The 72,089-nt window shown below is 36.0% G+C and overlaps 3 protein-coding genes across 3 annotated transcripts; 2 read left to right on the forward strand and 1 right to left on the reverse strand.

The window, feature by feature from the left end:
- The first annotated feature begins 7,374 nt into the window (after positions 1 to 7,374).
- LOC140801632 (C2 and GRAM domain-containing protein At5g50170-like) lies at positions 7,375 to 13,364 on the forward strand. The gene is made up of 9 exons (XM_073156836.1): positions 7,375 to 7,926; positions 9,579 to 10,823; positions 10,991 to 11,173; positions 11,277 to 11,560; positions 11,643 to 11,759; positions 11,882 to 12,144; positions 12,247 to 12,418; positions 12,559 to 12,828; positions 12,906 to 13,364. The coding sequence occupies exons 1-9, from the start codon at positions 7,560 to 7,562 to the stop codon at positions 13,104 to 13,106; spliced, it is 3,102 nt and encodes a 1,033-aa protein (XP_073012937.1). The 5' UTR covers positions 7,375 to 7,559; the 3' UTR covers positions 13,107 to 13,364.
- Positions 13,365 to 23,849: 10,485 nt separating this feature from the next.
- LOC140802223 (plant intracellular Ras-group-related LRR protein 3-like) lies at positions 23,850 to 30,445 on the forward strand. The gene is made up of 3 exons (XM_073157666.1): positions 23,850 to 24,843; positions 29,327 to 29,493; positions 29,564 to 30,445. Exons 1-3 carry the CDS (start codon positions 24,067 to 24,069, stop codon positions 30,210 to 30,212), a joined length of 1,593 nt encoding a protein of 530 aa, XP_073013767.1. The 5' UTR covers positions 23,850 to 24,066; the 3' UTR covers positions 30,213 to 30,445.
- A 10,729-nt stretch (positions 30,446 to 41,174) lies between these two features.
- On the reverse strand, positions 41,175 to 59,799 carry LOC140801964 (sucrose nonfermenting 4-like protein). The gene is made up of 13 exons (XM_073157364.1): positions 59,542 to 59,799; positions 59,403 to 59,439; positions 53,944 to 54,120; positions 53,722 to 53,838; positions 53,592 to 53,651; positions 53,056 to 53,145; positions 45,649 to 45,783; positions 44,893 to 45,037; positions 44,629 to 44,802; positions 43,854 to 43,917; positions 42,577 to 42,643; positions 41,733 to 41,832; positions 41,175 to 41,347 (listed from the first exon to the last, which is right to left on the reverse strand). Exons 1-13 carry the CDS (start codon positions 59,649 to 59,651, stop codon positions 41,256 to 41,258), a joined length of 1,368 nt encoding a protein of 455 aa, XP_073013465.1. The 5' UTR covers positions 59,652 to 59,799; the 3' UTR covers positions 41,175 to 41,255.
- Between the last annotated feature and the right edge of the window lie 12,290 nt (positions 59,800 to 72,089).

The following is a 72,089-nucleotide window of genomic DNA, read 5'->3' on the forward strand; positions in this document are numbered from 1 at the left end:
GGAGAGCTCTTTATATATGTGTGATCGGCGCAGCAGTCGCAACCCTGCCGACATCGCCATTATGCAGTTGCAAGCCGTCGTCGACCATCGTCGTCCTGGCCGTCTGCAATGGTGAAGGGGAGAATCGGTGATGGTGAGGGGGAGGAAGATGATTGAGGGTTTTTTATATTAATATTATAAGGAAAATAAAGTTATATTCATATATATCTTTTTATCTTAATTTAATTATAGTCATGATATTTATAAATATACCTAATATTCATTATATATATATATAAGTAATTATATTGGTTTATTTATACTATTTTGTATATAATGAGATAATAGGCTTATTTATTTATTTGTTTATTTCTTATATTATATAATTAAGTAAAGACTATGTAGTTTCTAATTAGTTAAGAAATAGTAAGAATCATAAATTAGTTGTAATTATATTTTTGTCTATACTTTTATTTTTATTTATAATTAGATAAAGTTAGCCTTTTATTTTATAATTACATAGTTAGACTATTTTTATAAATAAAAGAGTAACCCTTTTAATCTTATTCCATCACTAGCAATTTAATAATAATAGTATATTTATAAAATTAAAAGTTTATCTATGATATAAATCTAACTAGCTAAAGAAGATAAGTAGTAACTTTAAACCCTAATAAACCATCACCTTTTACACGAATGAATTCTAATCGGATAAACGACTAAATTCATGTTACCTAAACATATTTAGATCCCAAACTTCTTATTTGGGACCCTGTGGACCCGGTTAGCAATGAGTTGACGTTTAATTCATAGATGGTGGTAGTCTTATCCCTTAGACGTCTTTCTCAAATTATGATATATTATTTAATTATGTTTATGCATATGTTGACCTCCAACATAATTATATAATATTATTAAGAAATAATTTTAGTCGAGCATATTTTATTATTCATTTGATTAGACTGATCTTAGATATGAGTATGCTAGTGATATATAGAGAAGATTAGAGATAACTATACTATTATGACTTTTGTAAAGATGATTCCTAGCATGAGTATACATTTGATAGACTAGCATGAGTATGCATGTAAAATATGTATGATTCGAGAATGCATCACTGATAAGTTACGAAATAATTCCTTAAAATCTGAATTTATTGCAAGAAGCAGTCCGCACAATCATAGGAAAATATTTGTCAAATATACTATAGTAGTCAGAAAATTACGAAACTAATTGGGTTAGATCCGTAACTTCCTGATTTACAATTTTGTATTTACGCCCTTTGTAGATTTGAATTGTAGCAGGGACGAAAATATCGTGAGTGATGGTGGTGGTGATGGGTGGAGTGGATGTTAGGGTTATGGATGGGTATGGAGATGAAGGTAGATTGTGGATGTGGTTAAAGGATGTAGACAAAGGGAACGAAGTGGTCAAGATCCCAAAGAAGATGGGTGGCTCGATAGTCGAGGGAGATTAGAAGTTAGGAGAAACCTTGCCAACGATAAAAGTGGAAGGATGATGATGAAGGAGGAAGGAGAGAGAGTTTAGAGAAGATAGGAGGCAAGAAATCAATAATTCAATAGCATAATGAAGTTGACTGTCATCTACATATTTATAAAGGCTAGCCAACAACTCCTAAAACAATATGTAACCGTAATTCTAGAGGATTCTCGCCGATCGCGTTCAAACACGCCCGAACGCGTTCGAACACGCCCGAACGCGTTCGAACACACCCGAATGCGTTCGAACACGCCCGAACACGTTCGAATGCACCAAAAGCTCCATCTCTGTATGTGCGAACGCAATGCACGCGTTCGAACACGAGCATTCAAACTCGCCCGACCGCGTTCGAACGCACAATATGTGTTCTCTGCATTTGCGAACCTTATGCATACGTTCGCAAGGGCGTTCGAATGCGACCCCTCCTGCGTTCGAATGTGACCTACAGGAATTTTATTTTAGTAAAAATAAATAACTAATGCAATAAGAAAAGATTCGTCGCTCTCCTCGGTGGAACATGTGGATACCGATATGGCCTCACATTTGTTGGTGCAGCCCCGGGTACAATCTCTATGTGATAGTCCGTCGCTCTCCTCAATGGCAACTCTTATGGCTCCTCAAATAGTCCAGAAAAGTTATCTAATAAATTAGACAATTCAATGGTAGTGCCTGAACTCGTTTGAGGCTCATCTCATGCTGGTCCTAACTAAAGAAGATAGGCCCAATCATACGCACAAGGTAGCCCCATCATAGGCTGCATTGTAGGAATCGGCGAAGACCGAACGTCATCAAGTCGCATATCTTTGTTTCCTTGTTTAAATTTCATCCACATGCTCCGGAAATCAAATGTGACGAATCCTAAACTCTGTAACCACTGAGCACCAAGGACAATGTTCGCTCCTCGCAGTGCCAACGGATCCATAATGATGTCGTGTCCTTGTACCCGTATACTGACCCGGTGACACAAGCTCTCTGTCTTAAGCTTTGTGCCGTCTCCAATAGCAACGTCAAATCTCGTAGTCGGTTCGGCATCCAAACCAAATCTCCTCACTAATCCCTCGTCTAGAAAGTTGTGTGTACTCCCCAAATCAATGGGGATGTGCACATAATGCTTTATAACGAGTCTGTCTACCCATAACGTCCTCGGCACGAAAGTACCTAAATATGCATGCATCGATATTTCAGCTTGGATATCTTCCTCCACGTCCTCCTCAACGACCTCCTCATGGACCTCCTTTGGACACTCTCCATCATCAACAACCACATCGTCCTCCATAAGACCATCTACAAGCATCACACTCCTGATCGATTTAGAACACCGATGACCGGGGGTGAAACGCTCATCACATCGAAAGCAAAAGTCATTCGCTCTTCGTTCCTCCACCTGGGCAGGTGTGAGAGTTCGAACAGGGGGTCTTGTGCCTCCTCTAACATTGGAAGGTCTTAAAGGTGGTCGTGGTCTAGTACTCGCTACCGCTATTTTTGAAACCGCAGAATTTTTAGCCGGCATGCTAGGTGCAAACCGCCCATCTCGGTTCCATCCTCACGGCCTTCTCAAAGGCCTCCTACAAAAATTAGCCCATCCGGTAAATCCATTACCATGAATAATCGATCTATACCAATGCAAAGTCATTCCTTGGAGGTGAAAGCTTGCCATATGGACCTTTGCATCTTCAGTTGTACCTTGACAATCAAAATATTGTTCAACTTGAAACACCCAATCCGTTGGATCACTGCCTTGGAATTTTGGAAAGTCCAAGCGTGCGGTTCTCCACCGAATAGCGTTGTCGGGTTCGCGAAAAATCCTTGGTTCAAGTCTAAACATTTGTGCATGTTGATCACCTTCTCTAAATCCTCAAGCACGTCCATCTCAATCTCCATAGGGATCAACCTCATCCTCAAAATGCCAATCCTCCTTATCGACGAAGCACACCAGTGCCGCACACCTCTTAGGTTCCACCACCGCCGGTCTTGGATTTTGTAATGGAGGAGGGGGATGATGCGTAGGCATAGGTAAGAGGGGATCATTGACACTCATATGACGCCCCTAGACCTGTGGGGTATTAGTTCGATGAGGTCTCACCGTTGGTCCTTCTTAAAACTCCGATCGTCATCGAGGAGATGACGAACCCAATTGGTTCACAACATATTCCTTGAATTCATTGTGATCCTTTTGCATTGTGTCAACTCTATGCAACAATATTTAGAACATGCCCTTAAGTTTATCCATATTTGCACCCATAGACGTTGGTTGACTCGGTCCTACCATTGTTGCTCCAAAGGAATCAGCCTCACGGTTAAAGTCATCGTGGATTGAGTCTTCCCTTGTCGGTGTGCTCTCCATAGGTCTCCTTATTGATGTCATCTTTCTTGTTTCAACCATTAATGAAGGTCTGAGGTTCGCCTGCTATGATACCAAATGATAAGTTATGGAACAATTCCTTAAAATCTGAATTTATTGTAGGAAACAGTCTGCGCAACCGTGGAAAAATATTCGTCAAATATTCTCCAGTAGTCAAAAATTTACAAAACCAATTGGGTTAGATCCGTAACTCTCTGATCTACAATTTCGTATTTATGTCCTTCACTGATTCAAAGTGTAGCAAGGATGAAAATATGGAATAATGTGGGTGATGGTGGTGGTGATGGGTGGAGTGGATGTTAGGGTTATGCATGAGTATGAAGATGAATGTGGATTGTGGATGTGGTTAAAGAATGTAGACGAAGGGAACAAAGTGGTCGAGATCCCAAATAAGAGGGGTGGCTCGATAGTCGAGGGAGATTAGAAGTTAGGAGAAACCTTGTGATACACTTAGTTAGGATCTTTTCTTATTGCATTAGGTGTTTATTTTTATTAAAATAGAATTCCTGTAGGTCGCGTTCGAACGCAGGTGGAGTCACGTTCAAATGCTTGTGAACCCTTGTGAACACCTTGTGAACGCTTGTGAACGCCTTTGAACGCTTGTGAACGTATTGTGAATGTTCGTGTTTGTGAACGCCTTGTGAACGCGTTTGTGAACGCCCGCGTTCGAACGACTTGTGAACGCCTGTGTCGCGTTCGCAAATCCAGAGAAGGGGCTTTTTGAGTGCGTTCGAACGCGATCGATGGGAATCTCTAGAATTAGGATTTCATATTGTTTTAGGACTTGTTGGCTAGCCTCTATAAATATGTGGATGGCAACCAACTTCAAAGGAATTAGATTCTTGATTTCTTGCCTTCTATCTTCTCTCTAGACTCCTCCCTCCTCCCTCTTCACCATCATTCCACCTCTACCGTTGGCAAGATTTCTCCTCGCTTCTAATTTCACTCGTTTGTCAAATCACCCATCTTCTTTGGGATCTCGATATAAAAAGTATGAGGGTACCTAAGTAGGCGCCAAGGTTAGGAGTGTCTAATGTGGTGATTGTGGTCATTGATATGCGATATCTCATTGTCTATGTTCGAGATCAGTTGAGTCTGGTGCGCATAGACAATCAAACACCTATCGTTTGCCAGGGCATGCATATGGCAAGTTACCCTCATGTGATTTCTATTAACCAGTGGGGTACCCGATCTAGATGGAGATTAATATACCTTTAGCATATGGTAGGGTATGATTATGACTAATATACCCTTAGTGTATGACAGGATATGATTATGAATGAGATATCCTTAGCGTATGGAAGGGTATGCTTTGAGCCTACATGCTAGGATAATGAGATCGGGTATTAGGTGTTGACTGTGTATAGTGGTTTAGTATGCTGATGTTATACTGATATAATGATGATGATTGTGATGCTAAGAATTGCATATGACTTTATTATCATCTGATATACCTAATTATCGAGTGGTTATTATACATTATATATAGTTGCATTTGATATCATAGTATGGTCATGGTCAACATGTATCATATGTGTCATATTTGAGAGAGTTATGATGATAGTATGATATGAAGATTTATTTATACATTGTCGAGAATTATATACTTAATTAGTTATGACATGATATGTTTCATACATTTATATATTATTAAGAATATATTCTAGTATATGATTTACTCTCTATTTGTCATCAGTGATTCAAGGTAAAGTCTATTCATTGAGCCTTTAGCTCATGACTCTTTTTATTTCTTTTCTACCCCCCATAAGATATGTGATACCTGAATGCGACTTTAGACATTCTAATGAGATATTTTAGAATCAGACGTGAGATAGTACAGAAGATAGTTTATCTAGGTATTGAGTTATATTATTATTGAATATTTGTACTTTATTGTATTAGATAATGAATTGTATAATACATGTTGGATTGTATTGTACTTGTGTATTAATAGTTCTAGTTGTATTCTGATGGTTTATTGTGGCATGTACCGGTCCTGCTAAATTATGTAGTAGTCTAGGATGATTTTTGTCAATTCAGATATTTACATATTGATATATTTATTTGGATGATGCCATAATTTATCTTCCAATGAATTATGTGAGCATAGGTATATCTGTGCGTGACAGCCCCGCCCATCGTGTCGCATGCGTCGCGTGTGTTGTGTGGGCGCGTGGATGAGTATATGCCCGTGCTGGGCAGGAGCATTATACATACCCATGCACCTTGGTGTTGCATGGGGGCACCATGCATTACAAGCCCGACCTGCTAGCCATAGCGGGCCCCGTAGTTGCCACAACCATCCTTCTCACCGCATCTCCCTCTCTCTCTCTCTCTCTCTAAATTCCTCTCTTTCAATCTCTCTCTCTCCTTTTCAATTGGGCTTGGGCTCACTAAAGTCGAGCCGTCGGCGAGAGGCCGACCACTAGCTGACTAACGGCGGTCGATACCCTTCTTTCTTCTCCCTCCTTCCCTTCTCTTTCTCTCTTTTTCCCTTCCTTTCCCATTCTCCCTCCTTCCCTTCTCCTTCTCCTTCTCCTTCTCCTTCTCCTTCTCTCTTTTCTTTCTTTCTCTCTTCATTCTCCTATCGCTCTCTCTATTGCTATCTACATTGCTTGGCTTGGCCCAACATTATAATGGAGAGAGTTACTCTCATTTTTCTTTTTAGTTATTATTTTATTTACATTAAATTTAAATAAATATTTAATTAGTTTAAAGATATAATATACTCACTAATATAAATATTAGCTAAACATAAGTAGAGCAAATATAATTAATTGTAATGCTACAATCGTCTTTGGTGAAGATGATTTTCTATATGATTTGTTAATCTGAACAAAACTCAGAACGGAACTTACAAAGATAACTGGGATCGATCCAACCATTGGCTAATATGAAAATAATTATCATTCACATATTTATTGGAGGCTAACCCTAATGACTCAAACTGAATTGGCATCTAGTATTCGAACATCGTTGGTGGGCATTCGATCATCTCGACCAAGACTGCTATGAAATTGGGGCGTCCAAATGCTGTTGACTGGTCTTTCGAATGCTTCAATAAATGCTGCTCTCATGTTCTATATTTCAAATGTCGTTGGCCAAGCATTTGACTACCCGAGCCTGAAGCTACATGTCCTCTAAAATCAATAAACAACAATGTTAAGTAAAATATCAAAATATCGTCTTACTTTTAACTATTCTCCCTTTCCTTTGTTCTAAAATAAGGAGTATAAAACGGACATTAGAGGGTCTAAACTTGATTACGTGGTAAGTTGCATGATTTTTTCAAACCAAAAAATTTAATGGATAACTAATGTAAGCAATATTTCAGAGGTTCTACGAGTGGTTAATGTGTAGTAAAAAAAGCAGACGATGATTTCTGTGTGAAAACAGATAATAGCTGGTGGGTCCAGTGTAATTATTCCAAAAAAGAAAAAAGAAAAAAGAAAAAAGAAATATAGATATAATAATAGCAGCCTATCGGCTATCGAAACCGCGCATATTTCTGAAACTAGGGTTGTATCACGCAATTGACAAACCCAACCGCCCTCTATCTTCAATTTCAATTTCTTTACGCACCTCACTCCACATCGTGTCATCCCTCTAAAACTCCACGTTTCATCCCGCATGGCTTCCCACCCTCTTTCTTCTCTCACCTTCCCTCCCCCTCCCCGTTCCAATCTCAGATCCTCTCCAGCCACCCACCTCTCCTCCCATGAGGCTCTACGTCTACGTTCTCGAAGCCCGAGGTCTCTCCCCTTCCAAGTCCTCCGCCGCCGCCTACGTGAAGCTCAAGGTGGGCAAGCACAAATCCAGGACGAGGGCGGTCGGGCCAACCGCCGACCCCGTCTGGAACGAGGAGTTCGTCTTCCGGATCGCCGACGACGAGGCCGAGGCCGTCGAGCTCGACCTCGACGTTGGCGTCTTCCGCCATTTCGATGCCGCGGGGAGGGAGCTCCTCGGTCGCGTTCGTCTCCCGATCGCGAATCTCTTAGATCAGGGGAAGCGGTCGCTTCCGCCCACTTGGTTCTCGTTGCAGCCCAAACACCACCATGCATCAAAATTTAAGACCAGAGAATGCGGTGCGTGCTCTTATTTTTCAGTTATAAGTTTCTGTAATCTTTGCTTTCTAATGCGTGATCTCCTGCATTTGCTCAGTAGGTAGGTAGTTGAATACATATAAGGTGTTTGTATAATTGTTCAAAAGCATTATGTGTGTGTGTGCGCACAATGAGCTCCATGATGTGAATAGTTAACATAGATGCCAATTCACTGATTTTAACTTGAATGGCAATACTATCATTGGTATATTTGAGATTGTACATATCTACCGGTCTTATTAAAAAAATACTTTCTAATGAGATATACTGGTAATAAATAATTATGGAAGAGGTTATCGTTATCCATTGAATACTATTTATTTCTGTTATATAAGGATACGGTGACATTTACTTGAGACTACATCTGTATGACAAAAACACGCATATGACTAATATATTTGTCATCATCCAAAGATAATTCTAAATATAATTAACTAGAATAATTAGTCTCATTCAGCGATAAAATTGTTGAGCACTGAGATGGTATAATTTGACCATGTAAGTTGCCAATTTACCGTCTATCCTTCTATATATAGATAATGTTTAATGTACAAATAACCAAATAATAAATTTAAGGTTAACCAATTAGCATACTGATGCTTATGGGTCATGCAAAGTTCATCAGTTAGCCAGTCCAGCCATATTTATATCATACAGTGTACTGATTTGGTTCGACTCTTCCTGGCCCTTTCTGCATGTAACATTCTATTTACCATTTATCCAATTCAGCTTGTTTATGTCTTGGATGAATTAGAATATTCCTTATATGGGTCAATGACAATTAACCCACTGATTGGATTTTATTAAGATTGGAGGCTGGTAAACTGCAGGAGCTACAAGTTGTAGATCTGGCATTATATCTATTAAACTCAAGGTCTTACCTTGTTTCCATACTTTTGAGTATAAATTCTCATCCTTGGCAATCGCCACCATCACTTTACCAGTTTACCCTTAAAGAAGAACTGGGCCATGAACCATGTAACACTATCCATGGGGCAGGAGAAAGTTTTACCTTTGATATCATATGCCATTGGAAAATTATAGAATCTGAGAATATAATGTACAAACAGTAGCTAGGCAATTAATATTTGTGACTTAAATTACAGAAGGTAGGAGGCAACCTATGTGAAGGATGCAGCAATGGCATACCTCGACTGTTGGAGTTTGTTCTGTATTTATTCTTGTGCACCTGAGAAATTGATTTTAATGTAAGAAAATCAAGAGTTTAAACATAACCATAATATGAGCATCTGTTTTAGTCTAGGGTGTAATGAGAATTATATTCTAGGTTTGAGCTTAAGGGTGTGCAGTGGTACACCTTTATTTTCCCTTAAGTCAAGTTTAGAATTTTCTTGAAGAAGATTAAGATTGCATTAGGTGGTTCGACAATTGTTGTAGTACAGATTTTGGAAGAATGACAATGTGTATGAATCCTTATAGGGTAGGCATGCAATTCCTTGTATTAATACGCAGCAATATAAGCATATCTTTAAACCTTTTACCTGGAGTTCATTTTTATTGAGTTTGAGATTTGAAGGCACTTTCCAGGAGATATACCAATAGTTTATTTTTAATACATTTGAAAGTATATCTTACATGTTTTAATGACATTAATCTAATTTCTAAAAATATAGGGAAAATTCTTCTTACAATGTCTTTGTATGGAAGAAGCAGTGATGTTTCTGTTATTCATTCTTCTTTCCCTTGTCCAAGCTTATGTGATAGAAGCAATCTTGGACAAGAGGAAAGAGCAGCTACCGAATCTATGGATATTGCTAAGGGAGCAAATTATGTCACCGAGACATGCATGAACGAGTCAATGTCTGCTGTCAGCCAATCAGAATCTCTAAATTCTAGTGATGTGGAGACAGGATTTCGGGAGATAAATGAAGAAAATAGATCATCTGTTTCCAGGAATCGTGACTTGCTAGAGGTGTCTGATAGTGTCAAAATAGACAAAGACAACATAAATGCAAATTTGTCATCTTTCACCTTCGAGGATGCTATGGAAACCTTGCAGCTGAGGGATGACAACAACATGCCTGATAATCTTCAAGGAGGTGTTCTTCTTGAAAAAACATATATTATTGAGCCAAAGGATCTGAACTCTTTTCTTTTTCATCCTAACTCGCAGTTTGCAAGAGATCATGCCACACTGCAGGGAACCACAGATTATCAAGAAAAACCATGGGAATGGAAGAGAAAGAACTCACAATGTTTGACTAGGATTGTTAGTTATACAAAAGCTCCAAGCAAATTAGTAAAATCTGTAAAAGCTACCGAGGAACAGACGTACCTTAAAGCTGATGGGAAAAATTTTGCAGTTTTGATCCGTGTAAGCATGCCAGAGGTACCCTTTGGTTATTGTTTTGAGGTTGTTTTGCTCTATAAGATTATGCCAGGTCCAGAATTACTTTCAGACGAGGAATGCTCTCAACTTGTTATATCCTGGAATGTTGATTTCCACCAGAGAACTGTAATGAAAAGCATGATTGAGGGAGGTGTTCAGAAAGGGCTGAAAGAAAATTTTGATAGTTTTGCAGACTCGATATGTCAGTATGTTAAATCCGCAAGCTCATCAGAGCTTCTGTTGGATAAGGAGCAGCTGCTGGCACCCTTGCAGCAGGAGCACCAGACAGATTGGGGATTGGCTATCAAGTACTTCTGTAATTTTACAGTAGTTTCTACTGCTATAATGGGATTATATGTTCTTCTGCACATTTTTTTTTCACGGCCTGGTATGAAGCAGGGCCTAGAGTTTAATGGTTTAGATTTGCCTGATAGCTTTGGTGAGCTGATTATCTCGGGAATATTGTTTCTCCAAGTGGAGCATGTATTAAGTATGGTTTCTCATTTTGTACTGGCAAGACTGCAAAGAGGTACAGTTTATTTCTTCCCAGAACTAGTGTTTTACCATTCTGGAGTCCTAGTAACTGATGTGCATTATAGTTGTCCAACATGCATGTTGGCTGTCTCAAGTTTCTACTAACTGCTTTACACATGGATAGCTATCTTGGATTAGTTGATTCATTCTTTCCTTTCTTAGGTAGTGATCATGGAATCAAAGCACAGGGTGATGGTTGGCTGCTGACTGTAGCTTTGGTTGAAGGGACTAACTTACCATCAGTTGTTTCATCTGGATCTGCAGATCCTTACGTGGTATTTAGCTGTAATGGTATAACTAAAACAAGTTCCGTACAGCTGCAGACACTAGATCCGCAATGGAATGGTCAGTTTTTAAGTTGTAGATTCACTTTATTATCTTAATTTACACTAGACCTCTAATTGCTTTTGTGGTTTAAATATCATAATGATTTGCTGAAAATCTGCAGAGATAATGGAGTTTGACGCAATGCAGGAACCACCTTCCGTATTGGATGTTGAAGTTTTCAACTTTGATGGTCCATTTGACCTTGCAGTCTCTCTTGGACATGCAGAGATTAATTTTCTAAAACATACATCTTCAGAGCTAGCTGACAGGTGGGTTCCTCTTGAGGGAAAAATGGCTCAAGAATCTAATAGTCAGCTACATCTAAGAATTTTCTTGGATAATACTAAAGGATCTGAAACTATTAGAGACTATTTATCAAAGATGGAGAAAGAAGTAGGCAAGAAGGTATTTTAGTCTAGTTATTTACTATTTTACTTATTTCTGATACAAAGAGCTGTTCATGATTTTTTATCCTTTTGCTTGCTAGTTGACTATTCGGTCACCTCATAAGAATTCAACGTTTCAAAAGCTTTTTGGGTTACCACCAGAAGAATTTCTCGTAAGTGATTACTCATGTTCCTTAAAGAGGAAGTTGCCACTGCAGGTTCTTATTTCAACTTTATCTTGCAAGTTTATGAATACAGTTAGACTTTTCAGTTGGAATGAATGACTATAATAGACTTGAGGAATAGCTCTCGAATGATTAACAAAATCTTTTCATTGCAGGGCAGACTTTTTCTCTCAGCAAGAATTATTGGATTTTATGCTAATCTATTTGGCCATAAAACAAACTTCTTTTTTCTCTGGGAAGATGTTGATGACATTCAAGTGATCCCTCCATCCTTGGCAACGGTTGGAAGCCCAGCTCTGCAGATAATCTTGAAGAGCAGTCGAGGACTTGATGCCAAACATGGTGCTAAGTCTCAAGATGAGGAAGGAAGGTTGAAATTTCAGTTTCAGTCTTTTGTGTCATTCAACTCAGCTAGCAGGTATTATGGAGTAAATGTGCAAATTATCTTTAGGTTCTGGGAGATTCTAAATTGTAATCATTGCACACTTCCAAGAGAAATGATTTTATTTAATTTTTTAAGGACGATTATGGCGCTGTGGAGAACAAAAACCATGCCACTTGAACAAAGAGCTAAGCTGGAAGAAGATCAGCAAGAAGATGGAAAGCATGTTCAAATTGAGGACACGGAGTCCATCTTGAATATGGAAGACACTGTTCTTTCAAAAGCATACATCTTAGAACTTCCTATCAAAGTGAGATTTCCAATATTGTCTTTCAATTTTTGGATATGTATCTGGCTATGAGAGCTTCTTATTTTTATTCTTGGGAAAGTTCTCCGAAGATTATTCGTATTTATGTGTGTTATCTTTTCCTTCTCGTTGATGTATTGCAGATAAATTTACTGATGGAGTTATTTGAAGGGGGTCATCTAGAGATGAAAATAATGACTAAAGTTGGTTGTCTTGATTACTCAGTTACCCCCTGGGAATCTGTCGATGCCAATGTCCATGAAAGGCATGTTCGGTATAAGTTCAATCGTTACATGTCTATTTTTGGCAGCGAAGTGGTTAGCACTCAACTGAAATCTACTCTGGATGATAATGGATGGATGATAGATGATGTTATGACTCTTCACAATGTTCCATTTGGTGACTACTTCCGGGTATTATTTTTGATGTTCACCTTCACTTCCTGTTCTATATTTGTTACATCTAGGCTCTAATGTTTTCTTTGCGGCAGGTACACATGAGATATGATATCCAAACCCTCTCGTCGGATGCCACGACTACAAGATGTGATGCATTTGTTGGCATTGAATGGCTGAAAAGCTCCAAATTCCAGAAGAGGATCACCAGAAACATATGTGACAAACTCACTCACAGATCAAAGGAGATCTTTGAACTGGCGGAGAGGGAAATACTATCTTTAGAGTCACATTAGCAACTTTTGTTACGATTTATGGTGCCTTAAGTTTTATTTTTTTCCTTTCAGTTGCTTATGTCATTCTCAAGTTCCAATTATCTTTCATTTATTTTCTCAGTTTTTAAGTTATTTTGTTAAGCCAGAGAAGTTCGGAATCTAGAAACCCTTAATTTCATAGTGATTAATTGCTTTACTTTTACATTATTTTAATTTTATTTTTTTGGGAAAATTTGTATATAATACCATCTTTTAATTGTAGTTTACTCCTTATATTTTTATTATTTGCAAATCGAGCTTTATGATTTAACGAATATGTGCAGAAAATACTCTGTTGTTAGATTAGTTAGTTAAATTTAATTAAAATTTTGAATTAGGCTAACTATATTAAAAAAATTACGAAAATATCTTCAAACAAATTATATTAAGGATAATTTAAAAATAAGGGCAATTTAGTTATTTTAAAAATAAAATATTTTTACTTAACGGAGTATTCTTACGGTATTAAGTTTAAATCTAATTTAGAGTATTTTTTATATATATTTATTAAATTATAGGGTTTAATTTATAAATAGTAAAAATATAGAATGTAAACTATATTTACTTTATAAATTTCCTTCTTTTTTTTAGAACATCATCTCAACGGTCTGTTCAAACATGCAAGCCATTAGTAGATAGAAGGCCACAATCAGCATTTTATGACAATTTTACATCCTTAATCTTATTCGAACAGTACCTTGTCAATAGGAGGTTTGTGCATACTATTCGGTCTGATTGGTAATCCACTCGAGAAAAAAAGCTTTATTACGAACAAAATCCGTGGATATATAACTTAACCTAGTTATGCACAAGATGGATCAATGTACTTCACTGATCAACGACGTATTACATAATATTAGCAAAAGATGACGTCTTAATTCCTAGAATACATTTGTTACTATTAATGCAATCCGGTGAAAGTTTATGATGCGATCTACGTCAGATAGGATCACCTCATGAGGATATTGAGCTTAATGGATTGAGTCTAGTTATCTTATTTACTTATTTGGTTTAGTCAGAGCCTTAGTATGTTATAATTTTATTTAATTAGCTAAATCCAACTCTAAGTAGTTTTAGAAAAAATATTCGTCGAATATTTTACAGTCGTTAGAATAATATCAAAGTAGCTGGATAGATCACCAACCTTCAGATCTACAAATTTGGTATTCACGACTTCTCTAGATTCAGAATCTATGTGCGACGAAATGAAATATTAATCCAACAAAGATAAAGAAGGCTAATTTAGTCAAGTTATTTAGTTAGTCTTATTATTTGAATTTCAAATAAATTGGATAATCCGCATGTGGATCCGATCCGCTAAAGATTTTTACTCCTATAAATAGGGGTAGATAATAAGGATTGAATGGAAGAAATCTGAGTTTAGCCAAGTTATTATTTTCTTCTTTATCTTTTATCGTAGTTGTTAAATTATCTTATCTTTCTAGGAATTGATCATAGCTTTATTCTAGGAATAGATTATAGCCGTAGAAATATCTTGATCTTTCAAACCCTAGCCATCTTCTTCCATCAACCACCTTACCTTACGGTCCACCATCACCCTTGGCTGTCCACCACCCTCCCGTTGAATATTTATCGTTCTGACCTATTTCCACTGTTTTATTTTTAACTTTTTATCTAGATATTTGTAAAACTAAAGCCATTAGAATTCTATCTTGTGACGCTACTATCACCTAAATTTTTATAATTTTATTATGTCCGGATCGGTCTAGATCTGGTTCGTTAGAGTTTTGAACCAAATAAAAAGTCATAACTTTTTGATAACATAATAGGAGATTTGTGCATATTAGTTTGGTCCATTATTAACAATACATTCAAGATAAAAAGGTTTTGTTGATTGAAAACTAAAGACAAGTTAACCTAGCTAAAACATATGTGGATCAACTATATATGCACATATTCCGTCACATCAATATATATGAGTTCTTAAAAGATGAATTTTAATCATGATAAAGTTGCTCTGATATAAATTTTTTACAACGGTTGGCACTCTGCAAGCCCATATTATTAATGAGTTATATTACTTGTGTGAGATAAAGTTACAGAGGATTGAAAAAAACTTTCAATGCATCTAAATAATAACGATTAGAATTTATATAAAAAATATATGAGCAAAATAATGAACAAAATTAATTTCATTATTTAGTAAATAATTATATCAATTATCAATAGATTACTTTTTTTCAAGTGATTACTTTTGGTCGATTTGCAACATAAATAAATATAATTTATGTTTTTGCTCTAATACCTATTTTAGTTTCCTTTACAGGTTCACCGATTTTAGCTAATTTTTTAGGTACAAGAATTACCCCTATACAAAGTTTTAGAATATCTCCTTAGGTTGTTACATGTAATGAGATCTCATAACACTTATAGAATAAAAACAAAACTCTTATTAGTTCTCTCCCTTCTGGCGGTGATATATAGAATTTGGATCTCATTTCTTTGTCTTTCAATTGGTAATTTCATAGCCTTTTCTATGAAATGTATCTTGGTGAAAAAATTTAGTTCTTTCAAATGGACACAATTTACTTTTGGAAAATTTGTATGTAACACCCTATTTTTTTTAATGTAATTGCAGTTTTCACCCTATATTTTTATTATTTACAAATCGAACCCTATTAAAAACATTATTTTATTTTATTTTTAAAATAACTAAAATGCCTAAAATGCTCTTATTTCTAAAATAATTAAAATGCCTAAAATACTCTTATTTCTAAAATAATTAAAACGCCCTTAGTATTACTTAGTTGAGGGTATTTTCATAATTTTTTTAGTGTAATTAACTTAACCCTAAAGGTTTAGTTAAGTTTAACTAACTCATGTAGCTATAGGATATTTTTTACACATATTTACTAAATCATAGAGCTTAACAGGGGATTAACTATAATTTCATTAAAAGAAAGTGTAATATGCAAATTTTCTTTTACTCTTGTACCCCCAACAATGCTTTTCTAAAGCAATCGTTAATCCTAACCGAACCAAAAGAAATACACTTTTAATTGTAGGTCTCGTAGATTACTAGAGATACATAAGCCACTTAAACCATGGTAATGCATTTTTAATCTGAATTGCTTTCTTGTTCTTTGATTAGGAAATCTAGAATTGATGGCATTTTGAATTATAGTTGTACTAAAAGAATGTATAGTGATTGCTTTATTTTTTTTAATCAATTTGGTGCAGTAGATTAACACATACTATTGTAGGTGAATATTATGAACCGGACAGCACTCACTCTACTTGATTGAAGACTTGGAAAACCTTGTCGGACTTCGCATATGAATGACTTCTTTTTCAAAAATTGTACAGGCTCCTTAATTGTGCTTCAACATGGAAATCTAAATATTAAAGTTCCTCTCATAAAAAAGAAAGACTAATAATTGAGATGTCATACAAACTTCTGATTACCCTTAATTGGAACATGAAAAACTAAAACTAGAACTTTAATTCTTAATAATCTACAATGATTGTGGTTAGAGTAATTTTTTAATGTATTTTTGTAATGTACTCTATTATTCCATTATGTTGACAATTTATGAGAAAGCATTTTTTGTACTTAGGATAATTCTAAATCTTCTATGCTTATAATTATTTGTGTTCTTTACTAATTAATTTCATAGTTAGTACTACGGAATCCATAGGGAGTATCTTTAAAATCCGAAGATACTAACTATAAAATCTTTTATTAAGAATTCATAGTCTATTATTAGTTAAATCAGTTTTTTTTATTCTTAATTTGTGGATAATGCTTTGGTTGATTAATTTATTATGCAGATATTCTATTTTTTTCATTCATAAGAGAAATCGACCTAAAAATTCATATACAAAAATGTCACAAAAAGAAGAAAAAAAATTGAAGATTTTCAAAAAACTTCCAACTATAGTCTCCCTTGTTACCTCGAAAAGATTGGAGTTGGATTCAAATTTATATGAGCTCCTCTTGTTAGCCCACTTCAACTTACTCCCTTCAAGCACTTATTCACGTTCCCCAAGACATACCACTGCTGCAACAAATAATTTATGCATAAAAAGTGATTCCAAATTCAACTTTGAGAGATTTTCTATTAAAAAGTGATTCCAAATTCAACTTTGAGAGATTTTCTACTAGGCTTATAGGGAAGGAGACAACAAAAATATTGGGCTTGCCTCTCAAAGACGACCATGCACATTCAATACTGTCAGTGCTAATAAACGGATCTCTACTATCTCCATAACCTGCACTACTTGCAGATCTGAGAATGAGACTATAGAGTCCACAACCTACACTACTTGCAGATCTGAGAACGAGACTATAGAGCACCTTTTGGTTGGGTGCAATATGGCTAGGGCTGTTTGGTTTGCCTCGAGTTTGGGTTTCAAGTTTAACAACTGCCCCTCGAGGTTGGACCTGTAGATCATGGAGATAAGTGACTCCTTCTTTACTGAGCAGCTAACTTTGACTTTCTCAATTATGTGGGCCATCTGGAAAGCTAGAAACAGCTAGGTATTTAGGCAATTAAAATCTTGCCCTACTAAGATTCTGGAAGAAGCAAATAGGCATGCAAACCAAAGCTCTAGCTACATCAACCAACCACTTTTCCCAGTACCAGGGAGGGAAGATGACAAGGTGTTAACCCCATAATATGGGAGCTTATCTGTTGGGTAGATGCCTCTTGAAAAGAAAGTTGCACTAGGGGCATTAGTATTGCAATATGCGAATTCCCGAATACATTTTGCTTGGGCAAATTCATATTCTTGATCCATTGTACATACGCAAAAATGGGGGGAAGCAATGGCACTCTTGGAAGGTCTGAAAGATATCTACAACATGAGAGTGACTTCACGGTGCTTGCTTTTTAGTGACTCCCAAACAGTGGTTAAAGCAATTATTACTGTAGATGATTTGGATATTGGCTAGGAGATTCTAAATGTTGTCAAAGAATGCATATGGTGGATACAGATGTTAAGGGATATCAAAATATTCTTCATGAGGAGATGCAACAACACTATTGCCCACTCACTAGCTAGCCTAGTTGAGTAGAGGGATCCTTGTAAGATCTAGACCCACCCCTCTAAGGGTGAGATTTGTACGTTTGGCTTTTAAGGAATATATCAGTCCACGGACTTTCATCAAAAAAAGAAAACCTACACATCCAGTGCAAAGTCTACTACAGTGATAGGAGGAATGCAGTACACATTAGTGGATGCATGCTTATCCTCACAATAAATTTGTAAATATTTTTTCTCTTACACATGATTTTGGAATTCAACAACTCCACGAGGATTCTATTGCTAAATTCTTATCAAACTTGAAATTGGAGGATGTAATCTTCACACAACACCTTGGTTTAGAGGAGCCAATATTTTTAGAATTTAGGGAAGAGCAAAACCTTTCTACAAATAGTGTTGAGAAAGAAGTAGATGATAGTACTAGTGGGAAAGATACTAGTAGTAAGAAGAGAAAAATCAGCAATAAAAAGAAAATGTGAAAGAAATTGGTGGATACGGTATTTGTCTTAATCCATAGTTTTTTTATCAAAATCCAAAGATGTATGTACCTCCCTTATAGCTGATAACATATTTATCTAGGTTGTGCCACCCCAAGGATATATTTAGACAAATCCAAGAGGTATGCAAAGATGTTAAAGCAAACATGAGAAATTAAACGCTACAATACAAGTATTAGATAATTTAAAGAAAGAAATTGCTTGCCTTAGTGATGCAGACTAACTGATAACTATGATTAGCCTACAATTGTGATAGCAAGCAAAGACGAGAACTGTACGGGAGGTAGAGACGATTAAGGTAAAGAGAGACAGAGGGAGAAGTTACCAAAAAAAAAAATGCTAGGATCAAGAGAAAAAGAAAGGGCTAGAACAGAGGAGTAGTCTATTCAATAATATAGGGTTTAAACTCGCACTACAAAAAAATAACCCTACACTATATGTAAAATAACCACGCATTACACAAAAAAAAAACCATGCATTATAAGGTAATGTGGGGTTTTATAAGCTGCATTGTAAGAAATTTTGCAATCCAAGAACACCACATGAAAAACAAAACAAAGAGTAAATCACTCGCGAGAAAGTTAATGGTTGACAATGAGAACCTTTTTTTATTTTGTTAAACAAATACTTCGACCAAAGTAGGGTTATTTGCATCGAAAACCCACTTAGTTTTTGATTTAGCGAGGTAGGGTCATTTTTTATTTCTCTTATACTTAAGGCTTTTTTTTCTACTTTTCTTTCAACTTTGCCATTTTGGTCATTTAGTGCCTCATTAAATGTTGACGGGAAACTATAAGAGAAAGGAATGACCCGTACTCATCTTCTTCTTCATCTTTTTCATCTTCTTTATCTTCTACTTCATATGTTGTTGCTAATTCTTCTTCTTTTTCTTCTTCTTTTTCTTCTTATTCTTCTTCAATTATGAATATGAAATTCATACTTTAAGTACAAATTTCGTACTTAAACTATGAAAATTCAGTTGTATATAGTTTTGAAAAAATATTCACAAGATAATCATCTGAAGTCCAAAAATTATAAAACTAATTGGATAAAATCTATGACATCATAATCTAGACCTTTTTTATTAGGAGTTTTTTCAGATTCAAAATACATCAATAGCAGAATGAAGAAATTATAGTTTAAGTATGAAATTCTGATAATAATTCACAGTTTTTTTAGTATATATTGCAATTTACTTATAATATTAGATTAAGTTATATTTTTGAAATATTGATTAACGAGTTTTTATTTATTTAAACTATTTCTAATTTGTTTGTATGTAAGTTGTAATGGTGAAGTATGTAAATTCTGCAATGTAAAAAAAATAACGAAAGTTGTTAAAAATCAATGAAAGTTGTTATTATATTTACGAAAATGACTAATTAGAGATATTCTTTCTATACAAGTCTCTCTAATTGTTTTTTAATTAATACAGTAAGAGACTAATTAGAGATAGTTTAAGTAAATAAAAACTCTATAATTAATATTTTAAAGAGAGAACTTAATCTAAATTGCAAACAAATTATAATATCTACTTAAAAACTGTGAATTATAGTCAGAATTTCATACTTAAATTATGAATTATTTGTTCAGTTGCAAATAGATTTCGAATCTGAAGAAACTTTGAATACAAAAGTTCTAGATCACGATGTTATGGATTTTAGACAATTGATTTTATAATTTTTGGGCATCAAATGGTTATAATTTTTCAAAATTGTGCAGAATTAAAATTTCATAGTTTAATTACGAAATTTATACTTAAACTATGAATTTCATACTTAAACTATGAAATTCTGAATCTACGTAGTTTTGAAAAAATAATCTCTTATATAAATACTATTGGAATTGACATAGAAATAATAATAATCATACCGAGTTATGTTTTTAGTTATTTAACTAATTATAATTATATCACAATTATATCCTATTAATTTCTTATTTTATTATTAAAGAGCAATTAGAGACTTGTATAAAAAAAAGAAAGGATTAAGAGATAGAAAAATGGGCAGTAGAAGAAGAAGAAAAAAAAAGAATTAGCAGCAGCATATGAAGTAGAAAATGAAGAAGATGAGTACAGATCATTTCTCTCTCTTATAGTGTCTTGTTAATATTTAATGAGGTACTAAATGATAGAAAGGCTAAAATTGAAAAAAAAAAAGGTAAGAAAAAAAGTCTCAAGTTCAAGAGAAATAAAAAATGACTCTGCCTCGTCAAATAAAAAATCAAGGAAGTTTTCGATGCAAATAACCCACCAAAATATAGCTAAAGGATTTTTTTTTAACGAAGTATACTATTTGTCAAACTAATTCCAAAGCCAATACAACTATCATTAGCTCAACATCACATGGAAAATCACTGTCTCATATAGCAATTCTCATTGGAGTTATATATTATATATTGATATGTTGAAAAACTATTATTTTCTTATTGTATAAAAACACTTTTCCAAAAAGTGACTTATAAATCATTTTCTAGAAAAGGCACTCTAGTAGTTTGCTATCTGAGAAAGTGATTTATAAATACTTTTAATTGTATTAAAATACCTTTCGAAAAGCGTGTTTCTATAAGATTAAATGCTTTTCGGGAAAGTGTTTTAACTCAATAAAATGCTTAACCTATAAGCTTTTTATTTCCTATTTAAACCCTTACCCATCTCCACAAAATTCTCCAAGTGTTCGTTTGCATTCTTGGTCTCGGTGCCGGCGATTTTTTTTTCCTTCAAAGTTCTTAATAGTTTCTCGTGCCATGCAATCCTAGTAATAATGCTTTATTTCTCCTCCCAAACCTTAAGCGCTTCTCTCTCAGTATCAACTAGATTTCCTGCACTCTCCTTCTCTCTCACCATTCTCCTCTCCCTTTCTCTCACAGTGGCATTGTTGATGCAATTGTGTTATATTGCCATCAATTATAATGTTGTGAAGCATTGTTCTAATTTTTTCACGTACTATGTTATGACCCGATCACGTAGGTTAAGTCGAGTTAAGTCAAGTGAATTAGTTAGCTTTATCTTATTATTTTGAAGTTCAAATAAATCTAATAATCTGCATTTCTATCTATTCCACTAGGATTTCTACTCTTATAAATATAAGTAGTCATGTATTGATAATAATCGTGGAAGAAGTAACCATTGAGGACCAGAAACTCATCTATGTTCTTATGAGTGTCTCACTGGCGCCACCACCACCATCAGCCACCGGCGATGAGCCATCGGCGTGGAGGAAGGCATTGATAGAGTCCATAAACTTGTTGAGAGAATTATCGGACTCAATCTAGGCCTTGACAACGGTTTTCCTAGCCTAACACGGCTAGCCAGTACCACTGGCCACAGCGGAGCAAGCCCTCCCACGATAAGAAAACCCAACCCTTGAGGGAGGGGATGAGCCAGCCCAACTATGGCCTTGACCCCTCTTTCAACCGTAGTGGAGGTCCCTCCACCACCATAGAGCCTCACAACTACCGCTGCAAGGGCTAAGGTCGTCTTCCCCACCTATGGTGGAAGCTAGGGTTGAAAACCCTAGCTTTCCTCGATCCAACCTCCACCGGCTACAATCTCAACGTCTCATCTCTTCCACGGGACCCCCACACTCGAGCTAGGTCAGCAGTAGCCATAGCAAACGGCCTAAAGAGTGCCATCGACGACCTCTTAGCTACAACAAAATTATGGCTCGTGGCTACGAGTCCAACATTCTTGTGACCATCGACGGCTATGGTCAGCCTCCTCGTGCCAATTGCCATCCAATGGTGGTCAACGCAGCGACTAGAGATCATCGCATGGCCGAACCTAATGGCCATGATCATGAGAAAATTTTTCGAGCCAAGCCACGTCCAAGATGTTTCGTCGGGTGTCTCCGTCATTAGGCCTCCACGGTGGTGGGACATCGACCACCAACCATAGCCGCCAAGGGCCGAGGGACCTACCAACGATGCGCCATGGCTGCTACTGCTGCAACTCAAGCCTGAGCTCAGTTTTCATCTTCCACCACCGCTCGTCGTCACTTTGCTGTTGTGAGGACCCACTGAACGCCGACTACTACTGGTTAGAAACCTTGCCCAGTCGCCGCTATATCCGATGTAGCCCATCACGGCACCTCTAGGCCAAAAAAGTAATTTCAAACCTAGGGTTAGTATTTTGAATTTCATGAATTTTTAACTTTGATAGTTTACGTGCAATGTACCTCGGTTGCAGTTGTTTTGGTGAAGTTGCGGGAGTAATTGTATTGACCATATGCTTTTAATTTTAAAAGAAATATGCATATAACACCCTACATTTTAATAAAATTACTATTTATACTTTATATTTTTACTATTTATAAATCAAATCTTATTATTTTATTAAATATATGCAAAAAGTACTATTTGAACTAACACCTTTTAATCAGATGCTATCAAATTTAACTTTTTTAAGAATAACTAAAATACTCTTAGTATATATTCGGTAAGTATAATTTAGCTAGAGATATTTTTCATAATCTTTCTAGTATAGTTAGCTTAACTTAGATGTTTGGTTAAATTTATATTTTATTTTGTATATATTCGTTAAATTATAAGGCTTGATTTACGAATAGTAAAAATATAGGATATAAATTATAATTTTATTATAAGACAAAGTGTCATATATAAATTTCTCTAATTTTAAAGAGTGCCAAAAGTTCTGGTTACTTTCTTTTTCATATATTTGTTTTTGATCCTCTCATATGTATTATTTGTAATATTTTCTTTCTTTAGACTCTTATTTATTTGAATCTAGTGATTTTGAGACTGTATCAGAATTGCTTTCTGCAAGAGTAACTTATAAATCGCTTTTCGAGAGAATAATTTATTAATTACTTTTTCTGAAAGTATTTTATACTCAAAAGAATGATTATCTAGCATATTAGTATATCGATAAATAAATCTCTTTCTTGGAACTTGATTTATAAGTTGCTTTCCAGGAAAGTGATTTAAAAATCTCTTTCACCAATCTCTTTCTCCGGTAGCAATATATTAGTATATTGATAAATTCACTAAGAATCGTAGTCATCTATACTAATTTTATACATGCACTGAGATGGCAAAAATTATATGGTTTTAGAATTAGTTTGAATAATATTATATTTTGGTAAAAGAATTTCAGTACATTGGTAAAAAAAAAAAAATCCCAAACAAAAACACCTATAAATCTAGTAAGTATCAATAAACAAACCTAATTAGCAAATAAACTTGTCTCTGGCTCTCCTACTCTACTCGTACATGATTGACCTAGTCTAACCATGAAAACACTTGTTGTTGCACCACTCTCGCAGCTAATTCGTTATAATGTATCCAACTGCAAGTCGCTCGATCCGACAAAACTTTAGACCGCCCTCGCTACGATCATCTCTATTTTCTTGCCGCACAAAGCAATCAACCTGCACCTATTTATTTTCTCTCCTTTCCATTTACCCATCGTTCTTCCCTCGATGGATCCGAACCCTAATTCCCACCCCATCCTCTCCTACGTCCTCTCCCGCTTCCACCCCTCCCTCTCCTCCAAGATCGGCTCTAAATCCTCTTCGTCCTCCGCCACCGAGTTCGACATCGAGCAGCCCCCGATCAAATCTGCCTCCTCCTCCTCCGGCGCCGGCGATGACGTGGATCTCGTCGACCGCATGCCCCACCTCAAGGACCCCGCCGTCCTCGCCGCCATGGCCCACGCCATCTCCGAGGTGGCGCAGACCCGCTCCATCCTCCGCACCCTTGGGGACCGCCCCGACCACGAAGCCGTCGACGCCGCCCGATCCCGTCTCGCCGAGATCGAGGGTGCGCTGGCTCGACAGCTCGAGGAGATCGTTCGCTCCCCGCGCCCCGAGGAGGTGGACCGGCTGGCGTGGCGAGCGGAGCAGGCGGAGCGCGAGAAGGAGTGCCGAGCGAATGCCGAGAAGGAATTGGTTGCGTGCCGCGCCGTGATCCAAATCGACGAGATGCACGGGGCGTACGAGACTCTGCTGAGGGAGGCCGAAGAGAGGCTCGATAAGATCTATCGGTCAGCGGAGGATGGCGGTCTTGAGGATGAGGGTTCGGCAAGCGGGCAGGAGGAGGAGAACGTGAACGAGGAGGTCATCGGGATCTTGCAAGGGGCGGCAGGGAAGTGCTTGGATAGGGTGGAGTTGTCGGACCGGCAGTTGAAGCACCTCCCGGAAGCATTTGGGAAGCTGCGTGGCTTGGTCTATCTGAATATTTCCAATAACCAGCTAGAGGTTTGTTTACACTTTCTCCTCCTTGATGACATTCCATTCTTTTTCTGTTATGTGAAATAAAATTCTACTTTGGTCTATGGTAAACTATCCTAGAGTTTTTAATTGGAGAAAAAGAGTATTTTAGGTATGCGTACTGTTAGCAGTATGAGAACTACTAAAATGAAGGCCTTCCCTTATCTAAGTTGACAATAAGAGTGACATTCAGGAAACAGTTTCACATCAATAGAATTGAACAGAAGTCATTGTTTTTTCATCTTTTTCTGTATTCTTTCTTCTTATTCATTTCTCTTGCACAACTATTTGTTTCCATATTTAAATCAATTTACTTCCGAGATAAAATAGTCCTTACTTTACTTTCTTAATGGAAATATTTTTTCTTTTCAAGTTGATATCTTCATTTTTATCGTAATGTAGTTCAGCGCTAAAAATGAGTGAATGTAACCTAAATGGGTTGTTTGTGACCCAATATCCAAGGTATTAACAAATTTTCTATGAGACTACTCTGGTTGAATAACGTGACTTCTTCCAAGATGTCATGCACATTAAAAGAGGAATGTAGATTGGCAACCAGCCAAGTACATATGCTATGATAATACAATTGTGGAGTTAGAAGAGAAGATCGGATTTCTTTTTATAGAGTTGATGAAAGACATGAAGCAAAATATAGATGTCATTTTTGGGTAGTTTTTATATGAGTGTGGAATTGAATGCCATTATCATATTATTATAAGAAAGTAAGTATGAACTTTCCACTATGAGGTGCACCTAGAGTAGAAGGGAAACAAAATTTTTACAATGGAACAATTTTATTTCACCTTGTCCTTCCCTTTAAACTATGTATTGATAGCGATGTACATGATGGCATAATGCTTCTTTCACTAGAATCTTAATTGAAGGATTATTAATAGAGCTTTCTTTGGAAGGATTGAACATTAACGTGTATGCCATATTCGTCTATAAAGTATTAAAGTGAACATAGTAATGTCTAGATTTTACAGAGAACAAACTAAATGGTTTAAATGGAAGTTGTTTATCTCCGTTTGGAATTAGTGTAGTACTTCAATGTGACAGCTACTCATTTCTTAGCCTTCTGTAGTTTAAAAAAGTCCTCAATATATCTTAGTAAGGTGATTGTAAGTTTGTATGACCGTAATAACTTATTAAGCTTTGTTTTTAATTTTTTTTAAAAGAAGTACTCAATATAGCTTGGTATGGTGGTTGCAGGCTTGTAAGGCCACAATATCTTATTGAGCTTTGGTTTTTCAGAGGAAAATTAAAAAAAGTGAGAAACTATTTTGGAGGAAATTTGAGGGTATGTGAGAGAAAATTGGAAATATGGGTGTCAATATTATTTCTGATATAACATAAAAAAGTGAGAAGATACTTTATATTTTATTTTTCCTTATTTTCCCTTTATTGAAAAAGTCCTCAATATAACTAGGTAAGATAGTTGCGGGCTTGTAAGTTTGCAATAGCATACTAAGCTTTGTTTTTTTTCTTAAATAGATCTTAATATATCTTACTAAGGTGGTCGCAGGCTTGCGGGACTGTAAACCCACAATAACTTGCTAAGCTTTGGTTTTGGAGAGAATTTAAAAAAAAATGAAAAAGTGTATATTTTGGAGGGAAATTGAGAATATTATTACTTTTGATGTAACATAAAACAGTGCAAAATGTCTTTCTTCTGGAGGGAAATTAATATTATGTCATGTAAATGGACTAAAATATCTTTTGCAATGTTGGATATTAGTACCAAAATATTATTATTAAATTTATAAAAGATATTTGCAAGTCATTTTAGCAGTAAATTTACAATTTGAGAATAATTCAAACTTATACCTATTTTATTTTTTTTCTCTCCTCTTTCATCTTTTGAATATAATCAAGGATAAACTACCGTTTGGATACTAAATATGGTTAGTATTCCTTGACCAAGTTTAAGGAAAATCCTTGAACTCAAACCAAAAGGCCACCTTAATATATGCAATTCCTAATTCAAGAGAGGCGACTAACTAGTGGTACGAAGGAACATGTTGATTCTTGCAGTAATCAGTTTGATGTTGAGAGCAAAATTTAAATTAGATATCTGAAATATGGGAGGCATGTATACAATTATTTTGCACCGTAGGTTTATCCAATATGTAACATATAGTGTTTCTTATTTATTTATCCTGCCATTTGTTGATATTCTGATATTTTGTGAATTTAGATGATACATGGAACTAACTGACAATTATTTGAAAATATTTTAACACCATTTTGAAATGCCTTTTCTTCACGAGTAAAGAATGCATGCTCGAAGTTAGCAAGTTATTAATCTAGCTGTAGCAGCAAACTAATAAGCATTAAGTTAGTGAGCATTGGAATATGAATACTCATATCAAATACACATCCACTGATGTAATAAACAAACATATCCTTTTCTCCTTAAAATTTGTCTTACTGAATAATGGTATTTTGTCGTATTTGTAACCTTTCTGCGCTTCATACTTCAAAAATTATTGGATGGTAAATTATGATAGTTTTTCTTCTTAGCAAAAATGAAAGTTGCAACAAATGTATATCGAGTATCGACAAAATCAAAAGATTACAAAGGGGTCAATATGTTAGTTAAAGAAGGATAAGATGGGTGAAAGTTTTCGTTTAGTTGATTAAAGATTAAGTTTTTAACAGTTGTCCTTTAGTTTCATGAATTTCGTTAGAAAAACGATAGCATCATCGAGTCAGAGTTTTTTGATTTGGCAATAAGAAGTTTATATATATATATATATATATGTATGTATATATATATGTATATATATGTATATGAAAGATCCCTTTACTTCACATTATCGTGCTAGGCTGAATCAAGGTTCCAACTCACTATTTTGTTCCTGATTCCGGTTGCTAAAAAGATGAAACTTCTCAGAGTTTCATTTGGTTATGAAAGCTATGGCTCTTGGTGCAACAATATTTTGGTTTTTTTCTTTGCCTAGATGTAAAAGATTGAAAGAAACACAATCTATATATATATATATACACACTTGCTACTGCTTATATCAAGTTACGAGTTCCATGCCATCTTCCTTGTTTAAATGATAGTGCAAAACTACAAACTTAATTTGTTTGTTGTAAGTCGAGGTTCTATACTTCTATGTATCGGTATTGATCACTAGAGAAAATGATACATATTAGCAATATTGGCCGTTTTGGTTTTAGAATATTTCTTAATTACTTTAATTCTTAAAAATAATATAAATTTTTTTTTAGAAGTTGAGGAAACTAATGATAAGAAAATTTAGATTGCTTACATAAGATAGTAGTAATATAATATAAAGAATGAAAATACAAAGAATGATATCTTCCATTCTTGTGCTCATTGCATCATCAACTCTAACATAGAGGTGGTAGGAAGCCTCCCGTAGATGAGGCAAGTAATCACCTTTGTAACAGGTGACTGTAGGAGTGTTAAAAGAAAAAAATAGAAAAGGAAAAGAGAGAAAAATATGAAGAACACATAAAATGTAGCATGCTGGACATCAAGAGATCAATAATTGATGTCTCATGTCTTGAATTGTATTTAGATTAGATGCAATTTATAATGTGTGACTGCGTTCCACATATATCCGCATGAAAGAAAAATCAAAGTTTGTATTTACAGCCAATATGGGCGATTTGACCAAATATGTATTTGTTGATATTTGGTAGATACAGCTGATATCAGGCTGAAACCAAGGAAAAACCGGTTTGAATCTCAGTTGCGAATCGAAAAGTGCTGAACAATACTTCGAACCTTGGTTCAACTTCTTTTGATGTTCTTTCTATAATATTGTGAGAAGAAAGTAATGTCAACTAGGATATGGCTGATTTCAATAATACTGCAGGCTATAAATTTTGTACTCATTAAAATAATCTTACTTATGGATTGGTAAATTCAACCTTTACATAAGTGTTGCTGATGATTTGTATTACCATAATGGCTTGTATCATGCTAATCCTTTTCTCGTAAATGATAGGTTGAAATGTCGAACTGCTTCATCATAAAAGTTACTAGTATGCTCTATGTGCGATCTGTCATAGTTAGGCCTCATTTAACAGACTAGTACTCTTTCGGCTGGCATTCATCATGTCAGTCACTCAGTATCACCAGCTCCCCAGATTAATACATGCACATGTGCGCATATGTTAACAGCACTATGAGCACTCTTGTAGCTTGAATACAAAAATACTAGTCAGCTGAACCTTTTTAAGTTTTAAACTTTTAATCATCAGAACATTAATTATTATAGCAAATTAGCAGCATTGAATAGTTGAAATGTTATTTCTTTATACCATTTCAGAAAGTCATGTTGTCACAATGGGCTTGTGTTGAGGATAGTTTACTGAGAATATAAATCCTTGTCTGATTCTAAAAGTGATTGCCATGGCTGGTAATTTACATTAAATAGCAAATATCTGATTAAAATTTGAATGCCATGTGGTGCCTTTTTGGATCGCAATATAGGTTATTCCAGATGCCATTGGAGGGTTGGATTGTCTAGAGGAGCTCCATCTTTCATCAAATTTTTTAGTTTCCTTACCTGATTCTGTTGGCTTGCTGTCTAATCTGAAGATTCTAGATGTATCAGCTAACAGGCTGAAGGCATTGCCGGATAGCATTTCAAAATGCAGGTACTATCTCCAAACACAATGTTGAATTCTAATATATTGTCAGAATCTGACACAGTTGCTATAATCACAGATCCCTTGTTGAGCTGGATGCCAGTTACAATGAGCTCGCATATCTGCCCACTAACATCGGGTATGAGCTAGTGAATCTGCAGAAGCTCTCTGTTCACCTCAATAAACTGCGTTCACTCCCCTCTTCTGTTTGCGAGATGATTTCATTGCGCCATCTAGATGCCCACTTCAATGAACTTCGGGGCCTCCCATATGCCATAGGGAAATTAATAAATCTGGAAACTCTAAATTTGGGCAGTAATTTCAGTGACTTGCAGGAACTTCCTGCCACTTTTGGTGATCTGATTAATCTTAAAGAAATTGATCTCAGTAACAACCAAATCCATGTGCTGCCTGATACATTCGGTCGGCTTGATAAACTCGAAAAGCTCAACTTGGACCAGAATCCTCTTGTTATCCCACCCATGGAAATTGTGAACAAGGGGTTGGAAGCAGTTAAGGAGTACATGGCAAAAAGGTGGCTCGAAATTCTGTTGGAGGAAGAAAGGAAGAGCATGGCCGAAGAAGCAACAGAAACACAAGCAGGTTGGCTGACACGTAGTACCTCATGGCTCAATAGCCGGGTTTCTGAAGTTTCTGGAAGTCTTGGAGGATATCTAGGAGTTGGATCGAAGTCTTCCAAGGATCCATATCTTGATCAGCAACTGTGATGGAATGCTCATTAACAGTCTTCTTGCGAGTTTCAGATCTTTACCATGTACAGTCTTTGAGGATTCCCTTGAAACAATAAATTAGCTATTTGTTTGGAAAGTCTGTTTCCTGCTTCTAGAACCAAGTGTATAGCACTGTTCCTTGCAAGGCGATTGGTGTTTTTTGAATGTAATAAGGTACTCTATTCTGTTAAGATACCTGTTTTTTTCAATCATATACTACTTTCCCCTGATACTTGACCATCTGTTACCATTCCGCAGCATATACTATATATATATATATATGTGGAGATAAAAGAGCTGTGATCAGCTAGTATTATTTTTGCAGAATCCCAATCAAGCAGATTACATAATTCAAGAGGGATAGGTTCGCCTTGCTGCAATGGGAGGCTTTCCTATCTTGACCCTTTGCCCAATGGGTTCCCAAAAAATATGGGGAGACCCTAACTTCCTTTGAAAGAAGAGTAAAACACTCCAAAACAATATTTCTAACACGCCAAGGAATAGACTTCTCCTTGCGCATGATTTGCACCTACTCTTTAAAATCAGACTTGAGGTAGAGATTGGAACCAGTCTAACAAAACGCAAGCCCAAGCTGGTGGCCCACATCTCCGTTAGTAAAGCAAACACACCCATAGTAGGTTTCCAAGCAGTCGCTATGAGATTGCCATTCTCATAGCAAAGGATAGCTCCTACCTTGCTCTTTTTTCCTCCTTAGCAGCTCCCCCTTCATTCTCTTGATCAATTTCCTTGTCATGGCAAGCTTCCGCATTTTCCCACTCTTATAAAAATACCCTGACACTCTCCTAAGACAAAGATCCATTAGTGTTAAGCTTGATCCAACCTGGGTCGGGATGGCCCCACTTGGCTTGTAATTGGGAGGGCGAATCAACTAGGGCTAGCATGGTATCTTCGTAGTATCCAGCCAAGTAAACTAGCCTACGTGCTGCAGCTCGTGATCGAGCTACACTCCACCAAAGCAAACTACATTCCTTTGTTTCCAAAGAATCCAAAGGCCGGGTATTCATACCCTTGACCTTTTGCTACTGCTAGGATCAATGAACCACTCTATATTGATCCAATTTCAGTCCAAACCTCCTGTGTGTAGCTACACCCCAAAAAGAGGTGTCCAATGGTCTCACTATACAACCCACAAGGAGCACAATGCTCCTCCAATGCAATTCTCAAGTTTTAAAGATACGAGCGGGTTGGAATCCTATGCCAAAGAAGCTTCCAACACAAGGTGTGTACTCGAGGCTAAGCTCCATTATATCTTCTAACCTGGCCAAATGGAAGAAGCCTGAGGTTCTTCTTTTGAGTGCGACTATCAAATCCAAGTAACAACAATGGTGGCATCACCCAAAGGGAGTGACGAGATGTTGAAGGTGAGAACCCACCCACCCTCGCGGATGAGCTAATCTGACCTCCAATTGCCATCAATGACCAAAGTATTGAATAAAAGGCTTAGGTGGATGACGCATGGTTGACAGTTCTAGCAGATTGCTATGACCCAAGGCTCGACCGCCACCAGAGTGGCTTGCTCATTGCCAATGAGCTTGTGATAGCCCATCCGAATAGCGTAAGAGAATTGGCTTTAAGGCTTGCCACAACCATGAAGCATCCTTTGGAATATAGGGATCCTACGGATTTAAGACTCCATATTTGGCTGACAAAATCCAAATCCAAGGTGCATCCTTCCTATTGAGTACTTTTAGAACAAACTTACTCATGAGGTCTCTAGTGGTTTTGAGATTCTTTATTGCAAACCCACCTTTAACTCTCTTTTAGATAGAATATCTCAATTAGTAAGATGAAGCTTTTTGCTTTTATTGGATTCCCAAAGAAAGGACCTTGCTTTCTTCATGATATCCTCCATCATAGTATCCAAAACCTAGGTGCACCCAAGCCCAAGCCAGTATGTAGGAATGACTAGTAATATGTATTTCATCATCGTCACTCTACCTCCCATAGCTAGCAGGCTGTGCTTCCAGCTGACGAGCTTCGTACTAACACTATCAATCAAGTCTTTATGGTCCTTGATCTTGATCTAGCTACCGGAGACCAGCACTACCAAGTAGAGAAAGTGCATGCTCCTCATCTACAAGCCCAAGACTGCCCCAAGATGAGCGACCTGCTCCAACCTAAGCCAACAAGGCATATAAAATTTTGACTAATCAAAGTTTATCTTTTGGTTAGAGATCATGAATAATCTTCCAAAACCGCAAGATGTTCTGCATTTATAGTAGAGGCATGCACCGTGAGGAGAAGATCGTCAACATGAAGAAGATAGTTAAGTTGAGACTCACCCACCTGAAAGCTAGAAAGTAACCCATTATTCACTTGAGTATCGAAGAGGGCAAAAAGCATCTACAACACTAAAATGAAGGGATATGGAAAAGGCGAATCTCCTTGCTGTAGGCCATTGCATGGCTTGATCCATTCGATTGGGGCACCATTGATAAGGAAGGCAAAGTAAGAAGACATAATGCATGCCTAAATCTAATCACACCATCTCACCGAGAAGCCCATATAAGCAAGTGTACCCATGACTACGGACCAACTAATCCACTCATATGCTTTTTCCATGTCCAACTTGATCATCATTAGTAGAAGACTGAGTTTGTTAGAGGCTAAAGAGTGGGCCACCTCCTGAGTACCTAGGGTATTATCAGAGATGCTCTTACCTGCAATGAAGGCCACTTGTTTAGGACCAACAAGTTTCAGAAGAAAACCCTTTAGTCTACCAATAAGGATCTTTGTAATGACTTTGTACGCAAAGTTGCAAAGAGAGATGGGCCTATACTCCTTTACTTCCATCGGATTATCTTTCTTAGGAATCAAGGTAACAAAGGTGTTCCCCTATTGGTTGGGCAAGATAGCATTATTGAAGTAGTCGATGGCTTTGCAAAGGCTATCGCCCATAACAAGTTAGAATTTACATAAAAATTCCATTCGAGCTAGGAGCCTTCTTGTGAGAGAGGCTTCACAATGCATCCTTGATCTTTGTTGAAAAATAGGTGCCTTTAATCAAGCCACTTCCTGATGCATGGGAGGGTCACCTAGTTGATGCTGTTAATATCCCTTTCTTTGACCTGGCCACAAAATTGCTCATAAAAGTCAATAAAAGCCTTACCCACCTCGGAAGGGCTTTGCACCCAATTGGCATCCTCAAGCAAGATTCCCGGAATGTGGTTGCGCTTCCGGCAGGTCATTGCGGTGAGATGGAAGAACTTGGAATTACGATCGCCTTCCTTCACCCACTTAAGTCGAGAACATTAGAGCCACTTCAAATTGATTTATCGACTAAGTGCAATCTTTCAGTTATAAAGACATTTCATCGTAAGTAGATCGGCAGCATTCAAGTGGTCTTCTACATCAATCTTTTCCAAATCATCAATGGCCTCCTTGGTGTCTTGGATATTTGCCTTTAAGTTTCCCACTACGTATGAGCTCCACCTCCTCAGCTCACATTGCAACATACTCACCCTACTACCAAAAGCATGTAAGGGGTTTCCATGAGCACTTACTATCCAAACTTTGCTAATAATCTTCTCACAATCTTGGTAGTCCAACTAGTCAAAGCGAAAAGGCCAAACTTGACAGTTTGAGGACAATGGCACCATGAACAAAAGTAATGCGCGGTCAATGGTCAGTGGTCAAGGTGACAAAGCTTGCATGAAAATAAAAGTGGATAGTCACTCAACATTTGTGAGGATGCAATCCAATCTAACCTAAATGCATCAACTACTATTGGTTGTTGCACCAAGTGAACGGGGCGCCATTGAAGCTGATATCACACAACCTTGCAGAATCTATGGAGGAAGCAAAAGAGCCTATCGAGAGTTACTTTCTTTAAAGCATCCTTACTGTAACACCCACCACCAAATACACGTGCCCCTCACGTGGGTGGAACTCACATGATGTCCATGTGACTTGTTGGTTAATATTTCAATGCAATAAACTAGAGAGAGGATCACATATTTTCACAAATAATATAGACTAGAAAAGCTCATAATAACAAAGATCATAATAAGCCCCAAAATACATATCTGAAAACATAAGCAAAATGTCCATGTAGGGAGCTACAAGTCATCAAGCTTAAGTTTACAAGAATAAAATAAATAAAAAGAAAATTATATATTATTCTTTGCTAGATCTTTCACAAGCTCAAAGTCATCTATTGATCTAAAAATATTTCCACCAGAAGGTGGTGAGCATAACGCCTAATAAGTTTCTACTTCAAGAATCTAAAAGTGGGATAAATAAGGATGCAACAAGATAGTAAATATGAATATGCTCATGATTATAATTAAGGCATCAATATCACATACTCATCATGATTACATCTAATGCACACATATATTAACAATCAATAATATAATATGTATCATTTTGGATTATCATGTTCTCAATTTATAATAGAATATATACATCCTTTCAAACTGTCAAATCTTTAACTCAAGCTCAAGTAGAGTCACGCCCGTAGGTCACATTAACACTCTTGACCACACAAACACTCCCAAGGGAGGATAGATCCTAGCGGTAACTCGTAAGCCCATCACATAAGTTAGTATCACACATCGATACTACTATCTGACCCTTGACTCTACATCATTGCATCATCATGCGAAAACTCATGAGTCGTCTCTCACGGATGCCTTCACCTTGCATCATCGGGTATTGCTAGGTCTATATTATCCTACCCTTTGTTTCTCTAATTTAAATACCCTAAAAGATATGACGCTCGCTGATCAATAGCAAATCGCTCGTTGCTTCGCGAAATGGCTGCTTTATTGTCTCTGATCAACAAATTGAGACCTCAAGCGTGGGCCCTAAAATATAAGTATAATAATATCCCCCACCCCTAACCCTAGTTGAGGAAGTATTGGGTACTATCGAAACACATAAATCACTCCTTTTAAGGTCATGCATGTATGCAAGTGGCATGATATTATACAATACAGCAAATATAATACAACACACATCATTATCATGTATTAGGTGCTATCCTACATAATCGTGCCAATAGATATATACAGTATCATAATACATGTAATTATGCCGAACTATAAGTAAAGCTAGCAGGGACTACTTGCATTAACAATAGTAAATAAATATATACGTATGCATGATATGGATGCGATGATGTAGTAAGATAAGATATTGCATTTTCTACACTACTTCTAGATTATAGAAGTTTCACTTACCTATCATTGCTTTCTTGATGCTAATTGCAACTATGCTATGTAATTATTCTCATAAGGTATGGAGTCCACCTCGATGAGGAAAGTAATAAAAAAAGTATAAGCATAAATATCTACCACTAATTAATTAAATAACCCTACCGACGTCCGCTATAGGCTTGGGTTGGTCCTTTTAAGAATTCATTGCATTTAATAATCAAATAGGGCACTATACCAAGACCTAACGCGTTATTACAAGTAATTAAAATAATTTACCTTAAATTATCATTCATATCATTATTATCAATTTATAGTAAATCACATAGTCCACATTTAATTAATCAGCTTCATAAATGGGGCAATTTCTTAATACCATGTCTCTACATTGATCTGTATTAATTCTCCATTATGAGCAATTAATATAGATACACCCGGATCACTAACTCTTTTGTTAAAATTAATTTAAGGAATGATTGTTTATCATTTCGTCAAATTGATTTTGTTTTACACACTTGCATTTCACAAGTATATTTTTTTTTGTTTGATCTTCGCATAAATTTTTCAGAACTGAAATAAGAAGTATGGCTTGATCATACAAATATTGCATTAGGTATTTGAGTACTGTTTTATAACAAAACTGGTAGGGAGAGATCATAAGTGCAAATTTATGTGATGACAAGTTCGTAGATTTAAAACACTTTAAAAAATGGCGTACAATATAGTTTTAGTGTTAGGTCAATACATATGATTTATGAAGAATTATTCATGCGAATATGAACAAAGAATAAAGGCGAAATCAAGTTGAAACAGAAACACAGAATAGTGTGGCGCGCATCTTGTCATGAAATTTAAAGTGTATATATAACTTATTAGGTGCGCACCCGACAGTCTTATCAAAAATAAAAACTTTTTAAACTAATTTTAACTTAGTGTTTTTCTTATGGGACTCTCCTAGAACGAAGTAGTGATGTTCCTCACCTCTATTTAGGTGAACTAAAGGTAGAGGGTGAGGCATCTAAAGAGAGAAGTTTAAGACAATTCTAGTTCAACTAAGAGAGTATTCTCTTAAGGAGTTAATTTTTTATTATTGAGTGAGGAGAGTGTTTACATATGTCTGCAGTTAGAGCATGGAAGGTGTTGAATATTCATCTATCTTCTTCTATGGCATGAGATTTTGTGATCAACCTATTCTATCCTTGGTTGATAAATAAATTAGAAACTTTTCACTCATAGAGTAGTTAATTGAGACGAATTTTGAGCAAGTTAAGGACTTATTAGACCCATTGGGCTAGTGAAATTTATTTCTACAATCTATTTAAGATCTAACTTGGGTGGGTCCGAGTTTTTTTTTCTATTTTCATGCTAGAAAAACATGGTCATGTGTTTGGTGTATTTTACTTTTCCTATTTTTACTCGACTTTTTATATTCTACTCTTATTTAGACTTTTACTTACAAACTTAAGTTAAATTTTCATCATGTAGTATTTGAATTTTCATTTCCTACTTAATTTCAAATATCTAAATATGAGAAAATTCTTATTTGGTTTCCTCAATCAATCCGAATTTGATCTTTGATCTTTGAATTTTGACTTCTAACTTGCTATTTTATTTTCTAAAGCCTAGCCAAACTAGGTATCCTATCTCTCTCAAAATTTTATTATTTTACATAAAAAAGACCCAACCTTTTCCAAAAAAGGAAACAAATCAAATTAACACTCTATTATTACTATTAGCACCATAATGTTAAGATATCACAAATTTAATACCCAAACTTCTCAAATTATTACAATACCATTACTGAGATAATAATTTGAATACCTATTGAGATAGGAATAATTCAAAAGTACAAAACGTAAAAATTAGTAGGAAGAATTGAAATAAAAATAATTTTATTTTGACAGTAAAACTATTATATATAAGCATTCACAAGGGTAACTTAGAAATTTTAAAAGTATAACCTTAAATAGGATCAAATATTCTTTCTAAATTATTATATATTAAGCATCCAATGTGTCAAATGATTTTTTTCCTGAAAAATAGATAAGATAGGGTTCCAACCATAATAAACCAGTAAGGTAGGAGATCTTTTGCAATTTACCTTGTTTTATTCAAGAGAAGACAGTTAAATAGAATTCTAACTCCTACTAGAATAAATGGTCGCATTTTTCCTCTTTCTTAACCTTCGGCATAACATTTGGTCTAAACTTATGTAAAGCTAAATGCAATAAATATTCAATGAATTTCCTCAAACAAAACTATTGAAAAGATATTAAAAAATTCAAACTTCAACACATAAATCAATCAACAATAAAAATCTTGTTCTCCCTCTCTAAGTCAATTCTCTCCCTTTTTGTCATAAATTAAGAAGAATAAAACATGATAGACATGAAATACCATTACAAAGTGTGAAGAATTCACCATAGAATGCAATCAAAATCATTCCAAATTTTTGAAAAGCTACAAAAATCTGAATCAACAAGTCAATCTAAGTAATTTGTGAATCAAAATTTTATATTGGCGAAAAACAATGTTTTTCAATCAAATCCAAATACAAGTCTAAAAAATCACGAAATTCAAATATGTCAAGCAAAGCATGATATGTGATTTCAAACTTTATAATTTCATCAATTTCATACTTTTCAAATCTAATAAAAAATACTTTAAGTCAAACAGAAATATATTACACTCTAAATAGAGACGTCGAAATCAATTAAAACATCCAGAGATTAAACACTTTCCTATTATGCATGATATTAAATATGAAATTCATGTAAGATCCTATCATATATTAATATATAAACATAGATCGACAAATGATTAATCTAGAAATCAAACCAACCTATACCATATATCTGAAGTTAATTCAAATATGCAACAATAGCTTTCACACTTATAAGGTAAGGTACCTTCTCACCACTAGGTTTGTTATATATTTGCAATACATGAAGTAGAGAACCCATTTGGCTAAGGTCTATGATCAAGCATATTCAAGAAAAATGTAGGGTATATTCAATAAGAGAATGAGAGGTATTCTTATAATTCTATATGAATATTATGTCGTATGTATGACACAAATTAAAGGGGATAGAATTAAACATATTTCACTAAAATTCTTCTATATGCATAATATCCAAAAGAGTGGTGATGTTTATCAAATTACTACCAACAATGACATTTAAGAAATTGGTGCACAAAACCGGAATGGTAAGAATCTCTCATCCTAACCTACTAGAGAACTTATTTACTAACAAGATAGGGTAATGAATGTTGGCATGATGTACTCTTTTTCCTTTACTAAGATTTTTTCCACTGGGTTTTACTTAGCAAAGTTTTATCAAGGTAGTTATATAGTGCAAGTATATAAGGAATCTAGAGATGAGAAGATAAGAATAACAGGAAAAAAAAAAGAATTCTTTATGCTAAGGTACATCGACTCTCATTTTACAACACTTCTTTTTTTAAAAATAATTAAAAGGACATTGATATATTTCATTAATTGTACCATCAATTTTCAGTGATAATTATATAGAAAACTAAAAAAACAAAAATTTATCAAAAGCACTGTATTTTTTATTATTGTTTACATTCTACCATATTAATATTATATCTAAATTATATCAAATAATTTTACTCTAATAGTAGCTAACAAAATAGGAACATTCCATTACTTTTGGATAAGAATAAATTTAAAATATCCTTAATTTAATTTTAAGATTTAGTTATTTATTTATTTTTACCTTAACATAAAAGAACTTGCATAAAGTTATTAAGATCATTTTGTATACTTACTTTAAATATAATAATCTAATAACATGATATTCTTTATGATAAATATAAATATTGTAGGGTGTGAGACTAATTCTCCTTTACTACAACGGTATGATACCTAGCCTATTCTCCTCATTCCACATCATTCTGGTCATACTAATGGATCTTTTAGCCTATATAATATGCCAATGCAAATTATGCCTACATAAAGTGTAAAACTTAGTTTATATAATAAAAGAATGATATGTTACAGCTCCCTCGACTTTCCACCTCCGGGCTTGGGACCGGCATTGGCAGTGTTAAACCGCAACAAAAACAAACCACCATAAATCTCAAACTGACATACACGCAACATCGAAGACAAAGCAAAATAGGCTATATCAACTGAAGACAAAGATAAATAGGCCAATGACAATTGTTGACAAAGCAAAATAGACTAATAACCATCTCATGGCAAACTAGAGATCTCACAAAAAAAGTTAAACTTTGCTAAACTCTCATAGTAATCAACATGTGTTTGGATATTCCGTCTGAAATAATATATTTCTACATAATTTATGGCACTAATCCTTCATAGGAGAAAATTTTAATTAAATAATAACTTGAGTGAATGAAAAAGAACAAAACTAGGTCGTTTGAACTTCCATTTTTCAGATTGCGCTCCAAGACCACTTGGTCATTAAAAGAAGCCAACAAGAGTGTAGAAGTTGGGAAAAAAGGATCGGTATTATTAAATATATATCAACTTTGGAACCAAAGCATCCATATGATTTCAAATAGCTAATAGCCTTGTAAACCTCAAGAGTGAAACTTTCAAAAGATAGTCACTTACAGCGAGTAAATATGGAGAAATCACAAATTGAAATCATAACAGATAATCATCTCAAGTCAACCCTAAACTGCCTCTATGTTAAAAGTCAGTGTATAGATAAGTATAATGAATAAATTTTATTTGGGTAAACTAAGAACTAGACTGCTAATAGTAACCCCACAGATGATGAAATCTTAATTTGCTGCAACTCCAATTACCATAGCTACAATGTAAACGAGTTCAGAACCCAGTGGAGGCAATTAGATATTACCTACTAAATACTATATGTGTATATATACATACAAAAATAGAAACACACATACTCGTCATGCATGATAACCTTAGCTGGGGTGTTGGATAAAGGCAGAGCTATTCATGAATACATACAGCAGAATAGAGTTACCTTAAATGTGTGTATCTATGAACGGGGCTTGTGGACATGTATGCCAAGTGTGGCTGCATTAATGTTGCTATAGAGATCTTTGAGTCGAGTCGACACAAGAATTTGTTCACATGGAATGCCATTATTGTCGGGCTTGCCATGCACGGGCATGGGGAGCTGTCGCTTGAGTACTACGATAGGATGCGAGTTGTAGGTGTTTCACCAGATGGGGGGACCTTCTTGGGCGTCCTGGTCGGATGTAGCCATTTGGGCCTTGTAGAAACTGCGAGGAGACTCTTTAGTGAGATGGAGACAGTTTACGGGGTAGTTCGGGAGCTGAAGCATTATGGATGCATGGCTGATTTGCTCGGTCGGGCAGGGCTCATAAAAGAAGCAATGGAGATGATAGAAGGGGTGCCAATGGAAGGCGACAGTTACACGTATCAGGTGGCATGCTCGGGGGTTGCAGGATTCATGGAAATGTGGAGGTTGCAGAGGTTGCAGTTCATCTGTTGGAGCTGAACCCTGAAGACAGTGGGATTTATTCTATCATGGCTGGAATTTATGCAACTACGAGGAGATGGGAAGATGTTGCAAGGATGAGGAAGCTGATGGATGACAGGAAAGTAAGGAAGAATGTAGGTTGTAGTTCCATTGAGGTGGATCAGATTTGTGATGTTTTTAAGGGCAGGTTGATGCGGTTGCCTGCATGCACCATGGAGTTTGCTAAGCCAGAGCTCTTAGAAACAACAAGTAAACAGAAAGAGATAGTGAGACGTTCGACAGTACTGGAGTTGGAAGTGGAAACACAGATTCAATTGCTCAAATGAAGATTTTATTACTTTAATCCAGTGTTGCTAACAAAATGTCACTATAAATAAGAGGGCTATACAAAGATATTAACCAAGGAGAAATGTAAAAACATCTCTCAATGAGATTATGCCTTCAACAAATCTGGTTCTAGCATCAACGACGACAAGCCGGCGCACTCCTGGTAAGGGAGAAATGTCAGAAGCTTCCATCCACTACTTACATGAAATGCTAGATATATGTAAACCTATGTATGTAGTGTGGGTGCGTCTTTTCTCTCTATGCGTCTGTGTGCGCGTCTGCTTATGTAAGAGTTAGACCGGGAACTTCCTTTGCAAGAAATTTAACACTTTCTTAGCCATTTGCTGCAAATTGCGATTGTGAAAAATTAATCCTAACATGGAGAGAGGAAAAGTACTCTCACTTTATTTCATCTTAACATGAGCTATTCCAGATGTCGAGATGCATTCAGTGGCCAAAAAGTTGTTAAATTTTTGTCAAAGTTTTCATGTAAAGGTTGAAGTTCAACTCTATATATATAATGTGTGTGTTCATCCTTCTAATACCTGGATGAGATAATTTTTCCAAAATCTCATGGAAGGGAGTTGAACCGAAACAAGTGGGGCATCGTCTCCTGCCATTCACTCGGTAAACCTGTTCCAGAGCCTGAAACCAGATAAAATGAATCATTGTCTCAGAAATGATAATGTCTATCTTATCTTATCAACCAATGGAAAGCATGTCTAGTAGAGAAAAAAAAAATTTAGATCTCAACTGACATGATCAGTTCATAAAGAAAAGAAAAATATCTGCCAAATCCAGTAGTACCATGTGACCAAAAATGCACACTCCACTCCATCGCCTAATGAAGTACCAGCATCATTAAATCTAGTATATATGCAATATGTAATGTAGTTTATGATTGAAACCTTGCTCATGTTGATGTGTTTAAGGTGTAAAGACCATTATCAAGAAATATAACATACTTTCATAAAAAAAATATATATATATATAACACCTGGAAGTTGGAAAAGATACAACAAAATATTGCAGAACAGAAATAACCAGCAATTCAGAGCTCTATATTCAGTCTAAGATAAACATGATAAACATACAAATCGGTATATAAACAAAAGAAATATCAATGTGATGCAAGAGTAGTCAGATAGAACAAGCTACTTTCATGCATGAACTTCTACTCTATCATGTAAAATATCCTAAAAATTCTTAGTTTATCAGTAAAATATCTTATATAATACACAACTCCAGCAGTATGAGTTACTCTCAAGAACTCCAGCATTATAAGCAACATACCATACAGAAGTGACATCATACGTAATGTTAATGTTAAAACTGCTGGTGGGCTAAGAAACAAAGGTGAACTATGAATAAGAAAAAAACTTGACTTACATGCTCCACAGTCATTTGCTCAAGCTGAATGTGAGCATAGATATCCTCTGCTAAAGCCATAATGTCACTGCACGAATGAAAAGAAATGACTTTCATTTTAGACTTTCCATGTGCAGAAATATTGAAAGTTTGCAATAAAATTTGACAGAAAATTGGATCCTAGGCCTCTTTCTTCAGCATCCCATTATAAGAGAGTATTTGACTTCTGAGAGCTGCTTTATTTAGGGTATCTCAACTCAGCAAAAGATCCTCTCAAGAGAGAATTTGACTTCTAAAGCTGCTTAAATAGGGTATATAAACTCAAAGAAAGATAAGATGGCTATAGAACATCCAAATAAATGATACCAGAATCAAGAGTTCTGAGAGAAAAGTTCTCATCTCTAAGTTGCAATGAGTTGTCTAGCCAGGATAAAGCATTCAGCAGTTGCAGTTCAGATATATCCTGGACTGAGAACTTTTCATGCTCACGGATGTAAATAATGAAAATCACATAAAAAGATTTTTAATACTAAATGAAAAACATTAAGAAACAACCACTCCAAAATAAAGCATTGGTATACAGTATGTGATGGGATTAATAGTAGTATGATTAGGAGATGGTCTCTGTTACGCTTAATGCTTATTCTGTTAATGATCTTCTCCACATTTTTACATATAGACTGATATTCCAAGAAGAAATTATGTTCTACTTGCTTATTCAATACTTGTAAGTTGTACCTACCAGACTAAATGCACATATATCTTAGTTTGTGCAAAATGTTACAAGATACAGAAGAATGGAAAAGAGAAGTGCAGATTTAACTATTTAGGTCGCTTCTAGCAGGGACTCCAGAAAACAATCTTAAAGGGAAAAATTGATACTGAATAGAGGAGTCAAAGGACCATCTAGGCTAGGATGGACCTATGTCCAACTATTCCAAGGATTAAAACTTTGACAATGAGCAAGACTTGGGCCAAGAACAAGCTCAGAAAGTGCCTCAATGCTAGGTTATCTGCCGATTGCATAGAAGACACTCAAGAGACTGAAATTCACTCAAACACAGCTTGTTCTGTACTTCAGAACTTTCAGGTTAGAACAAGGCCTGGGTCCACTAAATTTATGAATACTTGAGCAAGCCCAAACAACTAAAACCCTCATAGTAGGATCACTGCTCAAGTACAACTCTGATATTTACTTTTTTTTAATGTTAATCTTTTAATATACAATAACTCTAATGATCTAATCATCTTCACAGGATATGCATGTCTATGAATATGTCTATGAAAAGAACTGATACCTGCGAGAGTACACATCAAGCAATGATCCATTGTCGTCAACTATTGGAATGGAGCTTACCCTAGCTGGATGGAAAGGTAAGAATAAGTAGATGGTACAATATCACAGAGATAATTTTGCATGATTGCAACTTCTATAACAGCACAACAAACATATCTTCATCTTACAACTTGCTAGCAATCTAATTTTAGCTGAAAAGTCTGAAGGCATTCAAGTTAAAAGAGCATTTTCTGAAACTTGGTAGTTAGATAGCTTTTAACACTAAGTCTCAGTTTCCTGGATCAATTTTAAGGGATCAAAAAGAAACAAAAAGAAAATACCTTCACCAATTAAAACACTTTTCACAAAAGCAAAAAAATAATTATGTGGAACAAGTTGGTTTTCAACTTGAAATATCATTTGGTCGCTTTGAAAGCTAGGATAAAAGAAATGATAATCATTTAGGAAGGAAGATTGTAAATTTGTACTCTGCTCACTCTAGAAATACCTCATTATAATTCTTTGATGATATTTAGTCGTTATAGTTACGAGATTCATAAGTGCCAGTTAGTCATACAAATGTCAAAAATTATCTTCAGAAAAAGTTCTTTTCTGATGAACATATAAAACATATAGTAGCTTTGCTAAATAAAGTTGCATATTCTACCTTGTATCTGTACAAGACGATAGCATGGGATTATATGAATTAAATTTCTTCTTTAGTTATCAATTTCAAAACAATAAAGCAATCAAACTATCATTTTTAAATACACTAAGAAGAAAATTTAAACATGTACCTTCAATTAGCAAATTTAGGGCAGAAATCAGAGGGGCATCATGACGTAAAATTGCCAGTTGGTGCCTAGTACCGATACCAGTATTTGGCAACCATGTGCCTAAAGGAATACTGCAAATCTGATATTGGAGAAGTGAAAATTGTTCAATATGTTCTCCAATATTCGTGCAGATAACTGGATATGAAATAGTATAGAAATGAGCCGGCAGGACAAAATATAAAAGAAATAAAAAAGAGAGTTGCATGCAGGGGCAAATTGTCTTACATTTTAAAATAGTAGGAAGGGTTGCAAGATTCAACAAGGGCATGGATACTGCATTCTGCAAGGAATAATTAAGTATCGGAACTGATGATATGTTATTTTGCACAATCATCAAAGCCACGTACTTCAGAGAGTCAGTATCACCAACCTGCAGAAAGATTAAGAAACTTAATAAGCAACGAAAATTATCAAAAATTATGCGAGAGAAAAAGTCACTATAATTTGCCTAATTATATTACAATTAACAACCAATTGGAAATGATAATTCCTCTAAAATTCAGATACAACTATATGAAAAATAGGAACTGACACAGTTGTCTTAATCATGATCATTAAGCATTACAATCACACAAAGTATAACAACTGTATGAGGAATAGGAACTGGCATAATTGAAACCATGACCACTTGGATGCAACAGGCAAGCATTACAATCACATGAAGTGGCAGTGTGACACCCTCCTTCAGAATCATAAGGATAATTGAGATAAAGCTACGTCAGCTTTTGCTTTGTATTATTGTATATAATACAAAAGGTTTCAAAATTAGATTGTCAAGCCACCAATGATAGTGGCAACCAATCACTTGCACACCAAATCAGGGTGGTTAGCTCTTCATATGTACTTGAGAAAATAAATAGGAATAAAATGTTGCTCACTTCTACACAACAGTAACCATGTTCAAAGAAGGTTACTTTGTTATCAACCAGAAATAAGAAGAAAGAATTACAATTCACAAGTTAATGCAAAGGCGAATCTTACATGAATTAAAGGCCTTCTGTGCCTACCCATAGCTCCATCAGGTCCATTGTACAGTTGTAGTTTTCCTTCTTTCCAATCAGAAACAGAATGCATTTCAAGCTCTTCATTGGCAAGAGCTTGTATATTTTTCTGCAACTGCATGTTTGACAATTACGAAACTATCTAATAGAAAAGAGGCGAATAAAATAGAGAACCGCTCTAGTGCTGGCTGGTAAAATATATTGTCTTGATCTCAAAATATAGCAAAGATGTTCTGCATTATTGCATAACAGAAAGTGAGTTATTGAAAAATGGACATTTCCAAATAAAGCATAGTAAGTAAATGCATTTTTTCTTAATTTGTAATTATACAAGGCAAGCGTGTAGGACATGCTATTGCTAGGAAAATTTGACATGCTGGTGAGAATAAGGCTGGAAAAAGGAGAAGCTTTGCATCTTCCTCAGGTGCAAAAAGTTTGCCCATGCGGAGAAGCAACATAGAAAGGCTATTATCTAGGCTAGGGCTGTCAAGCTTGACAAGCGGCTCAGGCTTGGCTCGGGCTCGGCTCAGCTAAAGCTCAAGTCTGGCTAGGCTCGGTCAAAGCTGAGCCAAGCCCGAGCCGCTGAAACCGGCTCGATATTAATTTCGAGCCAAGCCTCAGCTAGAGCTAGCTCGCTCAGGCTGGGCTCGATAGGCTCGGTATATATACTCATCAAATCCTAAATCTTAAAAATTCTCAAATCTCAACAAATCCCAACAACCTCCATCGCTCAAATCCCAAATTCCCAAAGCCACCAAAACAAATCCTCCTCCTTCCCCACAGTCCCTCCTCCTCCTCCACCACCACCATCCGGCGTCCCGATCTCTGGCGTCACAAGGTCGAGGAAGCTGAGGTCTCGGAGAGCGGAAAGGGCGACAATGGCGGGACGGTGATGTGGGCATCAATCTTCAATTTGACCAAAATAAAATTGCTTAATCAATTAGGATCCTATTAAGAAATAAATTCTTATTAGAATCTCAATTGATAGTTATGATAAGCTTATATGTGGGGGATGTCCACATTGATTTATTACCTAAATTTGGTTAGTCAATTTAGGTAAGATGATCAATTAGAGTCCTATTAGGAAATAAATTCCTATTAGAATCAGCTAGAATCAAAGTTGTTAACCTATTTAAGAGTTATTGCATGAGAAACAAGGACTAGTTGGAACAAGATTTATTTGAGATCTCTCACTTTCTCCCCTGTGATCTTCTTCTTCTTTTTCTTCTCTCTCTCTCACCTTCTTTCTCTCCCTTTCTCCTATTCTGTCCTAAGATTCTTCTCTAATCTCTTCTACTTCCTCTCTAAACCTCTCTCCTTCTTCAATCTCTACTTTCTCGTTGGTTACTGCTGCTGTCTAGAAGATTCCAATAGTGAAAGAGAATCTTTGGGTGCCCGGACGTGAAGATGAGGACTTGGTTTCAAAGTAAAAGCACTACTATTCTATTTATTGGTAAACATAAACTCTACATTCTTTCCTTATACCATATTTTAGGCCTTTCTACTATCAACATACCTACTTGAGAGTTAAGGAAGCTACTGCCTTATCTGAGTGGTTTTCTCTCCTTCCATCTAGTAGCGATCCTTTTAATCAATTAACTTCTTATCAGTTATTGTTTACTATATTTTACTTTAGTTACTTGTTTGGGTCGATTGTTCTCCAAAACATTGCATTCATATTAGATTTGCATCAATTGGTATCAGAGCAAATTTTCTTTTCCTTGGGTTTGCTTGCATATAGATATAGTTCAGCATCTTTTCTATAAAAAAAAGAGGTTCTTTATCTGTCTAGCTTATTTTGGAATCATGTCAAATGCAAATATTAACACAACTGATATTAGAGAAGATGTTACACAACTACAACATCAAATTCTACAACTACAACAAGGAATGGATCAAATTTTACAACACTTAGGTAACATCCAAGTCAATCCACAACCAGAGAATATTCCTAGAGCATCTAGACAAGGCAACACTTCTATCCAAGATATAGGGAGTGATGATGATAGGAATTATTATGCACATCACATGAGACATAGGTCTGCTGATAGGTGGGATGAGGGAATTAAGATTGATGTTAGGGAATTTGAAGGGCGATTATTACCTGATGAATTTTTAGATTGGATCAACCATATAGACCAATTTTTTGAATGGAAAGAAATCCCAGAAGACAAAAAAGTAAAATTTGTTAGCCTCAAATTGAAAGGTCATGCGTTAATTTGGTGGAAACAAATCCAAAATGATCGAATCAGAAAAGGAAAAGATAAAATCAATTCCTAGACCCGTATGAAAGAAAAGTTTAAAGGGAAGTTTTTACCTATTGATTATACACAAACACTTCTCCAAAAACTTCAAAATTTGCAATAATGATCCAAAACTGTACAAGAATGCACTGAAGAATTTATTCTTTACTTGCATGAAATGAACTACAAGAAAGTGAAGAGCAAAAGGTTGCTCGTTACACTAATGGGTTGCGACCTCAAATCCAAGATGAGTTAACCATGTGTGATGCCTTGCGCCTTGACATAGATTATAGCAAAGCCACAAAGGCTGAAGCTAAACTTAGAAGACAAGGGTTTTGTAAAATTGATTCAGATAAAGGCACAACTAGGATGCAAGTTGTCGAGAAGGAACCACCAGAATCAACACAAACAGTCCTTCCTCAGTCTAATTCTGATGTACTTGCTAAGAGTAAAGGTATATTAGGACCTACACCCTTAACTTGTTTCAAATGTAGGTAACCTGGTCATCGTTCTTCTGATTGTCCTCTAAGAAAGTTCACACACCAATCTAATTTGATTGAGCAAGAAGAAGAGTTAACTAATGATGAAGGTCAAAATGAACATGAGAATGAATTAGAAGATGACATCTCTAAAGATGAAGCAATTGGTGATACTGAAGGCCAATTACTTGTTATGCATCGTGTAATGCTAACGCCAAGGGCTCCACATGAGGATATGTGGCTCAGGCGAAGTCTCTTTCGTACTACTTGCACATCGAATGGAAAATTATGTTCAGTCATCATAGACAGTGGAAGTACAGAAAATTTTGTTGCTCAGGAAATGATCGATAAGCTTAATCTGAAAACTGATAAGTTGCATAAACCTTATAAGATTGCTTGGTTTAAAGGTGGGGGTGAAGTTTATGTTACAACTAGATGCCTAATTAAATTTTCAATTGGTAAATCATATAAGGATGAAGTTTGGTGTAACGTAGTACCTATGGATGTATGTCATGTCTTGTTAGGTCGACCTTGGCAATATGATAGGAAGATAATGCATAATGGGGAGAAAAATACATACACTTTTATTAAGGACAATGTACAAGTAACTTTACATCCACAAAGGGATGCACCATATCCTAGAAAACAAGAGACAAAAGACCATGTAAGCCTTGACAATAAAATCATGTTAATTCTTGAAAAGAATAAATTCCAGCATGACATGACTGAATCACCCTTAGTATATGCTTTAATAAGTAAAATTGATTCAGTTCTTGTAGTTGTTGACAGATTCACTAAAATGGCATATTTCATCGCATGTCAAAAATCATATGATGCATCTCATATAGCACATTTGTTTTTTAAAGAAGTAGTTCATATGAATGGTTTTTTAAAATCATTTACTTCAAATAGGGATACAAAATTTTTTAGTCATTTTTGGAGAATTTTATAGTCTAAACGGGGAACTAAATTACAATATAGTAGTGCATATCATTTTCAAACAAATGGTCAAACTGAAGTAGTTAATCGATCATTGGGTAATCTATTGAGGTGTTTATTTAGAGAGAAACCCTCTTAGTGGGATCTAGTTCTTTCTCAAGCTGAATTTGCTTACAATAGTTCCATTAATAGATCCACTGGAGAATCATCCTTTGAGAGTATATATGGCCATCCTATTTCCCACTACCTTGATAGAACCCCTATACCATATAATAGAAGAAATAGTGTTGATGTTGAAACCTTTGTTCAAATAATTCACCAAATGCACCAAGATATTCTTGAAAAGCTGCAGGTATCTACAAATAAATATAAGGAAGCAGCAAACCAACACCGCAGAGAGAAAGATTTTGTCAAGTTGGGAAGTAATGCTTATTTGTTAAAACTTCCACCTGAGATGTCTATTTCACCGATCTTCAGTGTTGCTGATTTATTCACATATCATGGAGGCCCAATGCAACCAACAGATGTTAGATCACTACCTTTTGAGCAGTCGACATTCACTGACCAGATTGATGATATACTTGATGTGCGTGAGACCAAAACACGATCGGGTACACACCGACGATGTTTGGTTCAATGGAAAGATCGCTACATTTCTGACACTAGCGGATTGCGGAAGATGAATTAAGGGGACTACAAGAAGATCTACATCAGAAGTATATGGAGGCTATCTCGTCGGAGTCGAGATTTTTCCCATCCACAGGGAATTGATGTGGGCAAAATAAAATTGCTTGAGTCCAATTTTGGTCTAATTGTTGATTTTTAATTCAAATAATCAATTGAATTAGTCAATTAATAGATATGGTAGCCTATATGCGGGGGATATCCGCATTGAGTTATTACCTAAATTGGGTTAGTCAATTTAGGTAAGACTTAATCAATTAGGATCCTATTAAGAAATAAATTCCTATTAGAATCTCAATTAATAGTTATGGTAAACTTATATGTGGGGGATGTCTACATTGATTTATTACCTAAATTGGGTTAGTTAATTTAGGTAAGATGATCAATTAGAGTCCTATTAGAATCAGCTAGAATCAAAATTGTTAACCTATTTAAGAGTTATTGCATGAGAAACAAAGACAAGTTGGAACAAGATTTATTTGAGATCTCTCACTTTCTCCCCTGTGATCTTCTTTTTCTTCTCTTTCTCTCTCCTTTCTCTCCCTTTCTCCTATTCTGTCTTAAGATTCTTCACTAATCTCTTCTACTTCCTCTCTAAACCTCTCTCCTTCTTTAATTTCTACTTTTTCGTTAGTTACTGCTGCTGTCCAGAAGATTCCAGTAGTAAAAGAGAATCTTTGGGTGCCCGGACGTGAAGAGGAGGACTTGGTTTCAAAGTAAGAGCACTACTATTCCATTTATTGGTAAACCTAAACTCTACAGTCTTTCCTTACCTCATATATTAGGCCTTTCTACTATCAACATACCTATTTGAGAGTTGAGGAAGCTACTGCCTTATCTGAGTGATTTTCTCTCCTTCCATCTAGTAGTGATCTTTTTAATCAATTAACTTTTTATCAGTTATTGCTTGCTATATTTCACTTTAGTTACTTGTTTAGGTCAATTGTTCTCCAAAACATTGCATTTATATTAGATTTGCATCAGACGGGGGGAGTCTCCTGACCGTGGAGACGAGTGCGAAACTCTTCGTGCTCGAATGGCCTCCTCGGTTCGAACCCGGGCAACTCCCATGTCTGTCAGTTCTTCTGCTCTGCCATTGTCGGTCGCGAATTGGGTAGTAACCTGAGTGGCGAGAAGCGAGAGAGAAAGAGATACGGCGGCTTGATAATAGGTTCGGGCTCGGCTCGAGCTCGGTCTAGCCTAGCTCAAGCTTGGCTCGAGTTGAGCTGAGCTGAGCTGAGCCTGAGCAGAATTAGAAGGCTCGAAAGTCATTTCGAGCCGCGACTCGTTTACACCCCTAATCTAGGCCAATGAGAGAGAGAGATCATGTAGGTGCATAAACATATCCTAGAAGAATTTTTCCATAAGTGTGTCTAGGACAGCTCCTTAGTTTCATATCAAGGCATGCTTGCAAATCTAAGAGCCCTTCAGAGGTCAGACTCCACTTTGTTGAAAACATTGCAGTCCTAAGCAATTTGTTGATCAATTATGGTGCTACAGATATCTAGGACCAAGCAAAAACAAAATGAATCAAATCTTGTAATATTCTGATCTTCTTTGGCAAATAGTAGAATAAACTAGCAATAATAAAGCAGCCAGGATGGAAGGCTGCCAGTGGGCGTGACCACTATAAGACCTAGACCCGTCCATTGACACCCCATTGCTAACCAAAGAAAAAAGGGAAGAAGAGAAGGCCCATTCTTCAATCATTAGTTCCTTGGGTGCCATTCAAGCTCGAAATTTTGAAGTTCCAGATGGGAGTCAACTGCCAAAGAATATGAAAAATGAAGGTAAACTAAACTCCCTTTGGGCCATGGTATGTTAAATTGCTTTGGCAAATGCAGGTCCAGCTGACAGTTTAACATGCCAACAGAGGCATAGATCAATCAAGCCTGGCCAACCAAAGGCATAGATCAATCAGGCCTGGCCAACTAACACAGTCACACTACAAACAAAATCTCACCTAAGAACTGAATTCTATGAAATCATTGCTAGCTAATTGGTTGTGACAAAGCAATCTCAATTCTTTCAGACAGAACTTTTTTTTGGTCTTTAAATCCACAACCATTGAATCTTTGTCTAGAACCTGACAAAGCATATGATGAAAAATCTAACTTTGCTGCATTCCACTACTTGCAGCTATACTTATTAAAATAGCAAGAATGGTTCTGGTTAAATCTAAGTAGTGATGCAAGTATGTCATGGATCTTCTCCTAAAGGTCAATCAGAAAAGGCTTGCAACCTTTGATTATTGTCTCAATGTTTTCAATGGCTGCACATATAATTCAGCAAGTGAAAGTGGGATCCAGCAGAACACTCCATTGCCTCAATGGCTCACCTCCTTAAAAGATTGTAGATGAGTAGGCGCAAAGCAACAGAGTAAGTTTCTGATGCAGTAAAATAGAGTTTTTGACCAAACTAGCCCTGTTCCAAAAAATTTTTACCGAAATGGACTATCCCTCAAACTTATTACCAAATGGGATTTAATTCATTATAGCCCTAATGAAAACGCTGAATTGAACCGATCAACATTGTCAGGTCTTAAAATACTAAACTGATCAGCGTTTTATGTACATAAATATCTTTAACTTAGTCTCTCAGCAATTAAGGCAAAAAAACTGTCTGACGATAAAAACGCTGAACTAATCCCGCATTTATGTTAGGGCTACAGTAAATTAGACCTCATTTGATAATAAGTTTGAGTTTAGTCTATTTCGTTAAAAGAATATATAAAATGGGTCTAGTTTGGTCAAAAACTCCAGTAAAGTATGTAGGTTGTTGATGAGTAGGCGTAAAGCAACTGAGTTAGTTTCTGATGCAGTAAAGTATTTGTCCACATTTTCCTCAATTACTATTAATTTGTTTTCATTTTGTATGTATAAAAAAGGATAACGTTCTCAGCAGGTAACGTTTTAGTATCTTCCGGTTCAATATATGACATGAATAAAATGCTAAACATGAAAAAGAAAAAAGACACAAATATATGGAGTCCCAGTAATTAATATGAATAAAAGATAAACTAAGCAACGAAAATAATCAAACCTCTCTCAGTATGAATATGAAATCAGATGCTGTAAGCATGCCTGCCAAATTTCCTCTTGAATCATCCCAAAGAGGGACTACAGCCAAGCCCTATCAGTAGGAGTAGATTTATAGTCAATTTTACCATTCATATCTAGAGAATTAACTTCCAGAGAGAGTGCAAATAGACTCTTAATAATTAATATAACTTGACGCAAACTATAAACTAAATTTCATCAAAGTTTAACCCAGGAAATATATATTTAAATGAATATACATGTTGAAAATCATTTTCTTGATGCTTGTCATTTCTGAATTAAACATTGGGTATGCAGGCATCTTAAAAGGAAATCATAAGTTCAATTTCAACACTGATTGAGAAGACCTTATGCAGGCACAGGAATCAGTTCCAGATCAACAAATGCTATTTCTATCCATTGCAAGAAAGATATATCTAAATGCCAAGGCTGAGTATATATGGACCCTGAGCCTAAGGATACCAAAACTAAATAAGGAAATACCAAAATAATTCTTGAAATCTGCAAAGGGGAACTTACTTCCTCGTACATGATACGGAATGCTTGTTTCACAGGCAATTGAACATCCATTAGAGAGACCTGAAAAGTTTAAATCATAATTTAGCATACTGAAAGCTATACATCATAGAAGAAAAGAATGCACCCTGACCTTGCTTGACACTGGAATAATGTCAAATATCGTAATCTGTGACAAGAGTGCACAGACCCAATGACGAAAAACTTGTATGCGTGCATCTGAATTTTGATGCAATGGCTCCGGAGGCATCTGCATAAACATTTTATGCCATGAAGATACCACAGTTGCAATTATTATTGTGATAAGTTGTAGACCAACAAGAAAATGCAAGAGTTACAGAGATGTGGAACTTACTGTTGACAAAGGAATCCCGTCATCCAAATTCATGCTTCTGAACATGTATGGTTCAAGGTGGACAACTGCAGTAGAAAGCTCCTCTACAACGATTACATTGTTCACTACTCCAAATTTATTAGCAAGACGAGGCTTCTGTTCATCACACCTCCAGATACCATCAACCAAGAATCGGTACTGAAATCCACCACAAGATCATATCAAAAAAATGAAGATCATGAAAAGTAAGTGGCAACACATTCTTAAGTATAAACAGGCCATGGAAAGTTGAAAACATGCAGCTAAAGAGTGGAAAAGTCATCCAACCCATTTATTTAAGTCTAAGAGCTGGCTCACCAACCTAATTCCAAAAAATATAGGTCAATCAGAATGTGGAAATTGATAAAAACACTCTAAGCTAGAGATGTTATCAACTCACTTTTGGCCCACAAAAAAGCATCTAATAAAAAGTTTAAAAAGAATGAGCACCTTTTGGATTAAGAACATAAATAACTCAACGAGAGGTAACACAATTATTTCAGTACTAGTTGGCACAGAAGTGGATAAATTCTGTTAAAAAGTTAAAACAGAATGCGGCCATATAATATTTTAATCTTACCAGCAAATTACAGTGTGAGGTGGTTCCTACCCGATCCAGCTCTGTATCCTTTAATTTTTGTTTACCGCTTTTCACCGTTCATCTTCTCATCACTTCCCAAATTAACTTTCCCTTTATAGCATAGAAAAATGAAGAACTAATGAAGACAAAATCTCTTCTGACTGATGCTAACTCCTCCGTGAACAAATGAAATCCCATGATGGTCCTACTGCTCTTATTTATGACAGTGGGACTTCTTATCCGCAACCAGGAGGCCAGCGATGTGGACTACGTCGCATCCTTATTGGCACATTATTACAGCCACTAAACTTTGACCTATTGTCTGAAATATTTTCAGCAAAGAATGTTACCTTTTGGTGTTTGCAATAGCTGGCAAGCATGATAAGATGAATGAATAGGTCTTATATGGCAGTCGAGTGGATGAGGAGTCTGGTTTTGGCAGGGGGCTACTACATGATAGGCTAATATTAGAATTAATTTCCTCAAGTTCTAATAACTTTTGATGAATTTTATCAAAAACATTCTGATTTGGTCTCTTTTTCAGGCATTCAAATATCTCAATTTATTTGCATATTCTTCTGTCAAATTTACAGGCATCCCCAACGTGTTTTTCTTTCATCACTTTGCTTTGTAGTCAATATTTTCAGGTCATTCAAGAACTGACTTAGTACTCACAAATAATTCTTCCCCATTTTTAATGTTCTATCATTTTATCCTTAAGAAGGTATCACTCAATGTGACTGTTAAGCCTTGTTCTAGGCATCCTGATGGCATGACAAATGAGGCTATGAAAATAAATCTCTTATAAAAAGCTGTGAACATTTTACCCTCTCAAGACCCTACATTGCTAGGAACCGTATGCCACTAGGATCACCTTTTATTAGGGCTGTCAAAAAAGCTCGCCGGCTCGCGAGGCTCGTGAGCTAGGCTCGTTTAGAGCTTGACTCAAGCTTAGCTCGAGCTCTAAATGAGCCGAGCCGAGCTAGATTTTTGAGCTCAAAAGGCTAATCGAGCCGAGCCGAGCTAGAGTCAGCTCGCTCGAGCTCGGCTCGAATAGGCTCGATATATATATAGACCAAAATAAATATATAAATATTAGATAGCATAGTTGGTTAAAATAAATTTTATTACCCCAGTCGGTTTGGGTTCGAATCCTACCTACTAAATGCTATTTTTTTCCATAAAGACTATTAGATATTAGTCACATATCAAAATCGGCCCATGTAAGCCCATTAAGCGCATGAGCCGTCGACCTGAGCTCGAGCCTCATCGAGCTGAAGACGAGCCATGCAAAGTCGAACTTTTCCAGCTTGAATCGAGCTCGAGCGGAGCCGAGATTTTCTTCCTCTCGAGCCGAGCTGAGCTAGGCCCAGCTCGCTCAAGCTCAGCTCATTTACGCCATAGTTTCTAGTTTCAGCCGATCCCGAGTGGGATCGGCCGAAATGTATCGGGATCGGCTATAGCCGATCCCAATCCGGACCAAAACTAGCCAATTGGCTAACAGCTGCTGCTGCTCAAAGCAACAGCTAGAGAGAAAGAGGGAGAGAGGGACAGCTACTGGTTGACGCAGCAGCTAGAGAGAGAGGGAGAGAGAGAGGGAAAGAGAGAGAGTGAGGGAGAAAGAAAGGGAGAGAGAGAGAGGGAAAAAAGAAGAGAGTGGGAGAGAGGGAAAGATAAAAAAAGAGGGTGAGAGAGAGGGAAAGATAAAAAAAAAGAGGGTGAGAGAGAGGGAAAGATATAAAAAAAGAGAAAGTGTAGAAAAGAATGGATACTTCAGACTAATAGTTAGAGGAATAGAAAAAAAGAAAGGGAGAAAGAGAGATTTTTAGTTTTTTAATTTTTAAGCTTTATATGTAAGTAATTATTATTTCTTATTTTCTTATAATTTTTTCTAAATTTTTAAAAATTTCTCAACATTTTTAAATAATATTTAGAATTTTATTTAATTAAAATAATCTGATCCGATATGGACGGTCGATACGTATCGTTTTTCCAGACGGTCAATCCCGATCTCGATACCGATTTTTGGAACCTTGGTTTACACCCTCACCTTTTATCTATCAATACATGTATAAATTGTTGGACAGTATAATTTGAACACCATATTGTAATTCGTCCTATTTGTAACCTGTCTTACCATTTCAATAGAGAAATACACTTCCTCTTCTTTTGTTATTTATGGAAACTGACATATCGTGAGAAGGATAGTAGAACTTAAGAGATAAAGGACAGACTATAGATGTATAATTTTATGGCCACACACCCTATTAAAGGAGATCACCTTATAACAGAATAAATACTACACAGCTATAAAGCACTAATACTTCATTTGCCCCTCCGTATCAGTATCCGATACGTATCGGATATCAATACAACACCAACACACCCCGATACGTATCGGATACGGCTGGAGAAACATACGAATGAAAAAATTACTTTTCATTTTCCGATATAGCTCTGATACGGCAGGATACGACTTCAATACAGCGTGATACGGCTTCGATACATTTCTTGATCATCCAATACTTTTTCTTTTTTCTTTTCGTGCTAAAAGATGATATAAAACATATACTTTATATGTATATGTGATTATCTAATCCTTCATGATGCTTTAAAACTTTGTTTATTTGATAATGAATTAAACATATAACTTAAAAGTCATTTAAAGATCAAAATTAATCTGTAGATTAATAGTTGAATTAAGTTTCAATATTTCACTAACATTTTGAGTTTCATATCAGTTTTTGTTACAATATTAGTCCAGAGGTTTAGACATGTAGATACTAAATCTATAGGTTTCTTTTCCTTTATCTTATTATTTTTAGGATAATCATTTTTTATCACATGTTATATTGGTTGACAACAAATTTAAAATATATTATTTATTTATTTATTGGCATATCCGTGTTGTATCTGTATCCTACTTTTAAGAATTTATCATATCCCCATATCCGTATCGCCGTATCCTCATATCCCATATCCGTGCTTCATAATTACACAGAGAACAAGTTTCATCAATTACCTCATCATACTGGCACCTTTTTTATCCATAGAAGCATACTACCTTTCTCTAAAGCTCTCCCTTTTTCTTGTCATAATAGTACAAAGTAACCCTACTATTAGCAAGTAATATTCATTTTAGAAAAATAACTTATACAACTATAATAATGTGCAACAGTAAATGGAATGGACTTGACAGCATATGGCAGTGACATGTTGATCATTATTTTAACAGTTCTCCATTTCCAAGAGCTCACTTGTTATAAGGATAATTATAAAGTTTTCAGCAAGTTGTTGCAGAACACAAGCATCTTCCAATTTTATAATATAATTGTGCCATCATTTTGAATTGGCTGGCTATAAACCTGTAACAAGGTTTTTAAAAACAATATAAAATACTATACCTAACAATAAACTTCTTTTATTCCACCTTTGTTAAGTCCATGACCACCAGATGATTAGTTCATCAAGGAAGCATAATATAGATAGTTCAACATTGATATCCTATAACTATATATATATATATTGATTTTTATGGTAGACATACTATACAACAAAAATTATTTGATTCATTAAATTAAATAAAGTATACCTAGCTGGACAAATGGCCTAAAGTTAGATAGTTGATCTAAGCCAATTAAGATAGAATCATGCTTCATCAGTGGTGATTTGCCACTAGAAACTGCACAAAAGAAGGAATACATATGAGAGAGAGAGAGAGAGAGAGAGAGTGATTTGGGTGATTATGAGGTTAATATGATAACCTTCAGCGAGCTTCCCTTTGCAAAATCAGCCAACTTATCTGGTGCAAATCAGCCAACTTATCTTGTGATCATTCAAAGAATGATAGTTGAGAAAACCTTGAAAACCATGCCATTGGTTCTAGTATAAGCAACAGCCGTTAAGGTTTTACCTATTTCAACTCCTAAGGGAACGAGAAAGATGGTAAGGTACAACAAATGATGTTGAGGGAAGAAAGCAAGAAAGATGACGGGAAGCCATGTGGGAAGAATCGAGAGGGAAAGAAATGAATTCACATAAAGCAGGAAAAGAGAGCACCTAGAAAGGTTAGAGGGGAACACAGTTCAACAACATGCCAATATCAATGAATCATTATTAAAAATAAAGACAGTGAACCGGGTCATAGCTAGATATATATATATATATATATATATATATATATATATATATATATAGATGCAGTGCATGTACCTCATTTGATGTTTACTAGAAGAAAGTGTCGCCTTTTCAACACTGTGCGCAACTTTATTCAGTTTTGATTATTTTCCTAAGTTCCTATCATAAAAAATTTGACTTACTGCCACTGAGAATTGAATTACAGTATTTCACTTTTCAGAAACCTGGAACTATATATACACGGACACACATATTAAGCATATTATTTTAGCAATTGAAAGCTGAGGTGGCTGAACTCTATTATACTTGCAGGTGTTTCTATAAGACAGAACATTACGTGATTTTGCTTTGATGAATTTCATATGAAAAATTATCAATCAGAATTTAAAATTTAACAAAGGAAACATAACATTAAAGAAGTGCATGCAACATAAAGTCACTCCTTAAATCGGAAACTACAATTCTAACATAACCAATCAGCGAAGAGTGCTTTCACAATGCTTGGTGTGAGAAACTACCTTCAAGTCCCTAAATTTTAGAGAGAAACCATATTGCTTTTCTTATTTATCCATCACCGAGTCTCCATTTTCACCTCCAAAGAACACAATATCTTGCTAGTTTACCATGGCAGTTCTCATCTTTATCTCAAGAACCAACATGCAATAATAAATTTTACACCACCGTACTTAAAGATTAAAGAAAAAAAAACCATCCAATAGAGCACCTGATAAACACCAGGAGGGAGATCAAAGATCACTCCACTACGAGCTCTCGACCAGTGCCGTTGGATAGGGCTTGCTCCATCTACACAAAAACACGGGAAAAAACTTTAAATTTTCGTCAAGATCTTCAGAATTCGAGACAACACGGAATAATTCAAAGAGAACAAGAGACCACGCACGAACCCCGTGAAGGAACCACAAACTGAGATATGCAGACCACCGTATGGCCACGAAAATCGCGTGAGAACCATCACCCCCTCCTCCGATCCTACCTAATTCAACTCCAAGCTCGACTGAACCCAAATCTCTTTCTACCAGCAATCCGGAGAAGAGGAAAGGGGAAGAGAAGAGGAGGATTCTTGCACGCAAATCGGAGATAAATAAGTAGGCTTCGCAAAACCCTAGATTTCTACAGAGAGGAGTCTATTTCGGAAGATTTGAGGGGGACTTTTGAAAGATTTCGCTGTGGAGAGTCCTCGATCAAAAATTAAAGGAGACAAACAAAAGTAGTATGGAAGCCTCCGCCGGAGTGAGGGGTGGAGGGAAGGATCTTTGGTGGCTGGCGCGGTAAAAGGTATGGAATATAATAATGTTTCTGTAGACCGAGTGAGAGACTTTTACTTCACGAGCAGCAGTAAAAAGAACAAAAGGAAATAGGGTTTGGGTTTAAAGTGGGGTTTATCCTAATTTCACTGTTACTTATTAATTACTAATATTGATACACACATATATATACTTTTAATTTTTCAATTCAAAGTTTATATGCTTTTTATAATCTGTTAAATTCTTTGATTTTTACAAGTATGAGACACTTAGTACTATAAATAATAGAAAATAGTTTAGTTTAACAAAGTCATGTGATATTTTGTTCTTATTTGGAGTTGTATATTAATAGCATCTATTTCTGAGAAAGTGCATCCAGAACCATGGGGCGTTCTCCGCTAAGAGGGAAGGATTGTTGACGTTCAACAGTCATGTGTTTTACTTTATATATAAATATGTGAAGAAAAGAAAAAACATGCATATTATTATCACAATCATCCGTCTCAATTCTGAATATCATCTATCATACTGGACTATGGTACCCGACTCCAAACTCGATACTCATCGTGCCACAAGCTTAAAGCATATAATGTCATATGCTAAGAGTATCTCTAGAGATAAACCAGCCATACGCTATTGGTATATATTATATCCTGTCATACGTTAAGAGTATAACCATCAGCCATCACCATACTTTGTCATATGCTAAGAGTATGTCCAGTACCAGTCCAGACCAAATACCGTTCCAGCCATCACATCACATACATAATATCCTATCATACGCTAAGGGTATATCAATGATAGTTATACATTGTCATACGCTAAGAGTACAACCATCAGCCATCACCATACTCTGTCATATGCTAAGAGTATGTCTAGTACCAGTCCAGACCAGATACCGTTCCAGCCATCACATCACATACACAAATATTTTTATGATTTCTTATACATGATAAATCATATGCATATATCCAGTATTGCAACAGATCGGCAGTTCTAAGGGAGGTAGCGGCGGCCAGCAAGCTGGAAGAGAAGTAAGAGAGAGAGAGAGGCGGTGGGGAGAGGAAAGTCGGTGGTGGTTGCGCGGGGGTGGGGCCCACCTAGTCCAGCTGGCCGGGCAAGCGATGCATGGCGCCCCCATGCAGTGCCAAGCTACATGGGTGGCGCTGCATGGGCACGAGGCCGGCCACATTGTGGCGAGCCACGTCGTGCCCAAATTTTATTTTTATATTTTTTAGGATAGGTTGTTATAGATAGACCGTGGTAAAAATTTTGATAGTCCTCACATCAATATAAGTAGGCCAATGACATAGAAGGATAAGGGAGAGCCATAGATCATGCAATATCAGTGGATTTATTATTTCTAATAATTTTCAATAAACCAGTAGGAATTAGCAATCATAGAGTCCCAAATGAGCCTCCACATTTCTTAGTCTAGGAGAATTCCTATTGTATAGAAAGAACATTTTTGGTCATCACAACTAAACTGTCCTCAAGTCCCTAATTGTCATGTCTTACTATGTTAGAAACCACGTTATGATTTGATTTTTTCTCACAAAAATCTCATGTATAGCATGGCTACCCTATCTACCACAGCTAGCGGTGTCCATGAAGAAGACGAGGTAGACCGACATCAAGTTTAAGACCGAGTTAATAATGGTAAAGTGTCTTGTTTGTGTAACGCCCCCGCCCGGCACGGGCACGTGCACGCCCACGCACCCACACGGGCACGTGCACGCCCACGCATCCACATGGCACGCACAGCGCACGCGACAGGTCGGGCGGGGCCTGTCACACACAGATACTCTCTTGTACACATATAATCATGACATTATCAAATAAAACCTGCTAACCAATCCATGATCACATAATCCATCATCAAATAAATCATACTATTAACTAAATAAACCGGTTAACATATGAATATCCTAGTCCAAAATAATATAATAGTACACTATGATTTGACTAATACAATAGTACACTATGATTTGACCTGTAATATCCAAATCATCGTCTAATACAAAAGAGTATAAATATCAAATACTAATACAACTCAATATCCGGTTAAACTATCATCTATACCATCTCGTATCTATAGCTTACCTCATCATCGTTCTAAAATATCTTCTCAAGATATCTTAAGTCACTATCACATACCACATATCTCAAAGGGTTAGAAAAGAAATAGAGTCATGAGCAAAAGGCTCAGCGAATAGACCTTACCCTGAATCAGTGATGCCAAACAGAGAGTAAATCATGTACTGGATAATATGAATTAGAAAGTAGCATGATGCCATGTATGAACATGTATATATGTATCCTCAATTACATATATATGAATAAAATCAATTCTCATGAATGAGCATATTATATCCTCAACCAAAAATATATCACATGATGAAATTACCATATAACATTACCGAATATAACGACATATCATGTATAACAATTATGATCTAATGATACTAGTCACATCAATGATGATGCATGATGCATGCCAACTACTAGATAATCGTATATGTTAGAGTCAGATATAATCTATATATCTCTCACTATCACAATCATATGTCTCAACTCTGAATATCATCCACCATGCTGGACTACGGTACCTGGCCCAAAACTCGATACACATCATGTCACAAGCTCAGAGCATACCCTGTCATACGCTAAGAGTATCTCTATAGATGAATCATACCCTGCCATATGCTAAGGGTATCTCTATAGATAAATCATACCCTGCCATACACTAAGGGTATCTCAGAAGAAAGTAATCATACCCTGTCATACGCTAAGGGTATATCAATGATAGTTGTACCCTATCATACGCTAAGGGTATATCAATGATAGTTGTACCCTATCATACGCTAAGAGTACAATCATCAGCCATCACCATACTCTGCCATACGCTAAGAGTATGTTCAGTACCAGTCCAGACCAGATACCATTCCAGCCATCACATCACATACACATATACATGTACTTTTATGATTTCCTATACATGATAATCATATGCATATATCCAGTACGACAATAGATCATGCAAGTCAGGAATTTATGTGGTAAAGAAGCCGAGAAAAAAATGATGCAATGCCGACTCTAACCATGTATCTAACACATGTATACTTTTACTAGTCTATCACATGCATACTCATGATAGAGATCATCCCGACATAAAATCATAATAGTATAATCATTTCTACATATCACCAATGTACTCATATGTCAGATCAGCATAATCAAATAAATGATAAAATATGTTTAACTGAAATCATCAATAGATAAAGTCATATAATCGTGCTGGAGGTCAAAACATGCATGTACATAATATATAATATATCATAATTTGAGAAAGGCGTCTAGGGGATAAGACTACTCACAGTTTGATCAGAAGACACAAACCACGCATCTCTCACGTTCATCAAATAACCGAGTGACACTCATCGCTAGCAAGGTCCACGAGGTCTCAAATAAGGGGGTTCAGGATCTAAAAATATTCAAGTAATATTAATTAGTCATTTATCTAATTAAAATTAGTTCAAGTAGAATATAAATGTTTATTTGGTTTAAAACCACTTTTTTTACTTTGCACAACTAGATTCACATTATATGTACGATTCAAATATTATGACATACTATTATTATAAAATGCTAGTTATAATATACAAAGAAAGGTTCGTTTCTTTTTATTTAATATTCTAAATATATAATTATAAAGTAAAAGCTAAACAATTATAAATTGGATATAAGTATAGATAAGATCTATTTATAATAAATTTATATTTCTTAGTCTATTTTGATTAATTAGAAGTTATATAATATTTACTTAATTATGCAAAATAATTAATTAATAAGACTAGTATCTTATTCTACACACAATATTATATAATAAATTGTTAAGATTACTTAAATTGCATATATTATGAATATCAGTACATAAATTTAATAATTATAATTTACAACACTATCTATTAATCTAATAGAAATATAAATACATAGTTACATCAAAATAAGTATTATCTATATTTATGCATAATATTTTATAACCTAGTTAATCATTAATTATACTAATTATAATTAATAATCATCATGTTGAAGAATATATATTATTATTAAAATAATTAATGTCTAAATAATTTATCTACATTAATTAAGGAAGTAATACCTAATTAAATAAATAAATGAATATAAAATAAATTAGATAATAAAACAATGTCACTAGTGTTGGGCTCGGCCCAGCATTACCTGCTACAGTGCTGGGCCGAGCCAAGTACTGTGTAGAAAAGAAAGGAGTAGAAACAGAGGAGGAAGAAGAAAAAGAAAGAAAGCAGAAGAAGGAGAAGGAGGAGAAGAAGAAGAAGAAGAAGAAGAAGGGAGGAGAAGAAGAAGAAGAGAGAAGGGGAGCTGAGGGAAAGAAAGGAGAAAGGAAGAAGAAATAAGAAATAAGAAATAAGAAATAAGAAGAAAGAAGAAAGAAGAAGAAGAAGAAGATGATGATGATGAAGAAGAAGAAGGAGAAGGAGGAGAAGAAGAAGAAGAAGAAGGGAGGAGAAGAAGAAGAAGAGAGAAGGGGAGCTGAGGGAAAGAAAGGAGAAAGGAAGAAGAAATAAGAAATAAGAAATAAGAAATAAGAAGAAAGAAGAAAGAAGAAAGAAGAAGAAGAAGAAGAAGATGATGATGAAGAAGAAGAAGGAGAAGGAGGAGAAGAAGAAGAAGAAGAAGGGAGGAGAAGAAGAAGAGAGAAGGGGAGCTGAGGGAAAGAAAGGAGAAAGGAAGAAGAAATAAGAAATAAGAAATAAGAAGAAAGAAGAAAGAAGAAGAAGAAGAAGAAGAAGAAGAAGAAGAAGAAGAAGAAGAAGAAGAAGAGGAAGAGGAAGAGAAGAAAGAGAGGAGGTGAGGGAGGAGCTTGCGGACCTGGGCCAACGGGGAGGGCACTGGCCGCTGGCCGCCGCCCAATGGCCGGCCTCTTACTGGCGACTCAGCTCCGACAAGCCCGAGGGCACTGGCCGCTGCTGGCCAGCCAACGGCCGGCCTCTTACTGGCGACTCAGCTCCGACAAGCCCGAGCTCGGGCAAGAGAGAGAGAGAGAGAGAGAGAGTTTCTCACCGGCTGCGGCAGCTTCGGGATGGTGGCGGCGGGATGACGGCAACGAGGAGTGCGAAAGAGAGTGGAAAGAGAGTGGAGTGAGAGAGAGACTGAGAGAGATAGATAGATAAAGAGAGATTTAAAGAGAGAGAGAGAGGAGGCGGTGGAGGGGGGGTTGCAGCGGCGCCGGGGCCCACCATGGCTAGCTAGCCGCAGCCCGTTGGCTGCGGCAGCGGTAGCGGGCGCGTGGCGCCCCCACCATGCAAGTTGCATGCGCAGCTTGCATGGGCACGAGGTCGGCCACAGTGTGGCCGGTCGTGTCGTGCCCAAATTTATTTAATTTTTTAATTGTTTTTTTGGGTTTGGGTTGTTACAGTTTGAGACAAGAAAGCGTATTTCCAATCTACTAACTTAGCCCCTACCTTGGCAAGAAAATCCTCGTGTTTGTGGACAAGCAAATGGTTAGGCGAGATTTTGGCTACTAAATACTTGAAAAAAAATTTAGTCTTCGACATATAGAGAATGCTCGAAAAATTATTTTTTCAATGTCGCAGAGTTAGGTTGGGAAGAAAAGTTTAGACTTATTTAAATTAATACAAAGATTAGTAATTTTCTCATACTGGTTAAAGATTTGGATAATTTTAATACAAAAAGAAATACTAGCATCGAAGCACAAAAATAAATAATGTGCATACATGAGCTGACTTATAGCAGAGTCTCTCAGTCTAAAAAGAATGATGTCATGGTTAAAAATTACATACTTTGTAAGAGAGGAGATCTCACAAACTACAATAATTTGTGATTTTATTTATATTAATTAGTAAATATTTATCACTGTCCATATCTTCTAGAGGCAAAAGTGGCCTAATAATACTTAAAATGTTCTCACAACACAATTCATAGTTATTTCATGTATGCACAATTATTTTACGTATTTACATAAATATATGTGAGAGACAAGGCAACTATTTAATTATTTATTAAACATATTTTCCTAAGACAAAAGTAGACATAATAGTACAATTTACTAAAATAATCAAAATATATTAAATGTATATCACATATCTCTCTTTTCATTATTCAACGAGGGCAAAGTTGAAAGATAAAATATATTAAAATTTGACATGCAACGAAAACATAAAATGAGTTTGATTGATAAAACTAAAAATCCAATGTGTTTTTAGTGCAAATAACTCATTAAAAAAGAAATTTTGTTCATTTACAACATATCTTAGTTTTTGCAGGTGATCACATATTCATGCAACCAAAATATAGACATGATAACAAATCCTACCGTACTCGCATTTCAAAAATAAGTATCTCTATTGTGCAACCAAATATCACCTAAATTTTTTTGTTTCAATAACTGTAACTTTTAAAGGGCACATGCAAATATGAAATTTAGTAAAGTACACACAAAAATAAGAAAATTATGAGAGATATGCAAGCATAAAAAAAACCATTTATTGATTTAGTTATAGAGAACATTAGAGGTGCAAAGGTACTAGAAGTGTCATATTTGGTTCAGCTCTTAAAGCATAAGCAACGGCAATGTTGATTACAGTGAAGGCAGTGGAGCAGACGGGAAATTGCAGTCTGTGGCTCGAATCGAACTCCCAAGTTCTGTTAAAATCCTCAAAAGTACTTGTCCCCTAACTTCGAACATTCAATCTATGATTACGAGAAAATTCAAATTTAGCTCATACAAAATCTCTCATATTTACTGTGTAGTTAACAAAGCAGCGGATTGGCTTGCTTCCCTAGTGAATCTCCAATTATAACAAAGTCTTTTGTAATCCAACATATCATCAATGTTCTTTCAAAGAATTAAAAAAAAAAGAGCCACTAACCAAAACATCGAGGAATCATTAGCATTAGTATCCGTAACCGCCTCTTAAACCTGCGATTAATCGAGGCTCCAACTCAGGGTAAAAAGACCGCGACGTAGTATTCCTCTGCGATCCTCCTGGAGAGAGAGGGGGAGAAAAATCCCTTTCTCTCTCATGGGTTTGTTGCTTCTTTTTCTTCTTTTTTTTCCCCTCTTTCTATTCCTCTAGTTTATATCTGTTTAGTAATTGTAGTAATTGTAGTACTTGAAATTGCTCAGTTCCTAGTATAAGAAATAGAGGGGAGTCGCACATTGTATATGTAACCGAGGTTTCCATGTATCTAGAGTTTGGACGTGTCTAATTTTTGATACGATCTTCTCTTTGGGGCTAAGGCTCTGATACCAGCTTGATACAATCTGGCACGGAACTTTGAAATTAGATCCCAAAATATGCTGTCGTCGGATCGACGTGAGATTTTGATATGTTGTAGCCTCGTAAAAGAGCTTTCCAACAAATCTAGTTACAGGCGAATCGGAGTTGGGGATCTCGAGATATCGTTCGTTTAGTGGACAAACGTCAGGATGCTCTGTTTTGGATTCGTGGATGGAGGCACGAGATCCTAGGTAATGGTGGATGGTGGTGGACCGGCGTTAATGTATGGCACCGGTGAAAAGTGATGGTGGAACGGTTGTGGTTGATGGAAGGATTAGGGCAAGTGTTGGATAGATTGGACGAAGGGGGAGAAGAGGGCCACTCCTAAGGGACTAGGGTGATTAGCCGGACGAGGGAGGTTAGAAGCGGCGTCGCCGGGGATTGAGAGAACGGGAGCGAAGAAGACGAATGAGGCAAGGCAAAACTCAATCTCAATAATCAATGATGATTTTGGTTGCCCTACACATTCTTTTATAGGCTAACCAACAACTCACATTAACCCTAAAACATAATTTTCGCCGACCGCGTTCGAACTCGCCCGACCGCGTTCGAACGCACCGAATTAGCTCTTCTGGATTTGCGAACGCGATGCAGGCGTTCGAACGCGTGATCGAACGCGCCTGTCGGTATTTGCGAACGCGATGCAGGCGTTCACAGTGCGTTCGAACGCACAGTACATTCTCTTCTCCACGTTCACAACCCCGTTCACAAACCGCGTTCGAACTCACTCCACCCGCGTTCGAACGCGACTTACAGAAAACTTATTTTAATAGAAATTAAACACTAAAACATGAAATAAAAATACTCCTAAAGTGAACCCATGCTCGAGACGACGTCGGTGAAGTCCGAATCGTATCAATTTTGAAGTTTGTTTGAGTTGAAGTCGGAATGTGTAATGGATGTAACCATGTAAATACATCCTTTTGTATGAACTTTGTTCTACTCTTATTAGAATTTTGTTAAATTCTCAGCTTCCCCTCTACTTTAGCAGTTCTTAGTATTTGTTGATTTTGTAAATTCATTCTGTTTTTTTTTCTTTTCTTTTCCCTTTTTTTTTCTTCCCTATAAGCAGATACCAAACTTTTCGGTGTTTCCACATCCCCAACAAGATAAATTTCGATATCCTGTGATTTGCTGGAGAATACTTTGCAAAATTGATTACCCATTGGAGTTTCTTGCAGCTTCTAACTTGTTACACTGCTCTAATGGGCTAAGAAAAATTACCCTAAAGTTTAAAATATTTCTCTTTTGGGTTATGCTAAATTAACTCTGCCTTTGAAAAGTCATCTGTGTAAATGTGTCAAGTTGATCCAATTGACCACTTGCAAACCAACTCTTTTCGGAAAAAAAAAACAGTTCTATTTATTTATTTTTCAGCAAAAAGAAATCCCAATTCCAAAGTTATTCCATCAGTTTATTGTAAATACTAACTCTTCTTGATGTGATGGCCCATTAGACATTTGGATTGCTTACGAACAAAACTAATTAGCAGTGACACTTGTTGTTACAAAAATGTCACATTCGAATTAGGTTTTCCTAATAAATTAACGAGTTGATAAGATTGACGATTTGTTAAAAGAAAAGAGGTTCCTTGATTTTTATATTGGTGTCATCAAACTAACTTTAGTAGATAACTAGACAAAATCAAAATACCAATCAAACATACATAAAATGTTGTCCTTTTAGCTTACATTAACTATGAGTTCACTAATTGGAGGAGTAATGCTATGCTTACAAGCAACTTTACAACCATTATACAAATAATATTGATGTGACATTATCTTGGAAATAGTCTGATGCGGAGAGAAATTGGTACCATTAAACTAAACTTAGTAGATAATGAAATAAATTCAAAGGATCTATCAAACAGCATGTGCTTCAGTAATTACATGAAACTACTACCCTGAGAGGACAATTTGAGAAAATCCCAAAAAACAAAAGGATAAAATATTGGCTATAAAAAATATTCCATGTGGATCTATCTATATGAAATGGGAAAGAAGACCTAACAACAACACCGGAAAGATTGATTTAAAGTGAAGTTGCCTTTAATCTTATTTGCAGAAGAAAATAAGTCTACATTTATACCATGCCCAGATGTGCATAAGAAGCTGCAGAGGGATCTTTTACCGCAGATCTTAAATTTTGATAATTCACAATTTCACTCATCCAAAGAAGAACTACTTCACAGAATAATTCAAGATCCATACTACCAGAAAAACTATAATTGGAGATTTTTGATTTTCTGAATTATCTTATAATAACACGAATTTTCTCTATTCTTCTTGTGCAGGCCAAATTGTTTATATTTCCATCGCCATTCTGGTCGTGCTATTTGCTACTCAGCGTCTCGGTACAGATAAAGTTGGTTACTCCTTTACTCCTATCATCATTGTATAGTTTCTTTTGCCAACTTATTCAAATATGAAATCGGAGTTTTGCTTGCATTCAATCCAGAGTACATGATAGACTACTTCAAATTTCAAAAGAAATGGAAAACAAGGATGGATCTCTCTTGGAGGTGTTGTCCTATGCATTACAGGTCATGCTTTTATTTGGTTATTTCCATGGTGATATATACATCCTTACTGGCTTTTCTGTAGCTAACAAGATGTTACATGAAACAGGCACAGAGGCTATGTTTGCTGACCTCGGTCATTTGAATGTTAAGAGCCATTCAAGTAATGATGCATGCCTCCTGCTTCTCTTTCTGCTAGCATCATAAAGAAAACAGAGAGTAGCTCTACATAGAGATTTTACATAATTCCCTTAATTTGTTACATAGTTTTCCTCACGCTGTCCAAGGGTATGGTTTGTTGTCTTATGCTGGGATTCTATTTACAGTGTAGCTGTGATATTGCACATAAAACTTTCCGAGTTATATTTCCACGAAACTGTAACATGAACCCTGAATGGGAACCAGTCGTAGTTACAATAGTGGTTATAGGAAACCAACTAAAACAATAATGTCTGTTTTATGCTAAGTGCTAACATGTAAAAGTGTAAAACTAACGATTCTTTGACCATCCAAGATACACTTGAGTGAGATTGAAAGAAGTCTCGTCGCAGACATTGATAAATAGAAGAGCAAAATCATATTGTCTTTTCTGATTGGTTGTTCATACTAACAATCATCTCCTGACAAGTCTGTCTTCATTTCATGTCAATCTTCTTTTGGTTTTCATCGTTTTCTTTCTAATGCTTAGCTTAGTCACTCAATCCTTTTTATTATTATTTTCCTGTATTCAATCGATAAAGTCCTATATGACATTGTAGCTGGCACCTAATTTGAACTGCTCTCTTTTGTGGGTTTATCTCCCTCTATCAGTTACTTCATTTCAGACTCTCTAGGAATTACTTTATGACCTCTCAGTTCAGACTTCAAGTTCCATGATAGCATTACTCGTGGTAGTTGAATTAACATCTATGCTTTCATATCCAACTCATTTCTTGAATAAAACACCAGAACCTTCAAATACACGTGTATACTGCATGGGTAAATCCCCTCACGTGGTGTATCACATGACTTATGTGTAATATATTTCCATAAGGCACATAAAAATATAGATTCAAACCTAAATGATCTCAAGCAAATATGAGTCCGGATACAAGTTCCCCAGTTCACAACAAGCCTTCAAATATATACATCCAAAATACATCTCCAATGTCCAAAATACAACCTCAATCATAACACCCTCATAGGAGGCTCAATACAACTAATAGAAATAACCCCAACTAAAATAAAGGCAGCTACTCCTCGCTATCCGTACCTGCTTCACCTAGCTCTGAAATGATGCCACCAAGAGGTGGTGAGCACACAACCCAATAAGTAGAATCCATACAATTTATAATAATGAAATCACAAGTGCATATGCCAATGCATGCCTATAATTGCTAATGATAGAATAAGCTTATTTAAATGACTTACAATAGGTTACTAAATTAATGCAACTGATAAAGACTACACGGTACTATCCATGAACATGCCAACTCCTAAACATATTAGGATAAGTCTATACAAGTATAAAACTTAATGCAATTTCTTATTCATACAAATTTCAATCATATCATTTACATGTTATGCTTATAAGTAAAAAGAGTAAAAAGAGTAGTTTTCCTTGTATTCACGCAAGTCAGGGAGGATTAGTCATTACATGCTCGCATTAATCGTTTTATCATAGTTCATCGAGCCATTCACCACATAATTACATAACTATCCATCATCTCATACATCGAAGAGTGATATATACACATCTAGCGGTAATGTCACCCAAACATGCATGGCAATACTGCATGTGACCGGTTGTCTGTAGCCATCAGACTAAGGACCCCGGTCGTAGGCCCATATCTCATTATCCCTAAATCATTATCGTCCTCAGCGGGATAGTCACGAGCCCTCAGCTCATTAGTGGATGCCCTAACCCTGCGTCGTCGGGTACGAGATATATCTCCACCTCACAATCATATTCTTACTATCATCATAATCTAGTTCGACTATGCAAGTATAATTACCTAAATGCCACGTAGGCTACTGACTTTAAGTGTAGGCCGCTAATAATATAAGTTATATATGATACATTCTATCCTTAACTCCGGTATAAGTCATGTTATAGTCATCATGGTCATTACATTCTATATTCACTACAGATATTTATGCAAGAGTTTCTCATACCAGGATACATATAGATTATAGTTATACTAATGCATGTGCTAGCATTAATATTCTCGTAATATCATGATGAGTATACTACCAATAACTGCACATGTCAAGATATATCATGGTACACTAAATGTATGTATTAA

The sequence above is a fragment of the Typha latifolia genome, chromosome 15 (genome assembly GCF_019914945.1).
Source record: "Typha latifolia isolate L0001 chromosome 15, TyphaL0001v2, whole genome shotgun sequence".
NCBI lineage: Eukaryota > Viridiplantae > Streptophyta > Magnoliopsida > Poales > Typhaceae > Typha > Typha latifolia.

Excerpts from the sequence above, each read along its gene's own strand:
- LOC140801964 (XM_073157364.1), bottom strand. The coding sequence starts at position 59,651 with ATGGTTCTCACGCGATTTTCGTGGCCATACGGTGGTCTGCATATCTCA. Across the intron at positions 53,652-53,721 it reads TTATTCCAGTGTCAAGCAAG|GTCTCTCTAATGGATGTTCA; the intron begins GTCAGGGTGCAT and ends TAAACTTTTCAG. Across the intron at positions 44,803-44,892 it reads CCTTCCTACTATTTTAAAAT|TTATCTGCACGAATATTGGA; the intron begins GTAAGACAATTT and ends TTTCATATCCAG.
- LOC140801632 (XM_073156836.1), top strand. The coding sequence starts at position 7,560 with ATGAGGCTCTACGTCTACGTTCTCGAAGCCCGAGGTCTCTCCCCTTCC. Across the intron at positions 11,174-11,276 it reads ACTAGATCCGCAATGGAATG|AGATAATGGAGTTTGACGCA; the intron begins GTCAGTTTTTAA and ends GAAAATCTGCAG. Across the intron at positions 12,145-12,246 it reads TCATTCAACTCAGCTAGCAG|GACGATTATGGCGCTGTGGA; the intron begins GTATTATGGAGT and ends TAATTTTTTAAG.
- LOC140802223 (XM_073157666.1), top strand. The coding sequence starts at position 24,067 with ATGGATCCGAACCCTAATTCCCACCCCATCCTCTCCTACGTCCTCTCC. Across the intron at positions 24,844-29,326 it reads TTTCCAATAACCAGCTAGAG|GTTATTCCAGATGCCATTGG; the intron begins GTTTGTTTACAC and ends ATCGCAATATAG. Across the intron at positions 29,494-29,563 it reads GATAGCATTTCAAAATGCAG|ATCCCTTGTTGAGCTGGATG; the intron begins GTACTATCTCCA and ends CTATAATCACAG.